Consider the following 72,089-nt stretch of genomic DNA (forward strand, 5'->3'; position numbering starts at 1 on the left):
GTTTTGAACCCCCTTCACCACTAAGATATGCTTTTCGGATATATCAAGGGGATTCAAAACTTTCCTTATATATATAGTATAATTTTTCGGCGAAGGGGGTTCGGTGAATCCCAGCCCTTTCGCTCCTCTAAATCCGCCCTTGCTCTTCACTTTTCTCTCTCATTCCGATGTGGGATTTGCTTAAGGTGACATGTGCACCCCTTCTTTAGAAGCATGCCAGCCTAGAACCCTGTCAGTCCTGCATTACCCGCCCTCGTCAAGCCCCATTCTGTCATGGTTATCACATTCAACTCCCTCTTTAGGACTCAACGTCCTCGTTGGGGTTTGTCCCACCATCGTACTGAGAGAGATTCGGCTATGATACCATATGTGTCACGACCCAAACTCATGACACGTATTGTCCGATTCGGGCCTAGGTCCGTACGAATCTTTCCTTCAGGCTACACCGCCTCGAAGCGTGCGTACCATGTGAACTTGTTATGTAGCTCTTCACTTTCCTCTCGCATTCTGAATATGCCGGCCTAGAAGTCTTTCGGTCCTGTTTGATCCGCCTTCATCAGCCCGCCCTCCGTCATTTGGTATCACATTTCCTTTCCTAAATTCAGTTAAAATCGAGAATACAAATAAGATATAAATCATAAAAAAGAGAGAACTCGGGATATGAAGTAAGAAAAATTATTCTTTCGATGTATGGTCTTGAAAAAGTGGGTATAGCGTATTTTTGGGAGGAGAGTATGTATGTTAGTCCTAAAAGATTAGGACCAACGGAAGCGATAAGAAATTCAAATTGTCAGAAATAATTTTCTTGATAAGTCTAGAGATTAACTTTATATCCCTCAGTAATAAACTGTCTCAATTAAATTTGCATTAGCACTTGTTAAAATTCATTTGCAGAATATTCTAGTGAAATTACCCCATTTTTATTTCATCTTTACTTTAACGCTACCTTTAATTTCCCTAACTTCTAAATATTGCTAGAAATAAATAAGAAGCTTAAAATATGACGGGAAAAGAATAAACTTGGGGTCCATAGCCACCCAACCCTTCCCAACAAACCCTGTTTGATTGTACTTTATACCAGAAAAAAATACATAAATTAAAGATTGAAAATTCTTATTAGATCTTACCTACATTTACCTTGTAATTTAACAATAATAAACTTATAGGTAGGAGTTGGCGTGTTGACCATTAAGCATAGAATATTAAACACATGGCCAATCGTATTAAGTTCTACCATACTGTGGTTATGCCACATGTGCAAAGCGATCAAATCCTTTTTCTTCTACTAGTTTATATATTTCATATACACATTCTAAAAATTTCACCAAAAAAGAAAAACAAATTAGCTTCTACTTGTCTTTCTAATCCTAACACGTTGACTGACCTTTAATTAGCAAAATAAACATTCTTTTCCTTTTAGACAAGAGGGGTTGCTCTGATGGTAAGCATCCTCCACTTCCAATCAAGAGGTTGTGAGTTCGAGTCTCCCCAAGAGCAAGGTGGGAAGTTCTTGAAGGGAAGGATGCCGGGTTTCTATTTGGAAACAGCCTCTCTACCGCAGGGTAAGGGTAAGGTCTGCGTACACACTACCCTCCCCAGACCCCACTAAGTGGGATTATACTGGGTTGTTGTTGTTGGCGCCGTGGCGCGTGTTTTGTAAACTTAATTTTGACGCAGCATGTTTCCTCCATAGTTTCAATCAATTCTATTACTTCAAATTAGTTTGGGAAATTTCTTGCTTATTTCATCTTTATCGTTTGAATCGATGAATTATATTTTGGTTTGTGGGTTAGTTTTTCTAACTAAAGTATGATTTAAGAGGGGGAAATGACAAAGTTTGATAATGACAAATCAACAACATTAATAACTTAACAGGGAGAGAAATGAAATTTTGAGAAATATTCAAAACCATATGTAGCAAGTTTTGTGCACGTATAAAAGTATGTTATTAATGATAAATTCAAAAAACTAAAATTAAATTATTTTTTAAATATAAAAGTACGTTATTTTAAAGAAAAAAAAGAAAATAGTACTTTCTCTGGTCCACAATAAGTGACTAATTTGCTTTGGGCACACCCATTAAGGAAATATTCCCTCCGTTTATTTTTACTTGGCATGTATACTAAACATAATTTTCATTTTTACTTGTCACTTTATGCATATCAAGATAAGACAATTTTTTTTTCTGTTATACCCACAATATTTATTACTCATTTCAAATTATTTTCTCAAATCCAATAAAATATGCATCAATTAATATGTGTATTATGGTAAATTATGCACTTCATTTATTATTTCTTAAGGGGCTTGAAAAGTCAAAACGTGTCAAGTAAAAATGAACAGATGGAGTACTAAATTATAGACAAAAATAGTTAGTGTGACTAAACTACTCTTAATTAAATGATGCATCATAGTTATAGTAACACTTACTTCTTTTCTCAAATGTAATGAGTAAATGACTTTTTAGGGATACGTACATAAAATTAATTTTAAAAAAATAAATTGAATTTTTTTTTGATTATATAAATAGACACTTATTTTGAACTAAAATAAAAAAGCAAATCGGTCAGACAGGAGAGAGTATATATCACAAGTATGTACTTAGCATCGCTAAGTAGTTGTGAGTTCGAGTCTCCCCAAGAGCAAGGTGGGAAGTTCTTGGAGGGAAGGATGCCGGAGGTCTATTTGGAAACAGTCTCTCTGCCCTAGGGTAAGGGTAAGGTCTGCGTACACACTACCCTCCCCAGACTCCACTAAGTAGGATTATACTGGGTTGTTGTTGTTGTACTGCATCATGATGAAATAATTAATGTTAATGTGAATATCTAGGCAAATAAAAAAAAGGTGATGCTGATATGTAGATCTAGACAAGGGACAGAGAGGTTAGAGCAAAGGGAAATGGATGATTGGCACATGCATAAAGTGAAGAAACCACACTCACATGTGGGGGTGCCTCAACTCTATTAGGCAATAACAACTAACCCATCTCAATCATCTTAGCCCATGTTCTAAGCTACATTTCTTTCAATCCTACTATGCTTTGATTGCAACATTATGCCCTACTTTTTCTCCCTAACCTACTTTTACATTACATACAGAAAAATCTTAGTATAAAGTGACATATCATGAGTTGCGTAAGATAATTTTTTTCACCAAAAGTTGGGGCTCAACCATCCATAGTCTATCCAATCCAATCATTAATGTGCAATCCTGAACTTGTGAGGAGCTTGAGAGGCCCCATTGTTCAATATCTCAAGTATATCGGTTGTGTATATAAGTGATATCCTTACAAAGCTTTTTGTCATTTTTCTTCCCACAAAGGAAGAAAAGATAAAGGTTGCTCATTAATTCTTTTCCCAAGTAGTGACATATTCTTGAAAGTAAAAGTTACTTTATTATGCTACAGTAGAAACGATAAGTAGTTCTCCATCTTTAATTAGAGGTTTTAAGTTAAGTTTCAGGTATGAAATCGCCTCTAATAGTGAGGGCTTTATTCCCAAAATGGAACTTCCCGATGCAAATCTAACTTAAGGCTCGTTTGGCCATAAAAACGATTTCATTTTTTTTCGAAACTAGTGTTTGGCCATAAGATTTTAAATTTTCACTTGAAGATGAAATTTGAAATTTTTTAAAAATTTGAAAGAAAAAAAATTCACTTCAGATCACTCATAAAATTCAAAAACAACCCAAAATTATATTCATATTCAAACAAAACTCTAATTTTCAAATACTATTTTTACTTTAAAAAAAATTACTTTTTTTGGAATTTTACAATTCTTATGTCCAAATGCCCACTTTAGTCTAGGAAGCAAAAGTTACTCTACTAATCTTTTGTCTAGTAAAAGTAAATCCTACCTTTTGCTTTTTGCTTTGGAATACCAAACTTCTAAACCTATGTATAATTGTTGGAGGATATTTTAAGTGTATCATCAACATCCACTTTTTATAAAAACCTGGATTTTGTTGACCTTTTAGGTCATCAAAAAGGGGTCATATATAGATCTAATAAATGTAATTCGGTAAGCAAGTAGAGAGTTTTATCTTTTTGTGGAACTTCCATTAAATTGTACTCCCTCCTGTCCAAAATAAGTGATTTTTTGGTTATTTTCACACATATTAAGAAATTCACCTTTTAACATTAAATAGCAATGAAATTAATTATATTAACCTTTATTGTCTCTTCACATAAACACTCCTAACACATACTCCAACATTAATTACTCCAAGGGCAATGTAGGAAAAAAATAATTAATTCATTCTTGAAATCTGGAAAAATCACTTATTTTGGACCATAAGAAAAAAACTAAAAAATCACTTATTTTGGATCGGAGAGAGTAATACACATGCATCACCTTTGGTTGTCATTGTGATAGCAACTATATAACTAGTTTGCTTAAAATTGACAAGCTAAAGTTATTGTAGCCCGTGACATTAGGGACCATGAAGTCGAGGAAATAAAGATTTTGTGGTTACAGATTACTGCTAATTAAAAAACAGATTTGACAGTTGAAAAGAAATAGATGAGGGAAGATTTTGGATGGAAGATACAAATGAATGCAATTAAGCTTTGCCAGATCATAAAATAAATTCTCAAATCTAAAGCACATGGACAAGTTGATTATAATTAGTCACCTAATAACTTCATTAGTGATTAGTTGGTTGGATGAAGGACAAGGCATCTAAAAGTATTATCCCATCTTAACACAAAAACTCATTTACACTATCCAGAACTTAGAATAGATTGGGATTGTCATAGCTGTCAAAAGGACCCAACCATGGACCACGTCGACCAATATTTTGTTGATTGCATTATAATTTTGTGCTCAATTTGTTGTCAGGATTAAAAAAATAAATTTAAAGTTTATTTCTTTTTTTTTTTTGTTTACTTTTTGGTGCAGGTGGGAAGAAAATAATGATAACAATAAAGCAATTCTAAAGTTGGTTAAAGCACATGCAAGCATATGGAGTTGGTAAATGTATAATGTTAGGCTAGTTTCTTAATAATGAAATTAAATATAATAAGAGCATGAGTTGGAGCTTCTTGAAATATATACACTCTAATATATACTCCTATATATTATAGTTGAGTTGAATAGTCATATTATGTAAGGGATTAAGCTATTAGGTTGGGATAGGACAAATAAATTCTAACTACCCTAGCTCGTTAGAAAATAAAGAGAGATATTGTGATGTTGACCGTGACGAGGAAGGTGAGGAACTAATAGCCTGTTTGGCAAAGTATTTTTTTTTTGGCCAAAAGTACTTTTGGCAAAAAATTAAGGTGTTTGACTAAACTTCTGGAAGGAAAAAAAATGTTTTTGAGAAGAAGCAGTTTTGGAGTAGCAGAAAAAAGTAGTTTCTCTCCAAAAACAATTTTTTGAGAAGCACTTTTGAGAAAAATACACTTAGAAGCAGTTTTTTAAAGTTTGGTCAAATACTAATTGCTTGCTCAGAAGTGCTTTCCAAACTAATTAGACAAACACAAACTGTTCCTCACCAAAAGTACTTTTGAGAAAAATATTTTTAAAAAAAAAACACTTCTCAAAATAAACTGTTTTTGCGGTTTGGCCAAACGGGCTAATCTTGAATTCAAAGGGGCAAAACATTAGCTACTAAAACTTTGTCAGCCATTATTGCAGCTTTGCTTTGCTGGTCACAGGGCACCAGTCTGGAATTTATGGTGCAAGTATCACCAATGCTGGAAAATTTATTTTGTGCCTCCACAACTTAAATTAGTTGTGTGAGACCTTTTTTTTTTGTTTCATAACTGTGTGGTCCTAGAATTTTGTGGATCCAGATGTGTAAGATAAAGGTCTACAAATATGTGAGATAAAAAAAAGTCTTACATAACCAATGTCAGTTGGTGTGAGACATACCAAATAACCTTCATTGTTGGATGCACCAAAATGTATCGTGGCCTAATGAATAACAAAATAAAGGAGACCATGAAATCTCATGTTTAAAACTCACTGGGCTTACTATGTTTGGCTGAAAATAAGTTTATGAGTTCAGAATTCTAGTTTTTTAAAGTTATTGGGTTCCAAATTAATGATTTATGCATATTTAATAAATATTAGTATAATACAAATAATAAATTTGAACCAAAGCTACTGGGTTCGATCGAATCCAAGGCTAGCTCCGCCCCAGAACATGGAGCAAGGTTCCCAGCAACAAGGAAAGAATTAAAACTCACTGAATTACACAAGGTTTTGTGAGGACAATCGTCCAACATAAGGGTATTTGGTTCATCATATTCACCCCTCTCACAGGGAATGAAGTCATAGTTCAAACTTCTCCCATAACCTATTGAGCTTCTTCAAAATAATATGTAGGCTTGCTTCTCCTCTACGAACAACAGAGAAACCAGTATCAGCAATGCAGTCGGACTCAATGCCGTAGCCAAATATTATGTTTAAGAGTGTTCAAATTTTGAAGAAACAAGTAGTTTTTTTCCCATAAATAAGTGCACTGAATAAAAAAATATCTGATGAATGGGCAGGGGCGGATTTAGGGGGCCGCAAGGGTGTTCACCCGAACACCCTTTGCCGAAAAATTACACTATATATATAAGGCAAAATTTGTTTTTTATCTCTATATATTATGTTTTGAATACACTTAACACAATTCAAAAGTGTAGTTTAGTGATCAAGGGGTTCAAAATCTACATAAGGTCATGGGTTCAATTCCTACTTGCTACAAAAAAAAAAAATTTGAATCCCTTCGGGGAGATCCTGCCTCACCCGCTGTGAATGGGTGCATTGAGAATCCATTTTTCTTATTTAAATCAAGATTCATTAATTTTTTTTTCAAATTATATACTTATCCAAAGTACTTTTTTGGTCGTATTTAATAACCTTGACAAAGTAGAAATAAAAAACCGACGTCCCGCTTTGACTTTCTATGACCATGGAGGGTTAAATATGTGGCTAAAAACATTCTAGAACTCAATTTGAAATCTTCCCAATTGATTTTTTGACTGTAAAAGAAAACAAGAATGGTAGGAGGATTTTGAAGAGCTGAAAAACTCAACATGGTTGCTCTGATGGTAAGCAACTCTCACTTTCAATCGAGAGGTTGTGAGTTCGAGTCTCCCCAAGAGCAAGGTAGGAGTTCTTGGAGGGAAGGATGTCGGGGGTCTATTTGGAAACAGTCTCTCTACCCTAGGGTAGGGGTAAGGTCTGCATACACACTACCCTCCCCAGACCCCACTAAGTAGGATTATATTGGGTTGTTGTTGTTGAGAAACTCAACATGGGAGAGAGAGAGAAAGTTGGGCTCAGATGTGTTGGGGGTTCTGTTGGGCTTAAATGATGCTATTGGGTCTGCTTTTGTTCGAGAAAGAGATTTTTTCTTTCCTATACATTATTTAAAACTTTATTACGAAAAATGTTCATGTATTAGTATTTATCATACCTAAACACATTTTAATTATAAAATATATATAATTCCCTTATTTTGTTGAGAGATCATTTGATTTTCTTGATATAAAGGCTGGGTATTTGGTGGTATCGAGGTTTTCCAAGAGGTTCATCCCGATTTTGCAGCTACACGTTCTTGGTGAACTCGAGCCTCCTATTCGTGCGGAAAATTTTATTTTGTGTCTCATACAACTGACACTAATTGTATGAGGCAACTTTTTTGCCTCACAGTTTTGTGGACCCAGATTTCTGTGGACCAAGAAGTGTAAGATTGGGGTCCACAAATTTGTGAAACAAAAAGAAGTCTCATACAACTAATGTCAATTGTACGAGGCACAAAATAAAACTTCCCGATTCATGCTTACCCTAAATGAAATCTACAGTTACATTTATGAACTTTCTGGTATGTGAAAAGATCATCTAAATGTAGCAAAGCCATTATGTTTCTTTTTGGTGGTCTATTGATACACTAAAACGGCGGCCTAACTTATGAACTAAAAGATAAGTTATATAATTCTACTGTTTGAATGAAGATTAAATAACGAGAACGAATGATTAAGTATAGGAGGGTGAAGTGTCCAAATTACTTTTTAGGGAGGAGGGTTTCACTCCTCAGAAGTTGCAAATGGCGATTGATACAATTTATCTACGACTCATCTATAACTTATCTACAACTTTCACACATTATTTTTATTCAATTAAATACGACTACAATAACATAAAACTTAAATACAAATTCTATACAAAATTTATTCAATATGTTTTTTGTATATTTTGTATCTGATTTATACATAATAAAAACAAATTTCATACAACTAATTATATATTATACAACTTATCTACAATTTTCATACATTATTTCTACTCAGTTATATATAACTACAATATCATACAACTTAAATATAATTTTAATACAATATTGTTCAACTTTCATACAATAGTTAAATAAATAAAAGAAAAATATATAAAAAACAGAATATAATTTTTCTACAATTTTACTACAATTTTGTAAATATAATGTATATCATGTCTTCTTCTTCTTCTTCTTTTTCGAGTTTCAATCTGAAATTCAGCCAAAACCAAGTCTAATCTTCACCAAAACCCCTCAAAATTCAGATATAAACTCCAAACCATATTTCCAATTGTTTGCAACAACATCCAATCCAAATAAATAATGATTTGTGAAAACCCAAATTCGAATTCAAAGTTTTTAATGGCTGTCAATAGTGAAATTGCTGCTCTCTTTTCCTTTGCTTTACATTACTGAAATTAGGGATTGAGAGATAGAGAGAGACGTAGAGAGAATTCTCAATTCTTTGCAACATCATCCAATTCAAATAAATAATGTTTTTTGAAAATCCGTTAATGATGGAATCGTGGGTGGGTGCAAGATACGTGAGGGAGAGGGATGGAATGTGGAGAGAGAAACGTGGGAGTTGAAGATATGCTAGAGTAATTTTAGGACACTAATTATTATCATTAATTCCCTTAAAATGTACATAAATGGTAATTGGGTATATAAAATATAATTATAGTAAAACTTGAGTAGGGAAGGTAATATAGTTTCATATAGTGTAGGAATGTAAAAAATCTCTTTGAGAAAAATGTCTTTTGTGAACATACTTTTTAGGTAGTTTATGATGTTTTACCGTGGTGAGCTGTTGTGGCGTTTTATTTTTTTACTATTTCTTAGGGTTTTTTCTTTTTCTTAATTACAAAATGGATTCGTTAGATTTATTGTTGTTTTGACAAATTGATGATTGAGGTTTGTTCTTGATGATATTTGGTGGTAATGTTTCAACTTTGAGCTCATTTGGAGTAGATTTAGGCATTAAATCGTATATTAGATTGTTAAAATTCGAAAAACAATATGTTTTTGGGCAATTTGCACTTCATGCCTATTTGACCTTAAGTACATGAAAACTTTGGTTGCACTTTGGACATTTTGGCCTTAAGTGCATCTGAAGTGTAATTTTTCACTTTATACTAATTTTTTTTAAACTTCACACCCGATAAGTCTGAAGTTGATCGTAAAGTGGGTAAGTTTGCATTTTTTTCTTTCAAAGTGGGTATAAGTTCAATTGTTACCCCAAAAACGGGTATAGATGCAAAAATTATTAATTTAGAACCCAATAACTTAAACGAGCTAGAACCTCAGACCCATAATATTCAAATCTCGGCTCCGCCTCTGGCCAAAAGTGATTTTTTTTCAAATTTAGGTATTTGGTCAAACTTTTAGAAGAAAAAAAAATGCTTTTGAGTACAAGCATAAGCAATTTTTGAGAAACAGAGAAAAATGGATTCTTCCTAAAATATTTTTTTTAAAAGCACTTTTGAGGAAAATACACTTAGAAACACTTTTTAAAAACTTGGTGAAACACTAACTAATGTTTAAAAGTCTTTTTCAAATTAATTAGTCAAATATAAATTATTTTTTAGCAAAATTACTTTTATAAAAATATTTTTCAAAATAAGGTGATTTTAGAAAGTTGGTCAAACAAGCTAAGGAATAACATTTGTCTCATTTCAAATTGTTCACGGGTTCGACAATTCACCAATCACTTTATCTAGTGCTTTTACAACTAGTAATTTAATCCTAAAAGAGAAACCACGTGAACTAGACAAAGCTAAAAAGACAGGGGTCAAAAAGAAAATTAAAAAATTTACAAAACCAACCTCCCATTATCCCGTTATTATTTGCACAACAGTCCTGTCCAGCCATGCAAGCTAGCAGGCACCCACTCACTATAGACTTTAGTCGTAACTATAAAAGCCCTACTGCCTTTTCAAGACAATTTCTCTCCGTTTCTTCTCTCTACAGATCTGATCCCTACTGTCCAGGTACCTGCACTCTCTTTTCGCTACTCCGTTTGAATCTCATTTTTAATTTTTTTTTTAAAGTTGAATCTCATTTTTGTTGTCGATCGTTTTCATCTGGATCGGTGTTTTGGTTAGCATTTATGTATGCATCATTCGTTTTATTTTATAATAATTTTCGTGGTTTCGGATCTGAGTTTAGAATGCTGCTGCGATGGCGAGGTTGAATTTTTAGCGATTTATGAATTATGATTGCTTGTCGGTAGATTTACATCCATGGAGCTCGTTATAAACTCTGTCATAATCTCGCGTTATTGTTAGTTTTAAATGTATTAACTACTTTAATTATCATGCATTTATATAATATATGTGTGTGCAATGTGCATTGCTGGCTGACTTTTAATGTCACTCTCAGGGTTTCGTTCAGATGAAATTCCAAAAATTAATTTAAACGAATTAATAGAAGAAACTGATAAACTTGACAGAATAAATCAAATATTTGACATTCCTGACAGTTGTTACTACTATTTCCATCATTAGTAGCGTCACTGTGCGATGTTTTTTGGTTCTGGATGATTTAACAATCACCAAACTTGCATTTCCTGTAATCAGATGTTTTTGCAATCTGCAATGCTGTAATGTGCTGGAGATTTGTGTTTATGTCTAAATTTTCAGCGTACAACTTGATTTCCATGGTTGGAGGTTTGCTTCCTATTTGAGGGATGTTATCTGGTTTCGATAGATAGACGAGTCAATGGTAATGATAAACCCGGAGATAATTGCGTAACAGGCATGTAATTGGTCTAAATGGATACAAGAGCTACAATCCTAAGTTCATAGATTCAGATAGATATGAGTTCTACGTCTGCAGCTATTTCATTATCATGAATCTACTGATCTACATGGGTCTTAATAGGACAGAATTCTGTGTATACATGTATATTCACAATATTTATGCCGTACTAGTCTTGATGATATCCTTAATTGTAGTCGCATGTTACCAAGTTGTGAATTGTCTTTGTGATTTCGTAATAGAATTGCTTAGTTTCTTATAGGGTGGTTCATTGGGATTTATGGTTCATCTTTAGGAGGTACACGGGGTGGGTAATAGAGCTTATTTGTACTTCAGAAGTTTTGGTTACAATGTCTTAAAATCTTTTCTGAGAATGTGTGTTGCTGCTTTGAGCAGAATCTAGCATTTAAAAGTAGAGAGATCATGGGTCGTCGTGGAGTCAGTAGTGGTGGAGGACAGAGTTCCTTGGGTTACCTCTTTGGAGACGGTGAGGCTCCAAAACCTACTGTCACCAAGGTAGAAGCTCCACAGAATCAGGGAGCAACTACAAGTGATCCACAGAAAACTACTGCAGCTGCACCAGCTGCAAATGTTAATAAGCAGATTCCAGCTGGCATCCAGGGGAGCAACACCAATAACTATTTCCGCGCAGATGGACAAAACACTGGGAATTTCCTCACAGTATGATCCGAATCATTTTTCTTTCAAAGTCGGTTTTAGCATTTCCTTGCAGATTACTTATCCTCTCCTACTTATTGGTTTCTTTATTTATGATTCACCTCATGGCTTTGATCAAATAAAATAGTTTTTGAAATGACTGCTTTCAGAAGGTGAGTTTGAAAGCAGTTCTATTATGAAGAAAATTCTTTTCCATTCTCTGTTTTGTTCAGTACTATATGCTTATTACATTCTTAATTCTGTCACCCCTTCAGTTCTTGCTGCTTTTGTAGAAGCACTTCTGCTTTCCAAGTAGGTCAATTGAAGCAATTAACATGATAGGTTCCTTTATTACCTTTTGCCATTTTCAGGAGGCAATTGTGGATAAAGCATCTTTTTTTTTTCTTCTTAAGGAAGTTCTTTTCCGTCTGCTATTTAGTTCAGTATTACATGCTTCTTGCGTTCTTGATTCTGTCACATCACCCTTGTGTCAATTGCTGCTGCCCAAGTTTAGCACTTCAGGAGGGGAATTTGAGGACGGAACCATCCTCTTCTGCAGATATTTTTTTCCCATTTTCATCTAGCTCAGTAGCATAAGCTTCTCGCATTGCTAATTCTGTTGCATCATATTCCCTTTATTCTTTTCTAGTTCACAGGGTGATATTATCTTGTCAATTAAATGTTTGAATCTTGTCTCTTTCCAGGATCGCCCATCTACCAAAGTGCATGCGGCCCCAGGCGGTGGATCTTCCCTGGGTTACTTGTTTGGCGATGGAAAAAACTAGTTCCTTCTGTCCAAAGATGAAACTATGTTTTCATGAAAAATGATGAGACTGCTGTTACTGTATGTTGGTTTGTTTTGTGTCTGGGAAAACAGTGTCGGCATTTGGATGATCCAATTGTAATATGATAATCCTTTCCTACCCACTGTTGGGATTCACCCGGATAAGCTTCAACTGTGAACAATCCTCAACGCATGCTTACAGAAATCAAGTTTTAATTCGTGCTACTGTTGTGTTAGGGTGCAATGATTTTAAAAAACTCAATCGTTTTGCATCCATCTCCTAAAATGATTATGAACATGCATGATACTGCAACAATTGCTCTTTTCATTGTAAAGATGTTTAGCGACATTATGATATTTACAACTACAAATATTCAGAGTGGTAATTCAGTGAATGGCATTATAATTACTACTGAAACCATTTTAAATTAATGAAAATTACTCAGCGCAAAACTTCGTACGCTGAAATGCTATCTATAATCAGTGAATTTATTATGCTCTTGTCATTGGATGACTCGAATCATAACGTTGTGATATCCTTGAGGAAGTACTCTTATGAGCAGAACATGGTAAACTGCAGTAATTGATTGTAACGGAGGAGGATTAATAAGCATTGGTGTTTCACAGTTACAAAGACAGTTTGGCGATAAGACTGGGAAATTTGTAAATTGTTTTCTTTCAGCTTCTAGTATTAGCTTAGATGGTGACCACTGTCACCACAGTGAGTATGGGTGAAAGGGCAGTGTCTTCGTAAACCCGAGGAAAATGAAAATGTGAAATTCCCATGAAAATTTTGCAGAGATAAAATATTTCAATTCCCTCGGCCACCTTCACATTAAGTTGGCTCTTCGTCCTCTCGTCCCTCATAATCCCCCCCCCCCCCCACCCCAAAAAAAAATAATAAAAAAGGGGAAAAGGAAATGCAACAGGAAAAAAACAAAAGAGGGGATGAAAATGGAGCATAAAAATATGAGGACTCTCAATTTTCAAACATCAGTATTTGTCATATTGGGAAGATAAAAAGTTCTAGTCGATATCCTAATATATACAACAGTGGTGGCGATGGAGCTATTGACAAAAAAAGCAGTCCTTGGATCTAAAGCATTTCCACCCCAGTTCCTCAGAGAAATCATATCACTCTGAAATTCATCCTGTCAACCCTCGCTTCCACCACCTTGAAAAGAGACACCAACGAGGGGAAAAGGAGAAAAACAGGAGTGTTTGATAATTAAAAAAAGAAAAAGAAATGGTTAAATGATGACAGTTCTTTGGGTGTATGTCAAAGAGTCTGGGGGTCGTAGACAAAGGGGAATTCAAGGAAATAACCACCCTCTGATGACAAAATTGTGAGAGGCTAATCAGTTTTCCATTTGATTCTATCTGCAAAAAAGGAACAAGAAAAAGTTAGCTAATATCACCAATTAGTTGAGAAGCAGGTCTGCTGCTATCTTATGGTTATAGGAGCACAACTGATATGCTAAGGTAAGTGTCTATCTTCACTTCTTCAGAAGTAATATATTTCTAAATTAAACATTCAGTAGTAAAATTACCTAGAGGACTACATTAAGATGCCCTAAGGTGAGATGTGAGGATCATATCTGGTTTCCGTATACGTTTTGATTTCCATGAATTGACTTTGATCAAGAGAATCTTTCTCCAAGCTGTTTGATTCTGCAACTCCACAAATGCAATAGTCAATTCAATGTCGCAATTCATGCATATATGTAAAGCATAAAGTTCTGGCAACAGTTAAAATAGACAAAGTGATAAATCGGTGAAAGGATGTCAAAGCTGATTAGTCCTAGGAGTTGGGCTAAAGAGGGAGCGCTACCAGGGGTATAGGTTTCATCATCCAAATTGTTGCCAGTGCAGAAAGCAGAAAGATAAGAACTGAAGCAGACAACCAAGCTCTGATCAAGGAAAAACCGACAGATATAGAAATGTTGTGAAATGTGTTTGGTAAAAACCAAGTTATCTTACTCCCATGAACATCAAGCTCCTTTCTTATGTATAAAATATCCATTGGCAAATGGTTTTAGTTATATTAGCGGAAAATAACAGCCTTTTTCTGCTCGATAAGATCTATATGCCATAGCAAACAAGGTAAGACAATGCACGAGACAGCAAGTAAATTGGAATTTAGGAAAATTTTCTGGCACAAAAAAGGTAACGATACAAATAGACATTTTTTCAGACATTAAAGATAGCACAATCAATCAGAAAAAGCTAATTTAACAATTCTTAATACGAGATGACAGGAGTTTCATACATATCTATAGTTGAAAAGCAAAGATTTTATACTAGCAGAAAAGGGAAAAACCACCTATCAAAGGACTCCAAGTACCTATTTACTCGTGTGATGAATTGGCTTCAAGTATTTAATTAAACGAAAAAAGAAGTAAGAAGACATTTTAACATGTTTCTATTGCCAGCCCAAAATCAGGATGTCAGAAACTCATTTTTTTTCTGTTTCATTACATGGTTTTGGAACAAAAACAAAATGGTATAAATGCTTGCAGATCAAACAGGCAAACAAAGCACAGATATGACACAGAATTAAATTTAACTTACACGTTTGTCCAAAATCATTGTAACTTAAAAGCCAAGACAGATATTTACCGATATTTCATTTAATCTCGTTTGCATTTGGCCATTGACTTTTGAAAGAAATTTACAATTTAAGAAGACACAAGGCAAGAGCAGCACAGCCTAAATCTAGAAATCTTGTTTTGCGTCATTGCCTGACTGCAATATTGCTTGAGTTTGGGTGGGGGTAAACGATGCGGGTGTGGATCTAGAGGTATGATTCTTCATCACATAAATTTTAGGATTTGGGGTATGGAACTAAGTGCGGATACGGGTTTGGGATACGGTTAATAAATGTACACTACGACACATATATAAGTACATATTTTTATCAATTAAAGTTATTGAACTAAGATTAATAATCTTTAATATGGGCCTCTACCCACATGGAGGAAATCTCATTCTCCTTAAAGATAGATTCAAAACCAAAGGCCACGATCACTTGAAGAAAATGAGTGAAGCCATCTTAACGAAAAGGCAAGTTCAAATAAAAAAGAACACTGCTGGGGATTCTGTAAAAAGTTAAATATTTCAAACTAACCATCAACAGTTTCTTCAGTAAACTGAGGTTCGAAAGAATAATTTCATATACGTATCACAAATGGTCAAGGCAAGATAGTTGTAAAATCAGCAACATTTTGTCTTGGCGTATGATGTCTGAAATTAACAGTCGCAGGACTTGGATGGTACTTTTATGACTTCAAATTTTTACAGCACTTTGATACAAGATCACCCAAAACTTGCAAGATGTGTGGGGCACATACCTCAGTAAAGGATTTACGAGTCATTTTTTGCAGTAGCATTCTCCTTAGAAATCCTAGTACCACAATCTACTGGATCACTCGCTCTACTACTTTCCAAATTTACATCAGGCACCGCTGAAGACTTTGAGACGTCATGAACCTGTTACAAAGGCACTTCATCATAAATGATCTCAAAGTAAAAGTTTCAACATAAATAACTCGACTTCGCTAACGAGGGAGGTATGAATACAGAATCATGGAAGATCAGAAACCAGCAGGAATGGAAGATATGTAAGCATCAGTGTAAATCTTTTTTTGATTAAGTATGTAGCTCCAATAGTGATTATAATTTAAATCGGGCAGAGAGAGAGAGGGGACTGCTATTTGTGGACTGATATCTCAAATTAACAAGAAAAGAATATATCAGAGCTTGGTCATAAAAGCCTATATCGTTCACTAAACTTGAAACAATTCAAATCTGTTGCTTAATCATAAGCTCTGTATATAAATTTTCACAATACAGACTAATGGTCACCACTGATTCCTCATGTTAGTTCGACAAGAGGATGAAGATTGAATGTTGGCATGTAAGTAGGCATGCCCTCATGACTGTGATTATAAACCAAAGAGGGGAAGAAGATTATAAACCATGGGTGCTAGCAGATTATAAGCACGGTTTGAGGCCGTGGTTTCAAGTCAAATGCTGAAGATGAAGATTGAATGTTGGCATGTAAGTAGGCTGCCCTCACGACTGTGATTATAAACCAAAGAGGGGAAGAAGATTATAACCCACGGGTGATAGCAGATTATAAGCACGGTTTGAGGCCATGGTTTCAAGTCAAATGCTAAAACCAATTCTGCAGCTTCATAAATGAAATGCTGCAAGTGCAATAAGAAAAATGATCTATGCAAGCTAACGAGGAAGGAAATTTCATGTTCTTGTGCAGCCACGCAGGCATTAGTACAAAATTTTCTCTTTAAGATTGTATGGCATGATTAAACTATTTATTCCACACGAAAAGGTATAACCTCTTGGGCTGCTGAAGCATCAGAGGGGGATGGACTCTTCATTTCAGCTGTAACATCTCCAACCGGGGCCTCATTTCTGATAGATTTCCCACCAGAGACATCTGCTTGCTGGAAGTTGTTTACATTTTTTTCTGTAGGTCTTGTAACTTCTTTAACAGAATTATGGTCGTTGTTCGGCTTCTCATTACCAGTTTCACCACTTCCAGTATTCGTAATTCTGGAAATATGATAACATCATCCAAAAGGCAACAAGTGAACAGAAGAATTGATAAATACTGAAATTTTGCTGCTCTTATCCATCAAGTGTAGAATTCAGAAGATCATGCACCTGATAGAATCATTGCAGGGAGTCTGTTCAGGTCTTGGTTTGTTGGAAAATAGCACTCCACGGAGGGGTTTTCCATCTATAACAGTTTCAATGGTATACCCATCTGGAAAACTCTTTGTGACCTTGGCTTGAAAAGTCTTCTTCCCCAGAGGAGTCTGGTATTCGTTCAAATAAATGTTCTGCCGACCTGCCACAATATCAGTGCACCTTCAGAAGTCAGTCAAAACCAATTTCACTGCCTCAAGCATTAAATGCACTACACAATGTATCACTACAGGGTCTATACCAAAACGTACTATATATCAGATAACATATGACATGCTAGCACACTTTAATTTTCCTGGAAAAAAAGAGATTCATAGAGAAGTGTACATGTTTAGTATCCACTCGCATAATTACATAAAATTACGCATAGCTTATAGCAAAGAAACAACAACAAATCTTTTTGTTATATATAGCTGTTGGATCATCAGGGAAGCTTGCTTAGATGGATTATCATCCAATCGTTCCTCTCTTCAGTTATTCTTGTCTTTAAGGTCTCCTCTTACCTAACATATTGTCACGATAACAGTTAAAGCAATCGCATTGAGAAAACGAAAGCAACTCATAAATGCATTAACAAGGAGCAGCTTCAGTAAGAAAATTCTGAGGAAGTACAAGGTGGGAAACTACAAAATAAAATAAAGAAGATACAAAAAAAGTTTCTCACTTGGCTGTGTATAATTCAAAGGCAGTTGGTGATGGACATTAGCGTTATTCTCAAATCCAACAAGAGTATTATCATAGGGAGAAGCTAAAGCTTGTTGCTCCTGGCATTTTAACTTCAACTGCTTCCTCAAAGACAACTTCTCTATCCTTCTTTCGTCTCGTTCAGCCTCTCTAACAAGGCCTAGTGATATGAATATACAACATAGATTTCATAAATTTCTCAAAGGGAAAGTTCTAAATCAATATTGTACCATAAATAAGTACAAGCCAATGGAAAGCAGTGTGTGGTTGTTGGTGGATTCAAAGATAGACCTGTATATAGATAATACATGTCCTCCAAGGGTTGAAGGTTATTATCACAACCACCTATGAACACAAGAGCACCTCCCAAGTGTGGATCTAAGCAATCCCCAGCTACTGAGAATCTGGCAGATGGGCCCTCACCAGTGGGCATGACCTCAGTCCATGTACCTGCAGCTGCAGGGACATTTCGAACAAAGAACAGTACACAGACATCCAGCTTCAGATAGCGATCAATTGAATATCATATATCTCTTTAATACAAACCAATCATGACAAACAGCACAATAAGTCGGAGAAATTATCATTTAGAAGTTGACAGCAGCACAGATTTCCTGTATAGTTCTAAAATATCTTTTCTGATTCTCAATGATGAATGCTAACTAAGATCCACCAAGCATCATTTGCTGAATATTTTTTAAAACAATGGCGAAATAATATGATCTCAGAATAATTAATTTCTTATTAACTGTTCTGAGGTACCCCGTTGATGTTGGGGACCACACAAGGACAGACACAAAGACAATTTAGACCAAAATTTTCCTAGATGTTTGGTTTAGAAGAAAGTAACTGCACTTCCTCCTACTCAAATGCTCTATCCCATATCAAGTATTATCACAAACAAAAGAGGAGTGCTGGAGTGGTGAACAATAATGCACTTGATAATTAAGGAAAGAAAACATGGGACACATAAGCCCCTTCATTCAAACAGAAAGATAATGCACTTGAAGAACCACAAAGACAAACTCATTTTGTAAGACTGGGGATTGGGAAAATATTAAATGCTGATCGAAGAAGAGCAAAGAATAGAAAAAAGAGACAGCATTCCGACTACAAAAAGTGATAAAGCATGACCAATATTCCAATCATTTTCAACCACTCTATTCTCATTAGCCAACATGAAAGTCGGGTTCCTCCCCCCACATCCCACCCTCCCCCAACGCCACAAAGAGAAGCAGACACATATATACAAACAAATTTAACCCCCTGGCTCCATCTCTTCCATTATCGTCAGCTCAGATCCATGTCAAATATGGTCACTGCAGTCCATTCCTACTTTCAGGAAGAGTCATGGGCTTGGCGTGATCTTCCATACTTTACATGATTTCTTCTTCCTCCTGCCCTCTTCACTATGTCCTTACGCTTTTTTTTTTTTTTTTAAAGCTTCTCTCATATAAGAGGATCAGGGACAAGAGGCTTGATGGAACAGCTGATGTCATCATATTATTTAGTTTCATTTGTTTGGTTTTCGTTTTACAGGAAAAGAGCTTAAAAGTTTATATGATTCAATAGATAACATACCAACATCAAGCACGTAAACATCATTAAATAGGCTCTGGTCATTAGCGAAACCCCCGAAGACAAACAAGTTCTTCCCAAATGCAATGGTTGTATGCCCAGCTCGCGGTGGCAAATTCTGGCCCGTAGTATTCAACTTGCACCAAACCAGAGTATCTGTGAAAACAAATGCAGACTTAGTACTAGAAACAGAACTGTGATACAAGTGTAACCTTTTCTATATTTCACTTCAAGAGTGAGTTTTGTGAATACCTGTGTCAAGTATATGAACATCTGACAAATAAAAGCTAGATATGTCTTCACCACCTATGATAATGATCTTATTATTCCAAGACGAACAGGAATGGCTCTCACGCTTACATGGCGGAGTGCCTGATGGCGCAATGCGTTTCCAAACAAATGTCTCTGCCAAATGAGAAGAAGCATTAAAAAAAAAGAGTTTATGAAATAACCACCACCAGGATCACTAGCTCCCCACCCCCTCCCCGGCGTCCGCTCTTCTCTCTCTCTTGTGTGTGTATATATGAGATTAAAAACCATAAACTTCATAGAAAAGAAAACCAAGAGCTGTATGAGATCTAAAAACTGGATTCCTAACAACTGTGCAAGACTTTAGTGATTTAAGTAGCAGTAGAATACAAAATGCATATGAACAATAGGATAAGAACAATGTGAGTGCACCTTTGAAGAGATCGTCTAACTTTCTCTCAGATTATAAACTACTAGACAGGGGAGGTTTCTTTTCCGAGGAGTTGCAATGCTTAGGGTTCAATTCCTAAGAGAACTAAAATTTTGAGACAGAAACGACTGGCTGATGCCTCCTGTTTTTCTTCACTTTCCTCTTCCATTATTACCAATTTAAAGTTTGTATCACTACCCTCCCCATTGCCCTCATCTTTCTATCAGTAGTTCGATGGTTTTTGAAGTTGTTCGGAATTTCACATTGTTACGCTCAAGTCATAATGCAAAATTCACCGTACTGGCTAAGTGCAGTCTACCATTAGCCACCTTAATAACAGAGAGAGAGAGAGAGAGAGAGAGAGAGGAGAGACCTGTATTCAATACATAAACATCATCATAGTATATTTCAGTGTCATCGTATTTGCCGCATCCACCAAATATGAAAAGCCGTTTTCCAATAAGTGCTGCACTGTGGCCTTCCCTTGGATTAGGGCGATCGCCTCTTAGACTTGGTGATATCCATGTATTTGAAGCTAAAAGCAAGTAGATTCAGCAAATTATTAGGTAGTGAGTGAAAATCATTTGGAACAACAGATAGAATTCCTTATATGTGCCAACTTTCAACGTCCAAACAAATGGAAGAACAGAACATGTTTTATCTCATGTTATCGTCTCTCTGGAAAACATCGCACTTTTGGGAATAACAAGTCGGAGTATCTTTTTTCTTTCTGATAAGGTAAGATAAAGAAACTACTAACAGATTATCTTGAAGCTCTTTCCTGGTTTCTGATAGGAGAGACCAGCCTAAATCTTGTAAATAGCCCCAAATCAATGAAAGAAAGAATTATCTTCCATCTCGACCGAGGTATTAATGGTGATTTTCTAATCTCGTAGAATGGAATGTAACACAACTTTCTAAGTAGAACAACACAAAATGTAATAACTTAAGGGTTTATCCTCATAACATTAGACTAGAGATATTCTAATCAGAAAATCTAGAAAGCAAATTTAAATTAGCATTACACAGACAACAGAGGCAACTATTAAAAGATTAAGCAATAAGAAAATGGTCTTAAGATCAAAATGCACTAACAAGTGTCCAAAATATGCAAATCGTTAAGAGGCTCTCTCCCATTTGTGCCCCCAAACACAAAGAGATTATCTCCAATGTTTGTACAACTGTGGCTGTCCCTAGGTGTGGGCAATGCTCCCTTCATCACTGGCTCACTCCACATTCGATTAACTGCAAAATAGCAGAACAATGTAAGGATAGATTTATCAAAACCTCTCCCCAATTACTTATGCAACAAAACGTTAAAGCCCTATGTCTTCAGAAAAAATTTAATACTATTAAGAAAACCCTAAACAAGCATACTGAAAAAAGCCACAAGAAAATATGAACTGACACAACAATTTCAGGAAACGAAAAGCCAGAAACAAGAAAAGGTGCAATTTTTACTTGGAAAAAACGAAAGAAAAAGAACGCATACCAGTGTCAAAGACGTGAACTTTATTGGAATGTCTGTTGTCTTTGCCATAGCCACCGAAGACGTAGAGAAGCTTACCTCCGAAGACAGAGTTACAGGTGTGGCCCCACCTTTTCCCAGGCCCACCACCTCCATGTACACCCACTCTTTCCCATCTCATGCTTAATAACAACTCCAGTGAACCAAACGCACCGCAATAATAATCTAATCAAAAGCCAAAAGCGTAGTTTTTTTTAGAAAATAAATAAAATGTGCAACAAAGAAGGAGAGTGTTATTATGCTAAGTTTCGATTAAGGTTAAATGGGTTTCTGGCGTTTTCATGACTGAGATTAATAACATGCAGCGACAGGCGAGTGAGAAACGGCCATTAACAAGTGTCACAGTCTCCAGAGTCTGTACAACAGGGAGTGGAAATTGTACTCATTTCACAAACATTGGGGACTATTGATGCAAATAAAGATAAGTTATCCATGGGACCCAAAAAGCGCCCGAATCAAATTACAAATACTACGATGAGAAGTCAGTATTCTTTAATTTAGGGGTGTTAAAAAGCAGTTTAGATTGGATTTAATAGATTATTTGGCCAAGCTGGAAACTTATTTTGATAAGTATTTTTTTTAAAGTATTTTTTTTTAAATTATTTTTTTTCAAAAGTACTTTTAGAGTAAAAAGTAGTTTGTATTTGGCAAATTAATTTGAAAAATATTTCGAAGCATCAATTAGTATTTGACCAAGTTTTTTAAAACTGTTTCTCAAAAAAGTACTTCGGGAAGAAACTACTTTTTCTACTTCTCCAAAGTTGCTCCTGCTTCTACTCAAAAATATTTTTTTTCCTTCTAAAAGTTTGGCCAAACACTTCAATTTTGAAAAAAAATACATTTTTTGTGCTTTTCAACTTGAAAAAGTTTGACCAAACAGGTTAAAAGTTCAATTGAGTTAAAACATATAAAGCAATAATGAAAATTTGCTTAATTCAAGTTATGATAAGTAATGATCATAATGACAACTTAACTCAAGTTTAGAACAATTGCACTACTTATATGGCATGTCATATGAGGTATTTGGTCAAATCAAAGAAGTAAAACTATTAAAATATTACTACTCCACTATTAAGTGGGCGTTTGGACATACGAATTGTAAATTTCAAAAAGTGAAGAAAAAAAATCAAGTGAAAATGGTATTTGAAATTTAGAGTTGTGTTTGGACATGAATATAATTTTGGTTAGTTTTTTAAAGTTTTGAGAGTGATTTGAAAGAAAATTTTGAAAAAACAGTTTTTTGGAATTTTTCAAATTTTGGAAAATTTTCAAAATGCATTGATTTCGAAAACAAGTGAAATTTTTTTGGGCTCTAAGTATTGAAGGTTGGAAGAGATTCTCATAAAATGGAATGGAAAGTGGAAGCGTCAAGAGTGAAGAAGAAAAAACATTCTGCCAAAAAGTAGGGGTTTACAAAGGAAACTGACAAACCGCATCAATCGATAATTCGAGTCAAACCGAGAAACAAAACCCGACTATGGGCTGGTTTGATTTGGTTTGGTGTTGGAAAAAAAATCTGACCATAATTGGGTTGGGTTGGTTTTAACTAAATATCAGAAACACTAATTAAAGTTAGTTGTTAGTTAGTTAGAAAGCTAATAGATGGACCTAAATGTAAAGAAAGGAAGTTTAGGGTCATGGTGTTAGAAAGTGGAAAAGGGCACGTGTTTTATGTTAAATAAACAGTGTCCCTCCAAAAACAGTTATACTGCTTCTTCTTCTTCAACATAAGCAAAAATGCATTTGTCTTCTCCTCATGTCCTTCTTCTAGATCCTTCATAACTCTTCCCAAATTCGATTGCATGTTATCAATCTAAGATCATTGAGTGTAGATTCAACAAATTAACATGGTATCGGAGCCTAGATCGTTATAATTGCGTAGATCGAAGTGATTGAAGTTGCAGAATTTTGAGAAATTGCAGAATTTTTTGAAGTTCAGCTATGGCGACAGATGAAATTGCACAACTACCTCACAATCACCCACTGTTTCTTCGAGATTCAGATGCACCTGACACAACATTGATCTCGTTGAAGCTCACAGGGCCGAAAAACTATGCCCTATGGGCAGGGCAATGACGGTTGCACTATTAGTGAAGAATAAGCTAGGGTTTGTGGACGGTACATGTGTAAAGAAATCGTACAAAGGAGAATTGGAAACGCAATGGGAGAGATGTAATGCTGTTGTGGTTTACTGGTTGAGTAGCACTGTAGCAAGTGAGTTGGTACCTAGCATCATGTATGCTTCAAGTGCGAAGAAAGTATGGGATGAGTTCAAAGAGAGGTTTGACACGGATAATTTGACTCGAATCTATCAACTTTGGACTGACATTGCAAGCCTAAAGCAAGGAACTGAGTCGGTTACTTCATATTTCTCAAAAATGAAAGATCTGTGGGATGAGTTAGACATTTTGGCCCAATTACCTTCTTGTGACGGTGAAGAATCGAGGCCTTATGTGGAACATCTAGTGAGGCAAAGATTGTTGCAGTTTCTTATGGGACTCAATGAGAGTTACAGTCAAGTAAGGAGCAATATATTGCAGAAAAGGCCAGTTTTGTCAGTTATTCAAGCATATGCAGTAGCTATACAGGAAGAAAGTCAGAGAACACTAGGTGTTGTGGAAACAAATAAGGAACCACTAACAATTTTAGCAGGAAGGGGTCAGATGTTCAAAGGCAAGAAGCCAGGGCTGATATGCGAGCATTGTGGTTATAAAGGTCATTTGAAGGAAAATTGTTACAAAATAATAGGCTATCCTCCGGATTTCAAGAGCAAAAAGAAGGAACAACTAGGTACATATAAACCTTTTGCTAACAATGCTAACACAGATGCAGGTGCTGAAGCCAGAAATCAACCACAGGGGAACTATCTCACAGCAGAATAGTACAAACAGTTGATAAGCCTGCTGGAGAAAACTTCATCAAAAGAGAGGAGTGCAGGGCCATCAAAGTTGACTGGATCTTCAAACATGGCAGGTATTATGTCATTGATGTCTAATGTATCCAATGTTTATGCATATGATTGGATAATAGACTCAGGTGCATCACACCACATAACATTTTGCAATAGTGTATTGGATTTTATTAGACCTGTAGAAGGACATAATAGTTTTAGAGTACAAACACCTACAGGATATAGATCTGAAATCATGCATGCTGGAGATGCTACAATATTAGGGAGTCAGAAAATCAAGAATGTGTTATATGTACCAAATTTTAAGTTCAACTTACTCTCAGTATCCAAGTTGACTAAGGACCTATGTTGCTCTGCATGTTTTTTCCCTGATTTTTGTGTATTTCAGGGACTATGCAGTGGCATGGTATTGGGGATTAGTAGAGAAGATAGTGGACTTTACATACTCAGTAGAGGAGATGTAGTTGCTGCTGGTTCATTTCACAGAGAGGGAGTAACAACCACATTGTGGTATCAAAGGCTAGGACATGCCTCCACATATGCTATGCAGCATTTGCCAGATTTAAAGAATAAAGTGAGGCTGAAGATGCAAAAGGAATGTCAAATTTGCCCTTTAGCTAAACAAAGCAGACTGAGTTTTCCCATAAGTAACAGTAGTTCAAACTGTGTGGTTCAATTAGTGCATGCTAATGTATGGGGTCCTTACAAGGTAGGAACTTATAATGGAAAATAATATTTTGTTACTCTGGTTGATGACTATAGTAGATATACTTGGACTTGTTTGTTAAAGTCCAAATGTGAAGTTTTTGTTGTGCTGAAAGACTTTCTTTCTTTAGTAAAAAATCAGTTTGGTGTGATGGTTAAGACATTGAGAACAAACAATGGTACAGAATTTTTCAATAGCCAGTGTAGTGACTTGTTTAAAGCACTTGGGATTGTTCATCAAAGCATTTGTCCATACACTCCACAGCAGAATGGAGTGGTGGAAAGAAAACATAGACATATCATTGATGTGGATAGAGCACTCAAGCTACAGAGTAATGTGCCAATCAGATTCTGGGGAGAATGTATTAAAACAGCAGTGTATCTCAACAACAAGATACCCATACAGGTTTTGAACAAAAGATCTCCCTATGAACTGTTGTATGGCAAACAACCAAGCATAGATCATTTGAGAGTGTTTGGTTGTTTATGCTATGCAAGTACCCTTCCTAGAGGTGACAAATTTGTTGTTAGAGCCAGAAGAGTAGTAATCATGGGGTACTCAGAGACACAAAAAGGATACAACCTTTTTAACTTAGAATCTAACACTTTCTTTGTCAGCAGGGATGTGACTTTTAGAGAAGATATTTTTCCTTTCCAAGGTGATGAAGTTTGCCAGGAGGACTTGTTTATTCTTGCACCAACAGATATGAACACTAATACACTAGGAGCATATGGTGATGGTGTCCCTCTTGACTCACAAGAAGACTTAGGCAATGAAAACATGGAGGAAGAAGGAATCCCTGCTATTGAACTATCAGATGCAGTTTTGGTTGAGCCAACAGGAGTTGATGCACCTACTCCAAATGCATCTGAAGATATTGTAGCTAAACCTCTAGCCACTATGCAGGAAGTTGAAGCAGATTTGCAGGAACAACAAGGTACCACTCAACAATCATAGTCAGTTGAACCTGCTATCAATGCAGAAGCTCCTATTCTTAGGAAATCCACCAGGGGTACAAAACCAGCAATTTGGCTCAAAGATTATGTCACTGGTCTAAAACCATCAGGATATTGCCTATCCAATTTCAAGCTATATCAATTACACACATTTGCCAGAACACTATCAAGCCTACCTCTCCAATTTCTCTACTCTCACAGAACCTAAGACATTCTATGAAGCCTCTACAGATGGGAGATGGATTCAAGCTATGCAAGAAGAAATTCAAGCACTTGAGGCTAACAACACTTGGGAGATTGTAGACTTGCAACCAAGAAAGAAAGCAATTGGTTCAAAGTGGGTGTACAAAATCAAATACAAGGCCAATGGGGAAGTTGATAGGTTCAAGACACGCTTAGTTGCTAAAGGTTACACCCAACAGGAAGGTCTTGACTACCATAAGACCTTTTCTCCTGTTGAAAATATGGTCACTGTAAGGATTGTGATTAGCCTTGCAGCCTCTAAAGGTTGGAAGTTATTCCAAACGGATGTAAACAATGTATTTCTGCAGGGTGATCTTTATGAAGAAGTCTACATGACTTTGCCACAAGGATTCCATAGGCAGGGGGAGTCTCAGGTTTGCAAGCTACTTAAGTCTCTTTATGGACTCAAGCAGGCATCAAGGCAATGGAATATCAAGCTAACCAATGCTCTGACTGACGCAGGATATATGCAAAATGCCTATGATTATTCCTTGTTCACAAAGAAGCCAGGAACAGACTTGGTGATCATTTTGATATATGTTGATGACTTGATGATCACTGACAGCAGCAGTGAGATGATAGATGAAGTTAAAAGGACCCTACATAAGTCCTTCAAACTCAAAGACTTAGGAGAACTTGGGTATTTTTGGGGGATTGAAATCATGAGGTCACACAAAGGCATACTATTGAATCAGAGAAAGTATGCACTAGAGCTCATATCAGATTTAGGACTTAGTGGGGCAAAGCCTACAAGTTCACCTCTTGAACAAAATCAAAAGCTTACAACCATTGACTATGATAAGCATGCAGGACTCAAATGAGATGAAGAGCTGACAGGTATAGAAAGCTATCAAAAGTTGATTGGAAAGCTGATTTATTTGACCATAACAAGGCCGAATATATGCTTTGTAGTGCAGTTCCTAAGTCAATTCATGCAACATCCCAAATAGTCGCACTTGGAGGTAGCTATGAGAGTGGTGAAATATATAAAAGGATCACCAGGAAAAGGAATACTATTGAAGATGGGGACATTGGAAGAGATCACAACCTATTGTGATTCAGACTGGGCATCTTGCCCAAACACCAGAAGATCAGTGACATGCTATGTTATTAAGCTTGGCGAATCATTGATTTCCTGGAAGTCCAAGAAATAACAGACAGTCAGTAGAAGTTCAGCAGAAGCAGAGTACAAAAGCATGGCAGCAGTTAGTGAAGAATTGGTATGGCTAGTTGGATTGCTGAAGGAATTTGATGTATCTTTGCAAATGCCAGTAAAGGTTTTTTTGTGATAGTAAAACAGCTTTACAAATAGCTGCAAATCTAATTTACCATGAACGGACAAAACCCATTGAGATTGATTGCAATTTCGTGAGAGAAAAGATCAAAAGTGGATTAATATCTACTCATTACATTTGTACAAGAGAACAGGTAGCATACATGATGACAAAGGGTCTTGGAGTAGCTCAGCATCAAATGTTGATGTCCAAATTGGGAATGTTCGATGCTTTCCATCCTCCAGTTTGAGGGGGAGTATCAGGAACACTAATTAAAGTTAGTTGTTAGTTAGTTAGAAAGCTAATAGATGGACCTAAATGTAAAGAAAGGAAGTTGAGGGTCATAGTGTTAGAAAGTGGAAACGGGCACGTGTTTTCTGTTAAATAAACAGTGCCCCTCCAAAAATCAGCTGTACTGCTTCTTCTTCTTCAACAGAAGCAAAAATGCATTTGTCTTCTCCTCATTTCCTTCTTCTAGATCCTTCATAACTCTTCCCAAATTCGATTGCATGCTATCAATCTAAGATCATTGAGTGTAGATTCAACAAATTAACACTAAAGAAAGTCAAACCGAAACCAAACCAACCCGACATTACATATATAGAAATTTTAGATATATTTAATATATAAATATACTTATTGTGATGTAATTTATAAATATTTCTTAAAAGATTTAATAATTTTATTTTTTGATGTATTATTTCAAGGTTGGACTTAGAACTTTTGAATGTTCTAATAAATTTTATAGCCATTAACATTAGTAAATTAAATAGTGCTAACAAAAGCCCAAACCAAAATCAAATCAATACTATTGCTAATTTAATTCAATACTACGAATGGGAAAATGCATAACCTATTTTTATTTTTTCTTTAGCGTTTAGTCATATATTTAATACTCCCTTATTAGTCTACTTATTTTAGCATGATTTAGTACTCTTAGATTATGTTTATTTTTAATATGACTTTTTAATTAGCAATATTTATATTACATAATTTTATTATTGAATATTTTAGAATAATATCATGATATATCTCATATTTTGTATTATTTTCTTGGAAAATACATTATATATTTGTATCTTACTAGGACTAAAGAAATATTTTGAGCATAATTTATATGTTTTGTTTTACGAATATTTTACCGGAAAAACCCGAAAACCCGAGAAAAATTGAAAGTGAAAAACCCGAATTTTATTGGTTTGGTTTGGTCTTTAAATTTAATAATCTGACACAATTAGTTTAGTTTGATAATTATAAAATACGAACCAACCCGACCTATGCATACCTCCACCAAGAAGTAAAGATGACGGGGTCTGATTAAGAAGTAACAAAAGTGAAGGAGGTAATTAATGGAAACGCCTGCCAATAGGGTTCTTTTTCAGAAAGTTAATTAAGGATGCCTAGTCTAAGCTCGCAGAATTGGCTCTACTGTACTGTACAACAATTGACCAACTGACAAAAAGTGTAGTGTTTCAGGGTGAGTTGTCCATTAGGACGACCTCATTATTAAAGTATTGTGTACATATCTATCAGGGGATTATTATCTCGCATTCAATGTGATATTAATTTAGGCCGATATTAACTAATAACCATAATCGATAAAAGTAGTTCCAAATTTTATACCGGAATTATAGCCCGTTTGGCCAAGTTGCAAAAATCAGTTTATTTTGAGAAGTATTTTTTTTCAAAAGTTCTTTTCTCAAAAGTATTTTTGCTGAGAAGCAGTTTGTGTTTGACTAATTAGTTTGAAAAACACTTCTGAACAACAATTAGTGTTTGCTCAAACTTTAAAAAATTGCTTCTAAGTGTATTTTTCTCAAAAATGCTTCTCAAAAAAATATTTTTGGGGAGAAGCTACTTTTTTTTGTTTCTCTAAAACTGTTTCTGCTACTCCTCAAAAACATTTTTTTTCCTTCCAAAAGCTTCTTTTGGCCCAAAAAAGCACTTTGGCCAAACCAGCCAATTCCAAGGTTTGATTGACATGGGGGATGCTCATAACTCACTCAAACACCATTTTACATGAAGGTAGTTTAGATGGCTTACTCTAAGTTTTGAAATGGTTAAAATGCATGATTTGCACATATGATATCGAACTATTGTTTACAAATCGTCATTTATGGAATGATTGCTGTTCCTTACACTTTCTATATGTGAATGCAAATTCATTGAACATTTCTTCTTGCTAACTCAGTCTATCACTTGGCTTTGAATAAAGCTGAGAACTAGCTATCAGATTTGTGTCCCTGCAATTGCCTCCTCACTAGTGCTGTATAGATCCCATTCTTGTTTAGAAGATCATCATGTGTGCCACTTTCCACTATTTGACCATCGGAAACAACAGCCACAGTGTTTGCACTCTTGACAGTCGAAAGCCTATGAGCTATGACAAGAACGGTTCTGCCTTTCATTAGGGAATCCATGGCATCCTATTACAAGAGATCTCAAGTCATTTAGTTAAACAATCAAGGGAGATATAAGATAGGCAGTATCAGATAAAAAGCAGACCTGAACAAGATATTCACTTTCAGCATCCAGAGCGCTCGTGGCCTCATCCAACAATAGAACTTTTGGGTTCATCAGCAGCGCTCTAGCAATTGCAATTCTCTGCTTCTGACCACCAGAAAGTCTCAATCCTCGTTCTCCGACATGGGTTTGATATTTTTCAGGAAAATTGGATATAAATTCATGAGCATTCGCCATTTTCTGTTCAAACAGCAACGTGATAACAGTTAGAATAATTGCAGAAGAATGCAATTAGACATTAAAGACTCTGAAACTTACAGCTGCTTTTTCTATATCATCACTGCTTGCTTTGCCACCCAATCCATAGGCAATATTTTCTTCAATGGAACAGTTGAAAAGAACAGGTTCCTGGCTCACAATACTAACCTGACATTTTTTGGAAGAGATGAATTACTTTAGGAATCTACAAGTTGTAAAAGCTGAAAAACGTCATTTTTATCTTAAAAAAGACTGGGGAAGGGGCGAAGCCTTTAAGGTGCCTCCATGTTGAGGAATTGTACGGTGAAATATCTGAGCTACTTTTCATGCAAAGAGAATATTAGCTTCACAAACACTCTATTTATTTCCAGCATTACCTTATGGTGTAGGTGCTTATGAGATATTTCAACCAGAGGAACCCCATTGAGCAAGACCTTCCCTTTAATGGGATCATAAAATCTTTCTATCAAATTTGCTATTGTGGTCTGCAGCAAAGAATTCATGAGCGGTCATAACTCTTTCTTTTTAATGAACAGAAACTGGAGGTGTGGAACAGCATAGGCATGATATGGAACTTTAATAACAGAGGGTCTTACCTTTCCACCACCACTTGGACCAACCAGTGCAACCTTTGAACCAGATGGCAGCTTCAATGTTATACCCTGAACCAACAGTGTTTTTTTGGTCAACAGCCATTTTTGTTCATATAGGTATTTTATAAAAAGATATGCTCCTAACCTTGAGGATCGTGTGGCTAGGACGGGACGGATAGGCGAACCAGACATCATCCAATTCTACCTCTGCAGCTTGATCACTGTAACAAAAGCAAGCAACCGACATTTAATTTAGTCATGTGGAGTGTGACTGGCTAGAGAAACATAATTTGAGTATAATAGTCAGATAATTGTCTCTGATCCTGAGAATCAGAGAGGTTTAATTGCTTCACAATGCAAAATCTGATATGACGGATTAAAAGATATTGGTACGTGAGCATGGATGCATATCAGAATTGAAGGCACAAGAACAGCTTGAAGTTGCAACAGCATAGGCCAGCTTTAATCGAAATTTTGGCAGACATAAAAGAAATGGAATTTGCGTACACAATGTGAGAACCAATGAATGAGAACACCCATCAAAAGGCATGCTTCTATTTTTAAAAAACCTGAATATTCCATTAAACATAGCTTCTTAACATGCAGAAAAATGAAAGGCATTTTCACCATGGGTCACTGATTACATATTACCAGATGAGAAGCATCTGTTCATAGAATGTCTTCCAGTGACACTAATTAGTGTTTATGCCACAAACCCTGACATTGCTGAAATCTTTTAGCGGTAAAGAGGTATTGAACAACTAACTATTGACTTGTTAAAAGAACAAAAAGAAAACTGTTGGATTAGGAGAATAAAGGAACAAACCCCAAAGGACATTGGTTTCCTGATTCTGGCATGGACGACGTACGATCCAAGAGCTGAAATACCCGTCTGCTGGCTCCAGCAGCTTTCATTGCTACAGTATATAATCCAGATAGTCCAGATACTGATGATCCAACTGTAAGCATATTCAATTGTTTACGTAAACAAAGGATCTAAGATAGAATGCTAAAATATTAGGCAACAAAGGTTCTAGGATAGAAATTGATAAACGCTAAAATATTAGTAGTGAACAAATGATCTAAGATAGAAATTGATAAATGCTAAAATATTACTATAAGTTATGGGGCATCCAGAGGTACAATTCACTCAAGACAACCAATGAGGGAGTCACCTGTCAAGCTATAGAGTATGAAGGATGTAAGAGCTCCAGGTGTCATAGCGCCTTGGATAGTTAGAGTGGCTCCATATATTACTACTACAATAACTGATAGAGTAGATGCTGCATTTAAGCTTCCAGAGAAAAGACCAACCACTTTCTGCAGAAGAAAAAACGAGATATCAGGTTTTCCTTCTCATCCTTTCACCATAAATCTCTCTCTTTCTCTCTTCTTTTCTTGTGCAGAGGTGGAAGAATTAAGCAACTCACAGCCTGTCCAAGCCCAAGCTTTAAGGTCTCATCAACTTTCTCTGAATAGCGTGAAATCTCATAATCTTCCTGTGCAAATGATCTCACTGTGCGTATAGCGCCAAAAGTTTCCTAAACACAAAGTTCACCTTGATTACATGAGAATAAACCATTGATAAATTTCTAGGATACTATGTTTCTTACAATATTCGGAAACATAACAAAAAAAGTGAGGTGATAAAGGAAACATATTAATTTGAAATAAAATAAAATAAAGGATACATATTAATTGCCAGCAAACATGTACTCCCCGGCAACGTGAAAGTTCATATAACACTGCAAGATCCCAGCAGAAACTTGAACTCAGCAGAATTAAGTAACAAGACTTTCTAGTATCATTTCTCTGTTGATAGTTACCACACTGCTTCAAGGGAGTACACATAACAAGCCTACATGATGGCAGCCAACAGTGATGGCGCATTTATGAACTACTTTAGCACTACTTCAATGAAAAACTCCACGCAAACGTTCATATTCAAAGGATGTAAGATTTAGTTTCTATAACTGGTAGGGACGGAAAGCGATGCGTGTGCGGATTTTGTCTTAACCCGCAAAATTTCAACCCGCTCCGTCCTGCATAGAATTTTCATCCGCGTCCACCCATCCCACACCCAGCATCCACCCGCCCCGCCCTGCTTAACTTTTTCTTCTTCATTTTGTCAGTTTTATTTCTTTTTTATCTTTTGATTGGAATTCTCTATGTCAGTTAAGGATTTAACGTGGGTGCAACTGTAAACTGTTTTACTAAGTTTCTTTTTTCTTTTATGGACAATAAGAGAGAAAAAGAAAATAGTTAATAGATTTTAAAGAACCATCAGACGCTACTCATCATGTCTCAATTCCTCTGATTTTTTTGTCTTTCCATTTGAGATGTTTAAAAAATATATGACACCACTCTTATCATTAACTTCTCAACAAGTAATTCACTATTTCAGTTTAGTGATAAAATGCATAAATCAAAACCACCGATAACAAAAATGATGAATTTAAGACACTCACAATTAATCAACATCAATGGTGAGAATTGAGAGGTAACAACTACTAAAATGGTCAACAAAAGAATGTGCTGAAATTTGCAAGTGAAGAAGCAGTAGGAGGAGTGAAGAATCTGATATTAATACTTACCCAGAAAACAATAGCTGATATTAATCATAAGCATGCAAATATGATATTAGGATTTTATACTACAACACCAGACTATTGTAAGCATCAAAGCTCTTCTGTCAAGCCAGAGTCATTATTGGTGATTGCATAAATCAGTATATGTTTCTAGCTTTGCCAAACCTGCACCAACACCCGCGTCAACCCGCAACCCGCCAAGATCTTTTTTTAAAAACAAAATCAACCCACCCCGGCCCCGCGTCATCCCTACAAACTCCCTTTGAAAGACAATGGTTTATTGGTAGGGTCCAAGCAACAATCACTGTATCCATGCAAATTTGGGAAGTCTACTTTGCAAGAACTTCAACTAGAATACAACTGATGTATTTAGAATGCAGGAAGAAATAGACAACCTATACGAGCAGAGTAACAAACCTCAGCAATGGACGAGGCTACTGCTGCAGCAGCTTGAGTTTTGTGGGAAAGTTCACGCATGTAGCGACCAAATCTGCGTACTGCAACTGATATGACTGGTACAACAGCTAGCGACAACACTAGATTTGTATTTTTTGTTTAAATTAGTAAAAATACAAAATAATAAAAAGAAAAAGATTGGAACAAATAGTATCCTCTTAAGAAGATTTTATCTCTTTACATGTTAATTTCCATGATGTTTGAAACATAAACCCTAGTCCAATAAATGCAGTAGCAAGATTCCTCAAAGCCTCTGAAAGGTTAGTAGTTGCAGCATTCTTTATGATCTGGGTATCTTCAGATAGCCTACTGAGAAGCTCCCCTGTTCGAGTAACATCGAAGAACGCTATCTCCTGAAGAATGCATTTTGTCTTTCAGAAAGATCTCAAGGATGGAAAGAAAAAACAAGACCTACCCTATCAAAGTGAGAATGATATAAAAAAACTAATTAGGGGAAATTAGCCAAGAGTATATCTTTACCTGGTGAACAAGGTGACTGAGCAGGTTCTTTCTTAACCGGGCTACAACCCTTTCACTGGCAGAAGAGAACAACCATGCTCGGAGTGCTGTGCAAACAGAACTGAAAGAGGCAATTGTTGCAAAATTAGAAATAACAAAATGCAATTGAAGGCAAAAAACATAATGTAGAACTAAGTGTCTCATTATGTCACCCTCCTGTGAAAGCCTAAAATAATAGAAATACAATCTCCAATCTCAAGTTACTGATAATGAAAATAAAGATACTGAAGCTTTTCTTTAGCAGCATGAAAAGAGAGAATAAGAAAGTTGGCCAAAAGTTGCAGGGGATACCCGACTATGACAATCAGAAAGATTTCAAGTATTGTGTTCTTGACTGCATTCAAAGCTTCTGATTTCTGTTCAGGTGTTTGGATATCACCTGAAACAATATCAATTATTTGGCCCCCAAATTTTGGCTGCAAATTTGAGCATTATAAAGTCAGTGATAAGAGAATCCAGGAAATCCAGCTTTCGCTTCAGTATAAAAGCAGTGAATTGGAAGAGGTACCTACAATCAAAATGCTTGATGTTGACGCAATCAGCAAGGCAATTGTCGCGATTACCAAACTTCCTGCTTCAGGCTTCGCCTGCAAAACAGGAGCATGTTTGCTTTAATTCAAGTGTACACACTGTTTGCCAGTACATACACAAACAACATCCACTTACAAGTGAAAGGACTCTGCCAAATCCAATATTTGGTGCCTGAAGATGAAGATGAAGTTAGCTCTTTGTACACTAACAATGGACCGTAAGACATGACTTGAAAACTGAAAGCAAAAGGTAAATTACCGGAACAGAATCACCATGCTCAAGGTCTTGTAGCTGACCATTTTCAGCACCATTTCTCTTTCTCCCTAACTATAAAGATAGATATGAACAGTAAAAACCAAAAAATTAATCTGCTAAAAGACCAATGATCTTGTTTCCCAAGTCAAACTCTGGAACTACTAATGTGATGCTACTAATAGACAAATGATCTTCTTGCCCAAGCCAAATTCTGAAACTACTAATGTGATGCTCCTGACCATTAACAAAGTATTATTTACAATAGCAACTCATGTGCATCACAAAGAAAACTACATGCTCAATGATAGGAATCTCAAATAAGTTATAAACTAGAGACAGCCTTTATATGCAATAAACTTCAATGGACAAGTTTCCCTTAGGTCGAACCAAAGAGAGATGGATTAAGTCAAGTTTCTTGCTCATGTCGATGTTCTAACTTCTAACAAGGGCGGCGTAGAAGGTAACTAATGGGTTCATCCGAACCCAATGGCTTTGGCTCTGCCTCTGTATTAAAATTTACTAAATAAATAAATAAATATGTAGTAATAGATTTAGAACCCAGTAAATCAAATGGGCTGTGATAGAATCTCGAATTGAAACCCTTAATGTTCAAATTGGCGTTCTGCCTTTCTAACCAAGCTAAATACCAGGAAGTTTATGACTGTAAGTTCCATTTAGACAGTTCCATTTACTCTGAGATTGCCTTGAACCATAAAACCCCATGCAAATACAATTGAAACTTGGCTAATTACAACAATATAGAACCTCATGACCTAACAACCTAAATTCGCAGCTCATGCTATGTGACACAATAAAATAAATGTTACGTACGATGAAAGAGGATTGACGACATAAAAATGATGGACGTGTAGAGGCCTATGAATGTAAATTTGCAAAAAAAAACCAACAAGAAAGGGGAATTTAATTTAAAGATGAAAAATAGCAGAGTTGAGAAAAATATAAAGAAACTTACATCAGTTCTATCTAAGAGAGGAGTTCGCGCACCACCAAGGCCATGGCCATGGCCATGCATTCCTGAATGGTAGTTCATGGATTGAGCTCGCTCGCTCGCTACAGTTTTTAAGTTCAAACTGAAAACCAGAAACTGAGATGGGTAGCTGATGAGGGGAAGGTCTTATATGCAGTATTTTTTATTTATATATAATTGGAAAAAAGGAAATTGTCGTCTAGCATTGATAGGTTATAAAGGAAGTGCTTGGGAATTTCTTGGAGACCAAGACGCGAGACCCCATGTTCTATCCCTGCTGTGAATAAAGATACATTTTCTTGAGCTAAGTGCTTATGTCATTTGTAAAGCTACGACAACAGAGTTTACGACGCTAAACAACCTCCACTTCCAACTAAAACGTTCTGAGTTCGAGTCTCCCTAAGAGTAAAGTGAGAAGTTATTGGAGGGAAGGATGCCGGAGGTCTATTTGGAGCCAGCCCCTCTACCCCAGGGTAAGGGTAATGTCTGCGTACACACTACCCTCCCCAGACCCTATTAAATGAGATTATACTGGGTTGTTGTTGTTGTATTTGTAAAGCTACGGACAATTTTATCACCAATGCAAATGCAAATTTGTCACATGAATACAAAGATACACAAATTTGCGTCACATTGTAGTATTCACATTTCTTAAAATCAAGGGGGCGGAGGTAGGGTATGACTTATTGATTCGACCGAATTTAGTAATTTTTGTTTCTATTATATTTGTACAATTAATTTTTTTTATAATAATTTTGTTTGTCCGACATTTTTGGATAATATGGTAAAATACTATTATAAAAAATAAATATTATAATATAACATGAAAAATAGTATAAAAGAAAACGTGATCGTTATAGTGAAGTACCACTATATAAAGGAGGATTATTATAGAAAAGTCTATTTGTTTTAGGAATTCATTAAATATATATGTAAATATTTAATTATAAATTTAATAATTAAGATGAGTTATGGAATTCAATAGCAAGTTAACCATAAACTATAAATACTAACTTTAACGCTACTTCAAGTAAGGTAATGGTTGTTTATATATGTAGCTTTACCTTTATTTTATCCTACTAGTTTCTGAATACGTACATTGCACGTGTATTCCATAACAATCGATATAAACTTTTAAATTAATATAAAAGAATATTAAATAAACTTTTTATAAGAGGCACAAATTTTAAAAATAAAAAATACAGGCTCAAATTTAATTATTGAATAAAAATAATTAGCTAAATTTAGTTAGATAGATGTGATGTATACATATAAGCACAAACCAAACTTATGTAGCATTTTGACTCGTCCGTTGTACATCACGCTTCAAAAATATTTACTAAAAAAGCTTTATAGGAGATACCAATATAAAATTTTGAATATAATTTTGCTTCATATATTTAAAATGTCAATATACATGGAACACCTAATCTATCTTTTAAGTATACCATAGAAAACAAATTTATTTCTCGTGGAGTCTATTTTCAAGTGAAAATTGTTGTTTTGAAGAGGATTCAGAATCTAAAAAATATAGCTACATGAAAAGCCAAAAGTTTGTCTCTAACTATTTGGAGGCTTAAAATAAAGAAGGGATAATAAGGAGCAGAAAATAATTCTAATAAGAAGAAAAGGAAGACCAATTTCAATAGCAAAAATCAACAACAACAACAACAACAACAACAACAACCCAGTGTAATCCCACTTAGTGGGGTCTGGGGAGGGTAGTGTGTATGCAGACCTTACCCCTACCCTGGGGTAGAGAGGCTGTTTCCAAATAGACCCTCGGCATCCTTCCCTCCAAGAACTTCCCACCTTGCTCTTGGGGAGACTCGAACTCACAACCTCTCGGTTGGAAGTGGAGGTTGCTTACCGTCCAAAAGTAAAATAAATGATGAAAAGAAGGTAGGTGCTAATGTCTGGCAACCTTTTGAGGAAATGAGATACTAATTCCCCATTATTAGAATGTTTGTTAGGTTAACTTATCCTGAACCTTTTAAATTTAAATGAATAAATTTAATAAAATAGAAACACAAAAAAAATGAGCACAGATATTTGAGTAATTACACAATATATTAACAAAATAGTTTGATACTTCTATAAACAATGCTGAGCAAAAGAGTCGGCAATTTTTAAGAATATTTATTACCAATAAAGGAAAACTAATTTAGGTTCGATCTAATTTTGTAATGCAATTCAAATAATTTCTTATAAGTTAGAGCAAAACTATTAAATGTGCCCTTTAAAAAATTGGCATTTATATATATGATTACTGGAAAAAATAGCAAAGAGAGCCTTATAATTTTAGTAACAAAGATTAAGAATCATATGATCAAATGATAAATCGTATCGTCGCAAAAGTTCTTCATAAACAAAGATATTCTTTAAACAGAAACAAACCATGAAACATAATAAAAATTATTAATTACACCAGTTAGGAGCCATGATGAAGTTGGCAATTAATTAAATTGTCTTACTACTTCGGTCCCAAAAACCCGGTCCAACTTTTAGCTTTTTAGTGTCATAAAATATTTTCCAGATTAATCAGTTATATTAAAATTTCAAAACATAGTCCAACTACCTTATATAAGAATATAGTTTGAAGGAATAAATAAAATAAATGTATGGTATTAACAAAACACTTGTAAAAAATAACATGAAAGAAAAAGATATATCTTATTTGACATGGTGACCAGTGAAAGAGAGAAGATGAACTAATTCTATTTAGGAATTTAAAGGTTGCAGAGTAAACAATTTCATCTATGAGTTGTAAGGGTGCAACATACACATTTATTATTTACCGTAGCTATCTTTCAAACTATTGTTAGTTTAATGTTTGTTAGATTCAAATTGAAGTTTAAATTAATTGTTTCTTCAATTTGTTTCATATGTACAACAACAACAACAACCCAGTATAATCCCACTTAGTGGGGTCTGGGGAGGGTAGTGTGTACGCAGACCTTACCCCTACCCTGAGGTAGAGAGGCTGTTTCCAAATAGACCCCCGACATCCTTCCCTCCAAGAACTTCCCACCTTGCTCTTGGGGAGACTCGAACTCACAACCTTTTGGTCTTGGGGAGACCTTACCACTTTTTAGTACAAAATTAATTTATAAAAATAGCATTCAAAAAAAGGATAAAATGGTCTTTTAGCTTTTGTGGGATATTTTAGTAATTCATTTTTTACTTTGGGGCTTCACACTTATAATATAGCATGATTTAAATTTCCAGTGTAATGTAATTTTGGGGAGTGTTAATGCATTCTTGCTTACTAGCTACAGGAAAAATAGGCACCACGTATGCAGGGGCGGAGCTAGCCCATCGAGTACGGGTTCGGTCGAACCTAGTTACTTTGGTTCAATTCATGTATTTATCGTAAAAGATCCATTGAATATGTACAAATTATTAATTTAGAACTTAGTAACTTAAAAAAATTAGAACCCGAACCCACTGAAAACAACATGATATGATTTGCTTCCTTCGTGGAACTTATTTAATTGAAAGATAAAAAATACTTAAAAAGTGTAAAGTCGTTGAAAATGCCGTGATCTTGCGTGGGTCGGGTCGCATTTGTTGGTTAGGATCTTTTGACTTTATGATATTTTCAGTCTATAAAATAAACGGCTGAACTTTCTTACCTCATTTTAAAATGATATAAGGGAAAAAAAGGGTTCAAATTACAACCTATTGACCACTGAACTGTTCCATTGTGGCTATGAGATATAATATTAATTAATAATGGATTTAAAAGTTTTTTAGAAAACGGGAAAACATGGAATTTAAGGGTGGTTGTTAGGAATATTCCCAATATGCACTATGTCCGTTCGTTGACTCTCAAGTCTTCGTTCATAATATTTGATTTTTTAAATATTAAAAAAGAATTAATTTCTTTTTTCTAAAATTACTCTTGGAGTGAAGAGCCTATGAGTATTTGTTGTATTTTCAATAAATAAATTAAGGCTAATATGGTTAAGTACATTGTTAATTAATGCTAAAAGGTGGATTTCTTAACCAGATAGTCCCCGGACCTCCCTCGTGACCAAACCATGCTTGGTTTGGTCCGAATCTAACCAAGGAAAACCAAGTCCCAAATCTACCATCTACAAACCCTAGAAACCCAAAGCCTGGTCCGTGTCTGTTCAAGCCAAGAGATTAGGGTCTAATGGACCTTAATCGAAGTGTTTCTCAACCTTGAGAAGGGTCTGTTCAAACACAAGTTGATTTTTCTGATTCTTCTTTCAAAGATTTTAAGGTAAGTTTGTTTTCTCTTCTTTATTCAGTACGTGTGTGGTTTAAAGGTCTGTTCGTATGGCCGAATGTTTTGTGTAATTTGTGTCTTTAAATTTTTATCAACTGTTGATTGACTACCTTGCCTGTACCCCTCTGTTTGATCGAGTTTTTCTTCCATTTACTGACAATGTGTGTATGTGTAAGCTGTACAATCAAACGAATTTGAACTGGTTCGTTTAATTAGTTCCCAGGGCCATTTTTGTTTTGTCAGTGCATTCTGAACCCCGTGTTGATACTGTTGGATTTCTGATTATTGGCTTCGATTGTATGTGTTATAACTAGTATAGTCGAATCGATATACGTCGTCAATTAATTTCATGCTAGAATGGTAGCAACTTGACTCAGGCTTTTGTGATTTACTGAAGCATTGATTGAATCAGATTAGTTTTGTTGCCACTAGGTATTAATTTGTTTAGCCAAATCAGAAAAACGTTTAAGGATTGATTTATTAGCTGCAGGTTTCAGATTTTAATTTAGTTGATGGCATTGTTTACTCATTTCTCAGCCTTGGGCAGCATATGCATTGCAATGTAATGGACAGCATGTGCTGTCAGAACACACCCCTGCTGCCCATACCCTGCTTTAGTTTAGAAATATTAAACCTCACTTAAAAGGTAAGTCTGCCAGGGAATATCATGGGGGGGGGGGGGGGTTATATTTAAATAGCTAAGAGGAAACTGAAAAGGGACAGCACATGAGAGGGGTCCTGATTGATTAACAGGCTGTTCAAATGGCCTGATTTGGAGTTTATAAAAGGGGGGAGGGGGGGTTTCCATTAGAGGGAGGACAAGACATTGATAATAAAAAGGGAGAAATAGATAGATACACACAGAGAGAGACAGAGGGGAGGAACTCAGACTGAGCATTTGAGAACTGAAGTTCTAAAAGAAAAAGGGAGAGAATACTGAGAAAGAATTCTCTTGGAGTTAAAATAGATTTCAAGACTGGAAAATTGACATTGGATTTTGAAAAGAAAGGAGATAGTGAGAAGGATATCACAAAAATCAGAAACTGTTTTCTTCCTGCTTGTTTGTTCGATTCTTAGTTTGTTCAAACTGTTCAAATCAGTGTTGTCTTCTTTCAAGCATCGGCTAAGTCTATTTGTTTGGTTTGTATTGGTTGTTTCTCCCGGAATTGGATTGTCTGGATCTCTGTTTCTATGCTATTGGTTATTGCTGTCTTTCTGCCATTTTTCCATCGGCTTTAACTGTATCTTGCACTGGGAGTTGTTCTGCTTGCTACCTGCTGTTACTGCTGCTGTTTCTGTTGCCATTGTCATTCTACTGACTTCCTTTCTTCTTCGATTGTAAACACTTCCAGGTACACAACTTCTGAAACCATATGTTGTTGAAAGTTTGAAGTTGGGAGCAGAAATAAAGAAACGAATGTCTGTTTACTTTATAATACTTGTGTTCAAATAGGTCGAATGTTAGTTTAGCTTGTATTTGTTTAACTTCAAACTGCAAATACTCTGTATGAATTAACATACATTCTGATTTGAGATGAACTATTAGATAGCATTTGCTTGTTAGATCAGATGTGTTTTAATGCATACAACCATTAGGTTTTGTTTTTAGTTATGACATTATAACATAGAATCATAGCAAGCATCTGTATGTATTCTTGTCTAGATCTCTGAACTGTCAAATCTGTTATATTTGGTTCCATTTAATTTCAAGATAAGTGTACCCCAAACTAATTCTCATGCAGCGTTACGTTAACAGGGTGATAATGTATGCCAACCCTCTTGTTAGATTACTTGTTCCTATATAGGTTCGATATGGGCTTCAATATAGATTCATTGTTTCGAAATAATGCGATGACTTTTTTAGGAAAACTAATAAGCATTTTCGAATCCAATTAATAGTAGTTTTTCTTAATAAATAGCCGATTTCATTTATCAAGCCTAAATAAGTTAATTTTAAAATTCAAACTTAAGGTTTGTTTAATGTAAATTTAGTATGTGTTATTTGTTTGCTTGCAATCTCCCTTATCAAATTAACAAAGCTTATTCACTCTTTGAAGAAAAGGCATGAAATAATTCTCACCTCATAAAACAACCAATTAGGTAATCAAGCAAAATTCGGACTCGTCACACATAGTAGAGATTTAGTATGTTAGTTGCTTAAACAAGTAAGTTTGGTATTTTTCTCTTTTATTTTTTAGAGACAAATGTAATAGAAATGTAGTCGCTTCTGGATATCCTTTTCTAGAATAATGAGACGAGCCTCGCCAAATAAAAATGCCAATTGCGGGGCCCTCAATAACTAAACATAATAAATATTTAGAATTCAGGACATCCCGTTTAGTGAATTTCATGGCCTTCCCCAAAGATAATAACGCGTTAGGCCCTTTAGGCGCGGCTTAATTAAATTACATTCTTAAACTCAGGTGCACATTGATGTGACCCGAATCCAAATCTCAACGGAGTCGAAATGTATTAATAACTACGGGTGCATTGATTGCGACGTGGTTCAAGATGCATTTTTACGACGTTGCAATTCTATAAAAATAAATGATAATAATAAAAGCGGTTTTAAACTTAATAAAAGCACATAAGTCACAACATGTATTTAAATCAGATATTTAGCCATTATAACAATTTAAGCGACCGTGCTAGAACCACGGGATTCGAGGGTGCCTAACACCTTCCCTCGGGTCAACAGAATTCCTTACTTAGAATTTCTGGTTCGCAGACTTCATTTGGAAAAGTCGAAAATTTCCTCGATTTGGGATTCAAGATAAACCGGTGACTTGGGACACCAAAAAGCCAAACCTTTCCCAAGTGGCGACTCTGAATTAAATAAATAATCCCGTTTCGAATATTGTCACTTAAATTGAAAAAACTCCCCCTCGCACATTTTACCCTTCGGGGCGGGGCGCGCAAAAAGGAGGTGTGACAGCTCTGGCGACTCTGCTGGGGATGTATTAACCCAGAACCACTGGTTCAGGGTTCAAGAATTAGAGCTTAGAATAATTGTTATATTTGGCTTTATTATCTGATCTTTATTACATGTTTTTGCATAACGTGCTAAATGTTGTCTTTTACCGCTTTGATATTATCTGAACTATATATAAACTGTGCCGAAACCCTTCTCTTCTTACCTCCGAGGAGAAGCTCGCTGGTCGAGACTCCCTATTCTGTTAGTGTCAATACCTGAAATAAGAAAGAGGTCGGACAAGTTACAAAGCCGGACGATCTCGCGGGTCCCCGGTACGTAGCCCCCTCCTCGACTCGAGTTGTCCGCTCGAGCGCACAGTCTAGGACAAATACCCAGGTTATAAACCTAGTATAACGAAACTTCATGCCGGATCCCTAGTAGGAACGCTTATTTGCATCATGTTGCATTTGACTTAGGGGACTCAACACAGGGGTTGGGTCTGTCTAGGACAGACAACCTGAAATGAAAAGACCATCCTGCTGCATCCTATTTGTTTTGCGCATTTATTTGCTTCGGTTCCGCATGCTGACCGGTTTCTAAAAAAGGAAAATAGCAGCGTAGGGAGATAATTACTTATTTTGAAAAAATAAAACCAATGTCCAAGTAGTGTCAAAACCTCGCCGGAATTTTTCTAAAAAAAAATAAATAAGAACAAAATTAGTCTTCTTGTTTGATTATTAAAAAAAAATATGTAAAAATTTTCTTTTTATCACTTTCAAAATAAAAAAAGAAGGTATTTATTTAAAAGTAAAAAAAAAAAAACGGAAAATTCATAATTCAAAAAAAAATGTTGTTTCTTTCCTAATACCTCTGTTATAAATTCAGACTAATAGTCCAAATATTTCCTAAAATAAATAAATATTTTCTTTAGTCCTTATCTCTTTTTAAAAAAAAAATAATAAAGAATTTTTTTTTTTTTGCTTTCTGGGTTTAATTAATTTTCTCTATTCACGATGTTACCGAACTACGCCGGTTTGATTCTCACCGGATGTGAGATACGTAGGCAACCCCCATCGGGTTCAACCCCACCTTTACTAAAAACAAAAAAGGGAACAAATAGTAATAATAATAAAAAAAAATGTGTCAAAATTTTAATTTTGTCACGAATAAATCAGGTAATGTTGTTTTGTCATAAATAGCCGAATGTTCCCGAAAGGGACGCCGGAAGGCTGACTTTGCATAAATAACCGCCTTCGGGTCATTTTTTTAGGATTTTCATCCAATTGACCCACACAGCCTCAAAATCTTCGTCCCCGAAGTGCTGAAAGGCCGTGTTCGAAAACTTGATCCTCCTTGTAAAATATTTTGAGTCAAGTTATTTTTGTTAAAGAACACCTTAATAAATGTGCAGGATGAGCACAATGCAAAATGAACATTTTTCAATAATGACCAAAATCCCTGTCAAGTTACGGCTATGGTGGAATGATCTAGGTGCTGAAGGACAAAATGAGGTTAAGAAATATCTGAAAGGTCTCGTGGGTTTGTTGGAAATCCAGCCTCGGGGAGATATCATAAGAGCTTTGGTTACCTACTGGGACCCGGCGCACAATGTTTTCCATTTCTCTGATTTTGAACTCACCCCGACTTTGGAAGAAATGACTGGGTACATCGGAAATGCTGAACTTCTGTTAAAACAAAAATACTTGGTCGCCCCAAGAGCTGTCACGGTACATCGGTTCCTAGATTCACTGAAGATACCCAGAACGGTCCACAACCCGGATCTGGCTGCTGGTTTTTGCACTCCATGCTTCATATATGATAGGTACGGTCATGAAGAGGGATTCAATAATCCAATCAACAAACTGTGCAGCAAAGGTATTCATCAAAAGTGGGACAAATACAGACGGGTAGCCTTCATGATGATGTTCCTGGGCCTTCTAGTATTTCCAAGGAAAGACGGAAACATTGATTTGAAGATATCCGGGGTCGTCAGCACTTTACTCACGCAAAGTGACAGTACTCCCGCGCCTATGGTGGTATCTGACATTTTTCGAGCTCTCATAGCTTGTAAAGCCGGGGGAAATTTCTTCGAAGGTTGTAACTTGCTCCTACAAATGTGGATGACCGAGCACCTCTGCCATCGTTCCGAGATTTTGAGCCATGGTTCCCCGGAAAAGACTTGCATAGAAGAATTTTACACGAGAACCAAAGAGGTCAGTTTGCCCAAAGGAGTCATGGCATGGACCTCGTTCTTTCAAGCTCTTACTGCCAACCAAATACAATGGACGCTGGGATGGTTGCCTGTTGATGAGGTCATATATATGCCGGCAGCTAAAACTCATTTCTTACTGATGGGGCTTAAGAGCATTCAACCTTACGCGCCCTGCCGAGTTTTGAGACAGCTCGGAAGATGCCAGACAGTACCTCATGAGGAAGATCTTAGCACTCAAGCAGTTGAGATAAGTCCTAACGGACAGTTTCCAGAGGCGAAAATTCGCCAAATCTGGAGTGAGTATCAATATTTGAAATCAGATACTTGCGTGCGGGATCGAGCCAAAGGTGAGACGGCGCCAGGTTACCATGCATGGTATAGAATGGAACTTGAGCATGAAAGGCCGGCTAAGAGACCCCACATCCTGAATTTCGCCAAATCGTCGCGAAAACAGTGGGATTGGCTAGCAAAAGAAAGAGGTTATTGCGCCGAAATCGGCAGGTTGAAGCAATAAGTGGGAAAGCCTGAAATATGATCACAACGTGCAAGTTGCTACCAATCTGGGAGAACGGAACCGGTTGATTCAGGAAAACGAAAGGCTCAAAGCCCAGATCAAACAGATAAGGATGGATGCGGATAAACATCCAAGGCGTCGATCAGATGAGCAGTTGATAAAAAGGCTAAAAAGCAAAGTCAGGGAATGGAAAGAGGATTTAGAGAAATCTAAAAACGTCATAGCAGAGCTCAGGGCACAGTGGGATACAAGAGCAGATAAGCATCGCCGATACTTGAATCAATTGGAAGGCGACCACGAGAAAACTGTTGCTAAAATGAAGAGAGAGATGGCTACACTTGAGATCAAAGCAGCTAATCAGGCCAAGGATTTCCAAATTGAGAGCAGATACTGGTACGATTTGTTGGCCCAGATGAAGTTAGAAGTACGGCAACTGAAGCATCAGCATATACAGGATGCTCAGGTATTCAAGATATGTAGCGATCAGATAAAACGCCTACTCATAGAGAAGAAGCAAACAAGAGATAGGATCAAGGCCATTGCCCATGCCATCACCAGACGATGTCTACGATGTGAGAACATGACCAACGTTACCGTCCTCTCGGCAGTGATGAGTTATGTCAAGCAGACCATGCATGAGCTGGAGCAACTTGAGAGGGATCTCACACCTAGGACCGCGGCGAGGCCGAACGATGCCCCGCGGGCACCAATTTTCAAAACCATAATGTACTCATAAGTCAAGTCTGTATCTTAGCATCTTCTGCCTGTTTTTCCCATCAGGGTGATTTTTAGTCTATTTTTGAGTCTAGGTTTATTTTCAAAGTTTGCTCTTTCTTTTGCAAAATGTAGTTTGTAATAGACCGTTTCAACAATAAAAGGTTGTTTCTTTTACGCTCATTTGTGTTTTTGAACTACGTAATGATCTGATTCACGTGGCGTCGTGATACGTAGGCAATCCTCATCGGATCCGGTCGCATTTTTACCGCAAAAAATAAAAACATAAAAGAAAAACAAAAAGAGAAGAAAATTGATAAGAAAAGGGAAGCCTAAAAAGAATGCCGGAATGACGCATGCTTTCGTCGCAAACATGTAGAATTCACTTAACTGTATAGGTGCATCATGCTCAACGTGAGGTTGCCTATCTGTTATTTATTTCGAATTAACCACTCGTGTGTCGTTGAGTTCTCCCAAGTCTTTGGAAAAGACGGTTGGTTTGGTGAAAGTCTGGCCTCGCACTCATACTTTACGAGTTCGAAGAGAAGTGTTCAACTACCTGTTGTTAAGACCGGAAGCAGTACTCACACTTACTTCACCAGGTCAAAAGGAAGTGTGGAAATGTCTTGAGAGATTCCGTTGCAAACAATCCCTGTTTTCGAGGAGAGCTCGATCTCAGCCGTCCTCACACCTGAATCCGCAACTGCGGAGGAAAATAGAATCCTACGGCTCCGCATGTTGGAAATGCTGGACGACTGGAATAATGGGAAAGAGCCGCCAAGCGTCGTCCCTGGATTCCCTGAGTTATTCTCCAGGTCAAGCGGGACTTCTAATGTCCCCATAAATAATCCTGCCACCCCATTCGGGTACCCAGCCACTTCAGCCTTCTCTGCTGGATCGTCTTCTGAGCCTCATCCCCGAATGTCAGCCACCGATGCAAGCATGAACATCTTTACTGCACCGCCCTGCCCGATTACGGCACATCCTGCTACGTACAAGCCAAGCTTTGACTCATCCTCTTTTACATTCCAAGCACCCTCGTTCTCAATAGAACCAACTAGGTTCGCTACCAGCACTAATCCTCCACCGCCTCAGTGCGACCTTGCACCCAGGCAGGATCAGAACCCCAGAATTGCAGAACAAAATGAGATGGCCAAAAGAATGAGAAGCCTTGAACAAAGTTTGAAGAATATGCAAGGTTTAAGCGGACAGAAGAGCGTCTCTTACGCCGACCTATGCATGTTCCCTCACGTGCACCTGCCAGTAGGTTTTAAGACCCCAAAGTTTGAGAAATACGATGGGCACGGTGACCCCGTTGCACATCTTAAGAAATATTGCAACCAATTGCGGGGAGCCGGCGGAAAAGAAGAACTGCTAATGGCATATTTTGGGGAAAGTCTAGTAGGGATAGCCTCGGAATGGTATATGGACCAGGAAATGTCCCGATGGCATATATGGGATGATCTCGCCAGAGATTTTGTGAAACAATTCCAGTATAACATCGACATTGCACCAGACCGAAATTCTCTGTCGAATTTGAAGAAGAAACCTTCAGAAAGCTTCAGAGAATATGCTATTAAGTGGCGTGAGCAGGCGTCAAGGGTGAAGCCTCCCATGGATGAGGTAGAAATGGTCACTACCTTTCTTCAGGCTCAAGAGTCTGACTATTTCCAAAACATGATGTCAGCCATGGGAAAGCCGTTTGCAGAAGCAATCAAGATTGGAGAGATGGTGGAGAATGGTCTGAAAACAGGTAGGATTCTGAGTCAAGCAGCCATAAGGGCGACCTCCCAAGCCGTCCAAAGCGGGTCCGAAGGAATGGTAAGAGGGAAGAAAAAGGAAGAAACGACCATGGCAGCCTCAGAAGCGAGAGAATATCATCATCCCAGGCCCCGTTTTCCGGAAAGAACCCCACAACACTACTACCACCACTCAAATCTGGCATATGCTCATCAACCCTATATGGTCATGAATGCCCATCCTTATGCCCATCCGCCGCAACAAGCCAACCGAGGCCCAGCTCCACCTCCCAGAAATCAGCCTCCTTACCGCAACCACTATAACCCACAACCCCCGCAGAATAACTTCTGCCCTCAGGAGCCACCTCGAAGGCAGACTTTCACGCCCATCGGTGAACCATACTCTACTTTGTTCCCGAAGCTAGTCCAGTTGGGTTTCTTGCAACCAATCCCTCAAACAAGGCAAAACCCGACGTCACCTTCTTACAAAGCTGGAGTCAGATGCGCCTATCATTCAGGGGTCGAGGGACATGATACAAATGACTGCTGGTCGTTGAAAAGAGTGGTCGAGAATTTGATAGAGCAAGGGAAAATAGTGTTAAGGGACGAGGAGATCCCAAATGTGACTAACAATCCGTTGCCTGCTCACAATAATGGGCCGCTGATCGGAATGATTTGCGAAGACAAAGAATTCGACCCTGCTCTGAAAGCTATAATTGCCATTGTCGACACGGGGAAAAGGCCTGAAGCAGACCAGAAACCAGAAAAGGGGGAGGAGGCCAATGCTATAAAGAGCGAGCCTGAAAAGAAGGTGGAGAAGAAAGTGGTAATGGTAAAGGATGGAGTTCTTTACATACCACGAGGTCGAGCTGAGAAGACACAGAACTTCGGGATCAAAAAGGCAAAACCTATGTACGTGCCAAAAGGGGCCTATGTGGTCCGGGGGACGATTCAACCACTTCGGCTGAATGAGCCAGTAGTTATCGGACGCGTGCCACAAAAGCCAATAATCAACCCATCCACGGTGCCATGGAATTATCAAAAGACTTTGGTGATGTACAAAGGTAAAGAGGTCACGGGAGAACTTCCAGAAAATACTTTTATTGGAAGGTATTCAAATACCCAAGAGCTGAACAACGCCACACAAAGGCGCTTCCCACCAAAGAAGCCTGTGAGAGTTGAAGAAGCGGAAGTGTTCTTCCAACAAATGAAAATGCCGGATTACGAAGTGATAGATCAACTGCGCAACTGCCCCGAGAAAGTGTCCATGCTATCATTGTTGATGAGGTCGGCCGAGCATCAAAAGATCTTACTGAAGACCTTGAATGAAGCATACGTGCCAGTTGAAACCTCGGTTGAACAATTGGAGCGGATGATAGAAAGATTCTTCGCCGTCAACCAAATCTCTTTCAGCAAGAACGATTTACCCCCAGAAGGAGCGACACACAACAAGGCTTTACATCTAACAGTTAAATGCGAGGACTACTATGTCAAGCGGGTAATGTTGGATGGGGGCTCAGGTGTTGACATTTGCCCGCTCTCCACGCTACAAAGAATGGAAATTGGGACCGGAAGAATCCGACCCAATAATGTCTGCGTAAGGGCTTTCGACGGCATCAAGAGAGATACCATGGGGGAAATAGACCTGTTGTTGGTCATAGGGCCAGTCGAATTCGAAGTAACCTTCCAGGTGCTCGACATGGATACATCCTACAATTTTCTCCTCGGCAGACCTTGGATCCATGCGGCAGGAGCTGTGCCTTCCACTCTTCACCAGATGGTGAAGTTTGAGTACGAAAACCGAGAGATCGTGGTCCATGGAGAGGACGAGCATGCTATTTATCGGGACCCATCCATCCCATATCTTGAACCAAGAGAAGGGAGCGAACATACGGTCTATCAAGCTTTCGAGATTGTACTGGCAGAGCAGTATGAAGAGGGAATACCCTGCCCCCAGCCTTTCTTGTCTAACGCCTCAGTTATGGTGGCCAAAGAGATGATCCGGCACGGATTTAGGCCAGGGAAAGGGCTTGGACGAACCCTGCAGGGAATAACAGAACCCATCACCTTGCCAGTCACCAAGAAACCTTTTGGACTAGGTTTCAAACCCACTCCAGGAGACGAAGAGTTGGCGAAGAAAAGGAGAAATGAGGGTTGGAAGTTACCTCAACCATTGCTGGATTTATATGAAACTTTCATCAGGACAAGATACACCGAAGAGGAAGACGATGAGGTCTTCACGACTGAGGAAATCGAGGAGATATGTGGGGCAATGAGAGAAATGCTCTACGAGACTCACATGGTTCAACCAGGTGAAGGCACAAGCACTGCTGAGATGTTGTATGTGGGGCCAAACGCCAAACTTCGAAACTGGGAGGCCACGCCATTCCCGACTAGACGGAAGTCCGGGTAGACTTGTCTTGCCACCTTTCCTGTGCAAGTTATCTCCAGGACATAACTTGAACGTTTTCTTCCTTTCAATTGTTGTTTTGAATTCCTAAGTTGTAAACGTTGTTGTCTTCCAATTTCCCAAAGAAAATAAAAAAAAATCATCATTGCTTTCCCATTTTTTCTTTTGTTCTGATTTTTGTTAGTTTTCCTTTTATCTTTCCTTTCAGTTATAATAATGCGGCGTTAAATATGACATGCTTGCGGACTTCACGCCCAGATCACAACGAGCTATTTAACTGTGAATTAATGAACCCAGAACCAGAATATGATGAAGAAGAAGCTTTTAGGGAAATAAACCGAGAGTTGGAACATTTTGAGAATAAACCTAAGCCAAATCTGAATGACACTGAACCGGTTAATCTAGGAACTCCTGAAGAAATCCGGGAGACCAAAATAAGCATTCACACGGACAAGAAAATGCGAGATGCGATAATTCAACTTCTTTTTGAATTTAAAGATGTGTTTGCTTGGTCATATGATGACATGCCGGGACTAGGTGTTGATCTAGTGGTTCATAAATTGCCGATTCATCCTGATTGTCCCCCAGTTCAACAAAAGCAACGAAAGTTCAAAACTGAGGTCAGTGACAAGATTAAAGAGGAGATCACCAAACAACTGAAAACGGGAGTGATTCGGGTAGTCCAGTATACGACGTGGTTGGCAAATGTGGTTCCAGTACCGAAAAAGGACGGGAAAACTCGGGTATGTGTAGATTACCGAGATCTGAATAGAGCAAGTCCCAAAGATAATTTCCCACTGCCAAACATCCACATCCTCATTGATAATTGCGCCAAACACGAGATACAGTCTTTCATAGATTGTTACGCTGGATATCATCAGGTATTGATGGATGAAGAGGACGCCGAGAAAATTGCCTTCACCATGCCTTGGGGCACCCACTGTTATCGGGTCATGCCATTTGGTCTGAAGAATGTCGGGGCTACTTACATGAGGGCCATGACTGCCATTTTTCATGACATGATGCATCAGGAAATAGAGGTGTACGTGGATGACGTGATAGTCAAGTCCAGACGCAGGACAATCACATCCAAGATTTGAGGAAGTTCTTCGAGAGACTAAGGAAGTATGACTTGAAGCTGAACCCAGCCAAATGTGCTTTTGGAGTTCCGTCGGGCAAGATTTTGGGCTTCATTGTAAGCAGGAGAGGTATCGAACTAGATCCAACTAAGATAAAATCTATCAGAGATCTACCTCCCCCGAGAACGAAGAAAGACGTGATGAGTTTGTTGGGCAGGTTGAACTACATCAGTCGATTTATTGCCCAGCTGACAAGCATGTGTGAGCCCATAATCAAGCTCTTAAGGAAAGATGCGGCGATCAAATGGACAATTGAGTGTCAAGAAGCCTTTGATAAAGTCAAAGAATACCTTTCGAATCCCCCAGTGTTGGTCCCTCCAGAGCCAGGGAGACCACTTTTCTTGTATCTGACAGTCTTGGAGAACTCTTTCGGTTGCGTCCTCGGGCAACATGACATAACCGGAAAGAAGGAGCAAGCAATCTACTACTTGAGCAAGAAATTCACCGGCTACGAGGCCAAATACACTCTGCTGGAAAGGACATGTTGCGCTCTGACGTGGGTTGCTCAAAAGCTGAGACATTATCTCCAAGCCCACACTACTTTCCTCATAAGCAGGCTGGATCCTTTGAAGTATATATTTCAGAAACCGATGCCTACTGGGAGACTGGCCAAGTGGCAAATCTTGCTTACTGAATTCGACATAGTCTATGTCACTCGCACGGCAATGAAAGCCCAGGCGCTAGCGGATCATTTGGCCGAAAATCCAGTCGATGAGGAATATCAGCCATTGAGTACCTACTTTCCAGATGAGGAAGTAAACACTGTAGAAGTGGTCTTGGAGGACGCTCCTGTTTGGAAGATGTTCTTCGATGGAGCTGTAAACGCCAAAGGTGTAGGGATTGGGGCAATTTTGATTTCGCCTTCTGGTTAGCATTATCCCGCCACAACTAGACTGCATTTCTTTTGCACAAATAATACAGCTGAGTATGAAGCCTGCATTATGGGCATGCATATGGCGATCGATCAAGATGTCGAAGACTTACTGATTATGGGAGATTCTGACCTGATTATCCGGCAAGCCCAAGGTGAATGGGAAACTCGGGATGTCAAACTTATCCCTTACCGACAGCACGTGGAGGACCTCGGCCAGCGTTTTAAATCAATAGAATTCAGGTATATCCCGAGGTGTCACAATGAACTGGCAGATGCACTTACTACTCTGGCTTCAATGCTACCCTACCCGGGCAATGCCCACGTCGATCCTTTGGAAATCCAAATCAGGGAAAGACACGGTTACTACAATGTAATCGAGGCGGGATCAAATACGCAGCCTTGGTACCATGACATCAAGAGATTTTTGAAGACGCAAGAATACCCCAAGCATGCTACTGGAGATCAAAAGAGAACCATTAGGCGACATGCAAGCGGTTTCTTTCTGAGCGGTGAATTGTTGTACAAGAGAACCCCGGACCTCAACCTACTAAGATGTGTCGACGCCGAGGAGGCAAGAAAGATCATTCACGAAGTACACGCAGGTGTGTGCGGACCTCATATGAACGGGTATGTCTTAGCGAAGAAAATCCTTCGAGCAGGTTATTACTGGATGACCATGGAAAAGGACTGCTTTAGCTTCGTTCGGAAGTGTCATCAGTGTCAGGTGCACGGTGATTTGATTCATGCACCTCCCACGGAACTGCATCCCATGTCTGCACCTTGGCCATTTGTCGCCTGGGGCATGGACGTCATTGGACCAATCGAGCCAAAGGCTTCAAATGGACACAGATTTATACTGGTTGCCATCGATTACTTCACAAAATGGGTAGAGGCTGTCACTCTCAAGTCGGTCACTAAAAACGCTGTAGTGGATTTTGTACACTCAAATCTTATCTGTCGTTTCGGTATTCCTGCGACTATCATTACAGATAACGCAGCAAACTTGAACAGTCACTTGATGGGAGATGTATGCGAGCAATTCAAGATAACGCATAGGAATTCTACTCCTTATCGGCCGAAGGCCAATGGTGCTGTGGAAGCGGCGAACAAAAACATCAAGAAGATTTTGAGGAAAATGATCCAAAGTTCCCGACAATGGCATGGGCAGTTACCATTTGCATTGTTAGGGTATCGCACTACGGTACGCACGTCAGTAGGAGCAACTCCTTATCTTTTGGTTTATGGGACCGAGGCTGTAATACCGGCAGAGGTAGAAATTCCTTCGCTTCGAACCATTGTCGAAGCAGAAATCGAAGACAGCGAGTGGGTCAAGACTCGGTTAGAGCAATTGACTTTGATCGATGAAAAGCGAATGGCCGCGGTTTGTCACGGACAATTGTACCAACGAAGAATGGCCCGTGCTTACAACAAGAAAGTTCGACCCAGGAATTTCGAAGTAGGTCAGCTGGTACTGAGGCGTATTCTGCCACATCACCAGGAAGCAAAAGGGAAATTTGCTCCAAATTGGAAAGGCCCATACATCATCAGGAAAATATTGCCGAGAGGAGCATTGTATCTAGGTGATATCGAAGGAAATGACCCCGAAACAGCAGTAAATGCAGATGCAGTCAAAAGATACTACGTCTGAGCGACGCCTCGGCAATCCTGACACATTTGAAATGCTGAAGGTTTTTATTTCCACTACCAACTCTCTCTACAAGCTTTTGAGCCGCTTACAAAAAAAAAACATTGATTGAGGCCTGAACTACGTTTGACTTGATTCCGAAAGGATACGTAGGCAGCCTCTCCCTGAGGTTCAGTCACACCAACAATAAAATCCTATTCGCCCTGAAATTGAAACCATGGCACGTCGAGCGGTTTAGAAGTTAGTATCATCTACCCTTCTTTACCAAGCCCAAGCCTTCAGATCAATTACCAAAGGTAACGGGGAACCAAAAATGTCACAAATGAAGACCGCTACACTGTAAATTGAGAGAGATAAAATGAGAGAGTCTCACCGGTGAAAACCTTCGGGCACCGCGAGGCGACGGGAGTAGAGAGACCAAAATGAGAGAGCTTGTTTAGTAAAAACTCACAAAGAGTGCTATCAAGCGATGACAGGAAGAGAAATGACAGAGGTCAGCCAGCGAAAACCCGCAAAGGGCGCTGTTGGCCGAAAGAATGACTCCACCCAAGGAGATCTCGGCAAAGTTCCACCGGTTTGGAATCATAGATCCGTTTTGGTTCGGGGAAACGTAAGCTCATGGAAGGTCAGGCATCCAGTCCAAAGAGCATGTCATGTCATTTAAAGCCAACATTATCTTCCTCAGATAAGTCTTTCTCGTCCCGAAGGGGGCACTCCCTTTCTGAAATTTGTTTTATCTTTTCTTTGTTTTTCTCTTTTTTAACCCCAAGTTCTAGACATACCGGAGGAGACAGGTGGCAGGTTTGGTTGCACGGAATTCCGTTTAATGAAGGATAACACCTCGTTTCGTTGGTATGTCTGTCTAAACCTGAAGAATCATGACGTTTGACGGCGTCGAAGCAAAGAGGAAAAAGAGAAATTTCCACAACAAGTCCGCTTCGGACAAATCCCCACAGGGTTTCCCTTTGTACGAATCCGCACAAAGAATCCACTTTGTAAGTATTCCCCAAAAGGTCTGCTCCAGCGAAATCCACACAGATTTTCTCTTGTACAGATCCCCACAGGGTCTTCCCTTTGTCAAAAAAAAAAAAATGGGACACAAATCCCCATCACATCCCCAGTGAGTCCCTTTGTAAAAATTCCCCAACAAGTTTACCCCAACAAATCCTAGAAAGCCCGTTTTGAAACAAATCCCCAGCATGCCCCGTTGTACAAAATCCACACAAAGAATCCACTTTGTAAATATTCCCCCCACAGAGTTTCCTTTTGTACGAATCCCCGCAGAATAGCTCCAATAAAATCCCCATTGAGAATCTCCAAGCAAAACGGGACAACAAAAAAAGGAGCTTTACGAGGCAAATCATCACAGAATCCGGAAGTACAAGCCTGAGCAGTCTAAAGGGTTTCGCCATTTAAATCCAATCTATGGCAGGACTTTGCAACAGGAATAAGGACGCAACAAAGTAACTGGGAACGATCAAGGTCACCGAACCGACCGTCATTTCCAAACTAACAATTGTTCTTTGTCTGAAAAGTTGAAACAGGTATAATCCAAGACAACCGTGCAAGCGGCAGGTGTCACCCAAAGAAGAAGGTACATGGGTACAAGAAATATCTTGGCAATAAGGAACTCACTCGAAAGGTAAGTTTCCACGAGACTCCCTTTTATCTTCTACTAAAACAAGAAAATCCAAAAAAAAGAGGTTAGCTAGCATTCTCGAACTTTACCCCCAACCAGTCAGCATTAGGGTTTTAAACCCTGAACTGAACTTTTTTCTTTCAGTCAGCATTAGGGTTTTAAACCCTAAACTGAACTTTTTCCTTTAGTCAGCATTAGGGGTTTAAACCCTAAACTGAACTTTTTCCTTTAGTCAGCATTAGGGTTTTAAACCCTAAACTGAACTCTCTCCATTCAGTCAACATTAGGGTTTTAAACCCTAAACTGAACTTTTCCTTTCAGTCAGCATTAGGGTTTTAAACCCTGAACTGAACTTTTTCCTTCAGTCAGCATTAGGGTTTTAAACCCTAAACTGAACTTTTTCCATTTAGTCAGCATTAGGGTTTTAAACCCTAAACTGAACTTATTCCTTTAGTCATCATTAGGGTTTTAAACCCTAAACTGAACTCTCTCCATTCAGTCAGCATTAGGGTTTTAAACCCTAAACTGAACTTTTCCTTTCAGTCAGCATTAGGGTTTTAAACCCTAAACTGAACTTTTTCCTTTAGTCAGCATTAGGGTTTTAAACCCTAAACTGAACTTTTTCCTTTAGTCAGCATTAGGATTTTAAACCCTAAACTGAACTCTCTCCATTCAGTCAGCATTAGGGTTTTAAACCCTGAACTGAACTTTTCCTTTCAGTCAACATTAGAGTTTTAAACCCTGAACTGAACTTTTTCCTTCAGTCAGCATTAGGGTTTTAAACCATAAACTGAACTTTTCCATTTAGTCAGCATTAGGGTTTTAAACCCTAAACTGAACTTTTTGCTTTAGTCAACATTAGGGTTTTAAACCCTAAACTGAACTCTCTCCATTCAGTCAGAATTAGGGTTTTAAACCCTAAACTGAACTTTTCCTTTCAGTCAGCCTTAGGGTTTTAAACCCTAAACTGAACTTTTCCTTTCAGTCAGCATTAGATTTTTAAACCCTAAACTGAACTTTTTCCTTTAGTGAACATTAGGGTTTTAAACCCTAAACGGAACTTTTTCCTTTAGTCAGCATTAGGGTTTTAAACCCTAAACTGAACTCTCTCCATTCAGTCAGCATTAGGGTTTTAAACCCTAAACTGAACTTTTCCTTTCAGTCAGCATTAGGGTTTTAAACCCTGAACTGAACTTTTTTCCTTCAGTCAGCATTAGGGTTTTAAACCCTAAACTGAACTTTTTCCATTTAGTCAGCATTAGGGTTTTAAACCCTAAACTGAACTTTTTCCTTTAGTCAGCATTAGGGTTTTAAACCCTAAACTGAACTCTCTACATTCAGTCAGCATTAGGGTTTTAAACCCTAAACTGAACTTTTCCTTTCAGTCAGCATTAGGGTTTTAAACCCTAAACTGAACTTTTTTCTTTCAGTCAGCATTAGGGTTTTAAACCCTAAACTGAACTTTTCCTTTAGTCAGCATTAGGGTTTTAAACCTTAAACTGAACTTTTTCCTGCAGTCAGCATTAGGGTTTTAAACCCTAAACTGAATTTTTCCTTAGTCAGCATTAGTGTTTTAAACCCTAAACTGAACTCTTTCCTTTAGTCAACATTAGGGTTTTAAACCCTAAACTGAACTTTTCCTTTAGTCAGCATTAGGGTTTTAAACCCTAAACTGAACTTTTTCTTTCAGTCAGCATTAGGGTTTTAAACCCTAAACTGAACTTTTCCTTTAGTCAGTATTAGGGTTTTAAACCTTGAACTGAACTTTTTCCTTCAGTCAGCATTAGGGTTTTAAACCCTAAACTAAACTTTTTCCATTTAGTCAGCATTAGGATTTTAAACCCTAAACTGAACTTTTTCCTTTAGTCAGCATTAGGGGTTTAAACCCTAAACTGAACTCTCTCCATTCAGTCAGCATTAGGGTTTTAAACCTTAAACTGAACTTTTTCCTTTAATCAGCATTAGGGTTTTAAACCCTAAACTGAACTTTTTCTTTTAATCAGCATTAGTGTTTTAAACCCTAAACTGAACTTTTTCCTTTAGTCAGCATTAGGGTTTTAAACCCTAAACTGAACTTTTCCTTTCAGTCAGCATTAGGGTTTTAAACCCTAAACTGAACTTTTCCTTTCAGTCAGCATTAGGGTTTTAAACCCTAAACTGAACTTTTCCATTCAGTCAGCATTAGGGTTTTAAACCCTAAACTGAACTTTTTCCTTTAGTCAGCATTAGGGTTTTAAACCCTAAACTGAACTTTTTCCATTCAGTCAGCATTAGGGTTTTAAACCCTAAACTGAACTTTTCCTTTCAGTCAGCATTAGGGTTTTAAACCCTAAACTGAACTTTTCCTTTCAGTCAGCATTAGGGTTTTAAACCCTAAACTGAACTTTTTCCTTTAGTCAGCATTAGGGTTTTAAACCCTAAACTGAACTTTTTCCTTTAGTCAGCATTAGGGTTTTAAACCCTAAACTGAACTCTTTTCCATTCAGTCAGCATTAGGGTTTTAAACCCTAAACTGAACTTTTTCCTTTAATCAGCATTAGGGTTTTAAACCCTAAACTGAACTTTTTCCTTTAGTCAGCATTAGGGTTTTAAACCCTAAACTGAACTTTTTCCATTTAGTCAGCATTAGGGTTTTAAACCCTAAACTGAACTTTTCCTTTCTGTTAGCATTAGGGTTTTAAACCCTAAACTGAACTTTTTTCTTTCAGTCAGCATTAGGGTTTTAAACCCTAAACTGAACTTTTACTTTAGTCAGCATTAGGGTTTTAAACCTTAAACTGAACTTTTTCCTGCAGTCAGCATTAGGGTTTTAAACCCTAAACTGAACTTTTCCTTAGTCAGCATTAGGGTTTTAAACCCTAAACGGAACTCTTTCCTTTAGTCAGCATTAGGGTTTTAAACCCTAAACTGAACTTTTCCTTTAGTCAGCATTAGGGTTTTAAACCCTAAACTGAACTCTTTCCTTTAGTCAGCATTAGGGTTTTAAACCCTAAACTGAACTCTCTCCATTCAGTCAGCATTAGGGTTTTAAACCCTAAATTGAACTTTTCCTTTCAGTCAGCATTAGGGTTTTAAACCCTGAACTTAACTTTTTCCTTCAATCAGCATTATGGTTTTAAACCCTAAACTGAACTTTTTCCATTTAGTCAGCATTAGGGTTTTAAACCATAAACTGAACTTTTCCTTTCAGTCGGCATTAGGGTTTTAAACCCTGAACTGAACTTTTTCCATCAGTCAGCATTAGGGTTTTAAACCCTAAACTGAACTTTTTCCATTTAGTCAGCATTAAGGTTTTAAACCCTAAACTGAACTTTTCCTTTCAGTCAGCATTAGGGTTTTAAACCCTAAACTGAACTTTTCCTTTCAGTCAGCATTAGGGTTTTAAATCCTAAACTGAACTTTTTCCTTTAGTCAGCAATAGGGTTTTAAACCCTAAACTGAACTTTTTCCTTTAGTCAGCATTAGGGTTTTAAACCCTAAACTGAACTCTCTCCATTCAGTCAGCATTAGGGTTTTAAACCCTAAACTGAACTTTTCCTTTCAGTCAGCATTAGGGTTTTAAACCTTGAACTGAACTTTTTCCTTCAGTCAGCATTAGGGTTTTAAACCCTAAACTAAACTTTTTCCATTTAGTCAGCATTAGGGTTTTAAACCCTAAACTGAACTTTTTCCTTTAGTTAGCATTAGGGTTTTAAACCCTAAACTGAACTCTCTCCATTCAGTCAGCATTAGGGTTTTAAACCCTAAACTGAACTTTTCCTTTCAGTCAGCATTAGGGTTTTAAACCCTAAAGTGAACTTTTCCCTCAGTCAGCATTAGGGTTTTAAACCCTAAACTGAACTTTTTCCTTTAGTCAGCATTAGGGTTTTAAACCCTAAACTGAACTTTTTTCTTTAGTCAGCATTAGGGTTTTAAACCCTAAACTGAACTCTCTCCATTTAGTCAGCATTAGGGTTTTAAACCCTAAACTGAACTTTTCCTTTCAGTCAGCATTAGGGTTTTAAACCCTGAACTGAACTTTTTCCTTCAGTCAGCATTAGGGTTTTAAACCCTAAACTGAACTTTTCCATTTAGTCAGCATTAGGGTTTTAAACACTAAACTGAACTTTTTCCTTTAGTCAGCATTAGGGTTTTAAACCCTAAACTGAACTCTCTCCATTCAGTCAGTATTAGGGTTTTAAACCCTAAACTGAACTTTTCCTTTCAGTCAGCATTAGGGTTTTAAACCCTGAACTTAACTTTTTCCTTCAATCAGCATTAGGGTTTTAAACCCTAAACTGAACTTTTTCCATTTAGTCAGCATTAGGGTTTTAAACCCTAAACTGAACTTTTCCTTTCAGTTAGCATTAGGGTTTTAAACCCTAAACTGAACTTTTTTCTTTCAGTCAGCATTAGGGTTTAAAACCCAAAACTGAATTTTTCCTTTAGTCAGCATTAGGGTTTTAAACCTTAAACTGAACTTTTTCCTGCAGTCAGCATTAGGGTTTTAAACCCTAAACTGAACTTTTCCTTAGTCAGCATTAGGGTTTTAAACCCTAAACGGAACTCTTTCCTTTAGTCAGCATTAGGGTTTTAAACCCTAAACTGAACTTTTCCTTTAGTCAGCATTAGGGTTTTAAACCATAAACTGAACTCTTTCCTTTAGTCAGCATTAGGGTTTTAAACCCTAAACTGAACTTTTCCTTTAGTCAGCATTAGGGTTTTAAACCCTAAATTGAACTTTTCCTTTCAGTCAGCATTAGGGTTTTAAACCCATAAACTGAACTTTTTCCTTTAGTCAGCATTAGGGTTTTAAACCCTAAACTGAACTTTTCCTTTCAGTCAGCATTAGGGTTTTAAACCCTAAACTGAACTTTTTCTTTCAGTCAGCATTAGGGTTTTAAACCCTAAACTGAACTTTTTCCATTTAGTCAGCATTAGGGTTTTAAACCCTAAACTGAACTTTTCCTTTCAGTCAGCATTAGGGTTTTAAACCCTAAACTGAACTTTTCCTTTCAGTCAGCATTAGGGTTTTAAACCTTAAACTGAACTTTTTCCATTTAGTCAGCATTAGGGTTTTAAACACTAAACTGAACTTTTCCTTTCAGTCAGCATTAGGGTTTCAAACCCTAAACTGAACTTTTCCAGCCAGTCAGCATTAGGGTTTTATACCCTAAACTGAACTCTTTTCCATTCAGTCAGCATTAAGGTTTTAAACCCTAAACTGAACTTTTTCCTTTAATCAGCATTAGGGCTTTAAACCCTAAACTGAACTTTTTCTTTCAGTCAGCATTAGGGTTTTAAACCCTAAACTGAACTTTTCCTTTCAGTCAGCATTAGGGTTTTAAACCCTAAACTGAACTTTTTCCTTTAGTCAGCAATAGGGTTTTAAACCCTAAACTGAACTTTTTCCTTTAGTCAGCATTAGGGTTTTAAACCTTAAACTGAACTCTCTCCATTCAGTCAACATTAGGATTTTAAACTCTAAACTGAACTTTTCCTTTCAGTCAGCATTAGGAGTTTAAACCTTGAACTAAACTTTTTCCTTCAGTCAGCATTAGGGTTTTAAACCCTAAACTGAACTTTTTCTATTTAGACAACATTAGGGTTTTAAACTCTAAACTGAACTTTTTCCTTTAGTCAGCATTAGGGTTTTAAACCCTAAACTGAACTCTCTCCATTCAGTCAGCATTAGGGTTTTAAACCCTAAACTGAACTTTTCCTTTCAGTCAGCATTAGGGTTTTAAACCCTGAACTGAACTTTTTTCTTTCAGTCAGCATTAGGGTTTTAAACCCTAAACTGAACTTTTCCTTTAGTCAGCATTAGGGTTTTAAACCTTAAACTGAACTTTTTCCTGCAGTCAGCATTAGGGTTTCAAACCCTAAACTGAACTTTTCCTTAGTCAGCATTAGGGTTTTAAACCCTAAACTGAACTCTTTCCTTTAGTCAGCATTAGGGTTTTAAACCCTAAACTGAACTTTTCCTTTAGTCAGCATTAGGGTTTTAAACCCTAAACTGAACTCTTTCCTTTAGTCAGCATTAGGGTTTTAAACCCTAAACTGAACTTTTCCTTTAGTCAGTATTAGGGTTTTAAACCCTAAACTGAACTTTTCCTTTAGTCAGCATTAGGGTTTTAAACCCTAAACTGAACTCTTTCCTTTAGTCAGCATTAGGGTTTTAAAACCCTAAACTGAACTTTTTCCTTTAGTCAGCATTAGGGTTTTAAACCCTAAACTGAACTTTTTCCTTTAGCCAGCATTAGGGTTTTAAACCCTAAACTGAACTCTTTCCTTCAGTCAGCATTAGGGTTTTAAACCCTAAGCTGAACTTTTCCCTTTAACCAGCGTTAAGGTTTTAAACCTTAAAACTGAACTCTTTTCTTCAGTCAGCATTAGGGTTTTAAACCCTAAACTGAACTTTTTCCATTCAGTCAGCATTAGGGTTTTAAACCCTAAACTGAACCTTTCCTTCAGTCAGCATTAGGGCCCTGACCCTAAACTGAACTTTTCCCCAGTTGGTCGGTATTAGAGTTTCAACTCTAAAACTGAACTTCTCCCCAGCTAGTCGGTATTAGGGCTCCAACCCTGAACTGAGCATTCATATCTTCTTTCATCAATTTTATGAACTTCCTGGCGAATAATTCACGAAATTTTTCCTAGTGAAACTGGGGCAAAAAATTTCGTTCGTTTGTTTTTCCCGCAGGTCTAACCTCGAGCCACACGGATCGAAATGACCCACGAGATGAGTTTCAACTCAGAGTCAAAGAAGAAAATGACAAAGAGAAGATGTCCCGAGATACCGGAGAAAATGGAAGGCGGATCGTTCCAAGTTTTGGTTAAGGTCCCGAACTCCGCCAGTCGCGTCTCACTCAGTATCCCAGTGATTAAACAAGTCACCGCAACTCGCAAGCATCAAGATTCGGATCGAGGTCTCCAAGCACAATCAGCTAAGACCCAAGATCAAGTCGCAAAAGAATCATAGATAGGGATCTTGTAACTAGCAGTTGACATGCATATAAGTATTTAATTCAGTTTCAATTTTTTCTTTAGTTGTAATAAGGCGGTCAGTAAAGCAACGGTGACAACAACAACAGCAGTAACAGCAAGCATTGCAATCCCATGGTAGTCCCAGCTGCCAAAACTTCCCGAACTACATTGACCTGATTCCTGTTTAGCCCAGGATATGTAGGAAATCTTTGAAGCAAGATTCGGTCAAAAACTTTCAAAACATGCTTCACACGGAGTTAGTCCATAGGCAAAAATCGCTCATATCCGCTCACTTTATCTTTGCACGAAAATTCTTCGTGTTTCCGAACAAAGAGGGGTAGCTGTGAGCACGTGATTTTTGTGTTACGCGACAATCGCTCCAAAAGAAATAAAAAAATAACAAATGTTCCTGCTGTACAATTTTTGGATTTTACGTGGCACATTGTTAATTAGTTATGATTTTTGCCCATTTTTTATTTTATTAAAACAAAATACAAAAAAAATGTATGTGTCATGCGTAATTTGAACCGTAATCCGGTTGTTAAATAGAAAAATCATAAATATGCATTTTTTGTCCGTGATTGTTGTCTTGTTCAATTTTACCTACTTTTAACATTTTTTATATGCGTGTAATAAAAAATATTAAGTGTTAATTAATGGTGTTTAGTTTTATTTAATTAGGTTGTGTGTTTAAGAAAATTAGAAATAAAGAAAAAGAGGGTGAAACTTGTTTTAAATGAATTTGGGCCGATTCCCATTTCAAAATCTGAGGCCCAAACGAGCAGCCCAAGCCACCAGTCCAAACAGCCCACCCCCATGCCACAAAACGACGTAGTTTGACACCAAAACTACGTCGTTTTAATGCCAATCCATCTCGACCATTCAAACCAAGCTGATCCAACGGTCTGGATCTCTCACCCGTAACCCCATTACCCGACCCGTTACCCGAACCAACTCTGACCCCTACTAAGCCAAACGACACCGTTTCTTTTAAGCCTTCAAATCCAAGCCATCCATCTCGCCTCATCCAACGGCCGAAATCAATCCACCCATCCCATATATAAGTTTCCTACCATACCCTGCCCCCCTATCCAAGACCCCCGCCTTCGTCCTCATCCCCTTCCCCACGAAACCCTAGCCGCCCCCTTATTCCTCACCATTAATCCCGGCGGCATGAACGCCGGTGGCCTTCACCTTAACACCCTAGGACCACCTTGACACCCTGAACATGAATCCACCAACCGTTCAGCTCGAATCCCATCCCACCTTCTCGAATCTTCATTTGAAGATTCGAGTCAAAACTCGACTTACACCGATGCACCCCAGTTTCATACCAGATAGTCCCCGGACCTCCATCGTGACCAAACTATGCTTGGTTTGGTCCGAATCTAACCAAGGAAAACCAAGTCCCAAATCTACCATCTACAAACCCTAGAAACCCCAAGCCTGGTCCGTGTCTGTTCAAGCCAAGAGATTAGGGTCTAATGGACCTTAATCGAAGAAACACTTCGATTAAAGTCCTTTCAACCTTGAGAAGGGTCTGTTCAAACACAAGTTGATTTTTCTGATTCTTCTTTCAAAGATTTTAAGGTAAGTTTGTTTTCTCTTCTTTATTCAAAACGTGTGTGGTTTAAAGGTTTGTTCGTATGGCCGAATGTTTTGTGTAATTTGTGTCTTTGAATTTTTATCAACTGTTGATTGTCCACCTTGCCTGTACCCCTCTGTTTGATCGAGTTTTTCTTCCATTTACGGACAATGTGTGTATGTGTAAGCTGTACAATCAAACGAATTTGAACTGGTTCGTTTAATTAGTTCCCAGGGCCATTTTTGTTTTGACAGTGCAATCTGAACCCCGTGTTGATACTGTTGGATTTCTGATTATTGGTTTCGATTGTATGTGTTATAACTAGTATAGTCGAATCGATATACGTCGTCAATTAATTTCATACTAGAATGGTAGCGACTTGACTCAGGCTTTTGTGATTTACTGAAGCATTGTTGAATCAGATTAGTTTTGTTACCACTAGGTATTAATTTGTTTAGCCAAATCAGAAAAACGTTTAAGGATTGATTTATTAGCTAGGTTTCAGATTTTAATTTAGTTGATAGCATTGTTTACTCATCTCTCAGCCTTGGGCAGCATGTGCATTACAATGTAATGGACAGCATGTGCTATCATAACACACCCCTGCTGCCCATGCCCTGCTTTAGTTTAGAAATATGAAACCTCACTTAAAAGGTAAGTCTGCCATGGAATATCATGGGGGAGGGGGGGGTTTATACTTAAATAGCTAAGAGGAAACTGAAAAGGGACAGCACATGGGAGGGGTCCTGATTGATTAACAGGCTGTTCAAATGGCCTGATTTGGAGCTTATAAAGGGGGGGGGGTTTCCATTAGAGGGAGGACAAGACATTGATAATAAAAAGGGAGAAATAGATAGATACACACAGAGAGAGACAGAGGGGAGGAACTCAGACTGAGCATTTGAGAACTGAAGTTCTAAAAGAAAAAGGGAGAGAATACTGAGAAAGAATTCTCTTGGAGTTAAAATAGATTTCAAGACTGGAAAATTGACATTGGATTTTGAAAAGAAAGGAGATAGTGAGAGGGATATCACAAAAATCAGAAACTGTTTTCTTCCTGCTTGTTTGTTCGATTCTTAGTTTGTTCAAACTGTTCAAATCAGTGATGTCTTCTTTCAAGCATCAGCTAAGTCTATTTGTTTGGTTTGTATTGGTTGTTTCTCCCGGAATTGGATTGCCTGGATCTCTGTTTCTATGCTACTGGTTATTGCTGTCTTTCTGCCATTTTTTCATCGGCTCTAACTGTATCTTGCACTGGGAGTTGTTCTGCTTGCTACCTGCTGTTACTGCTGCTGTTTCTGTTGCCATTGTCATTCTACTGACTTCCTTTCTTCTTCGATTGTAAACACTTCCAGGTACACAACTTCTGAAACCATATGTTGTTGAAAGTTTGAAGTTGGGAGCAGAAATAAAGAAACGAATGTCTGTTTACTTTATAATACTTGTGTTCAAATAGGTCGAATGTTAGTTTAGCCTGTATTTGTTTAACTTCAAACTGCAAATACTCTGTATGAATTAACATACATTCTGATTTGAGATGAACTATTAGATAGCATTTGCTTGTTAGATCAGATGTGTTTTAATGCATACAACCATTAGGTTTTGTTTTTAGTTATGACATTATAACATAGAATCATAGCAAGCATCTGTATGTATTCTTGTCTAGATCTCTGAACTGTCAAATCTGTTATATTTGGTTCCATTTAATTTCAAGATAAGTGTACCCCAAACTAATTCTCATGCAGCGTTACGTTAACAGGGTGATAATGTATGCCAACCCTCTTGTTAGATTACTTGTTCCTATATAGGTTCGATATGGGCTTCAATATAGATTCATTGTTTCGAAATAATACGATGACTTTTTTAGGAAAACTAATAAGCATTTTCGAATCCAATTAATAGTAGTTTTTCTTAATAAATAGCGGATTTCATTTATCAAGCCTAAATAAGTTAATTTTAAAATTCAAACTTAAGGTTTGTTTAATGTAAATTTAGTATGTGTTATTTGTTTGCTTGCAATCTCCCTTATCAAATTAACAAACCTTATTCACTCTTTGAAGACAAGGCATGAAATAATTCTCACCTCATAAAACAACCAATTAGGTAATCAAGCAAAATCCGGACTCGTCACACATAGTAGAGATTTAGTATGTTAGTTGCTTAAACAAGTAAGTTTGGTATCTTTCTCTTTTATTTTTTAGAGACAAATGTAATAGAAATGTAGTCGTTTCAGGATATCCTTTTCTAGAATAATGAGACGAGCCTCGCCAAATAAAAATGTCAATTGCGGGGCCCTCAATAACTAAACATAATAAATATTTAGAATTCAGGACAGGCCGTTTAGTGAATTTCATGGCCTTCCCCAAAGATAATAACGCGTTAGGCCCTTTAGGTGCGGCTTAATTAAATTACATTCTTAAACTCGGGTGCACATTGATGTGACCCGAATCCAAATCTCAACGGAGTCGAAATGTATTAATAACTACGGGTGCATTGATTGCGACGTGGTTCAAGATGCATTTTTACGACGTTGCAATTCTATAAAAATAAATGATAATAATAAAAGCGGTTTTAAACTTAATAAAAGCACATAAGTCACAACATGTATTTAAATCAGATATTTAGCCATTATAACAATTTCAGCGACCGTGCTAGAACCACGGGATTCGAGGGTGCCTAACACCTTCCCTCGGGTCAACAGAATTTCTTACTTAGAATTTCTGGTTTGCAGACTTCATTTGGAAAAGTCGAAAATTTCCTCGATTTGGGATTCAAGATAAACCGGTGACTTGGGACACCAAAAAACCAAACCTTTCCCAAGTGGCGACTGTGAATTAAATAAATAATCCCGTTTCGAATATTGTCACTTAAATTGGAAAAACTCTCCCTCGCGCATTTAACCTTTCGGGGCGGGCGCGCAAAAAGGAGGTGTGACACCATTTCAACAAAATAAGTACTTTCTTTTCATAATGTAGAATTTTTTTTCCCCACAAAATGAGTACTTTTTTTTTCATATTGTAGAAAACGTATTTTTTAATTTAACAAAAAGATTACTTTCTTTTCATATGGTAAAAAAGTATTTTCGTCCATTTCAATAAAATGAGCACTTTTTATAATGTTTAAAAATAGTATTTTTATTTTGTTTCAACAAGAAAAATTGTATTTTCTTTTCTGCTATGAAACTAAAATTTCAACATTGTTCTTGTATAAAAAGTAAAGCAGCACATTAATTCCTTTGAATTTGTGTGAATTTTTTGAAGAATAATTGGATTCTTGAAGAAAATAGAATCATGAAAACATTAGGCATTTGGGGGAGAGGTGAGGCACAAGAAACATGGGGAATTGGGTGGCGGGGGAGGGGGGAGGGGGGAGGGTGAGGAGACTAACATAGAAAATTATTTTCCTAAAAAATATTTTCGACTATCTAACTAAACATAAGAAAATATTTTTCGAAAAAATATTTTCACTCACAAATCAAACATGAGAAAATAAGTGATAAAATCACTCATTTTGTAGGAAAATATTTTCCTTTTAGAAGCTTTAGCGGGCAAATGCTATTCATATTTCATAGGTCAGTTTAGATTGAAATCATGGGTTGATTTGAGATTATGAAAATAAATGGGTTTAGTTAGGTTGTGCCCAAACTTAATTCATCATTAAAGTAGCTCATTATCAACCCATTAAAATATGGGCGGGTCCAATGAGTTTCGCCACGTTTACCCCCCCCCCCCCCAATCCAGCCAGACTTTCCACAGTTTGCCTAAATATTGTTAGCATATAGGATAGCATTTCATGCCTAACCACTATTAACCAAAACATTATTAACCTATTAGAGTAGCATGGTATCTTCAAAGAGAAATAAAATGAGGAATTGCATTTAGTATTTGGAATTGGGCTTATTCTAAATAAATTTAGAGAAATTTTCATAAAACACTATCTTTTAGTGGTAATTAGCTATCTATAGATACTATTTGTTATATTACGGATTGTAGATACGTTTTCTATTATTATAAGATGTATTAGATGTATTTAAGCTATTGTATTCATGAATATAGTAGCAAAAATAGGCGTGAATCAGGAAAGTCCAGCTAATTAGTTGTTGTATTCGGGTATATTCGAATGTATTCATGGCGTGAAACATGGGATTACATCTGGACAGATTATTGTATTCGACTGTATTCACGACGTGAAATAGGGGGTTACACTGTTTTTAAACGGAAAGTGAATCAATTAACATAATAGACTCCTAATATAACTCAACAAACTCAATTATAACACACAAATTTTGTATTTCCAGTTATAAAAAAGATTGTCAACCGAAAAATACCCCGAAAATATAGCAATCTTCAGAGAAATTATATAATGCATCTGAATACATAAATTATATTAATTAAAAAAACATATGAATACATTCACGGCATATAGCGAGACAGTGAATACAATGAAATACATAGAATACAACGGGATACATTGAAATACAATGAAAAAAAAGACAGTGAATATAATGAAATACAAGGAATGCTGCGAGATACATTGAATTACAATGGAAAAAAAAAGACAATGAATACAAAGAAATACATAAAAATACAGCGTGATACGTTGAAAATACATTGAAATATAGTAACAAAAAATCAAGTTGCTCAGCCCCAAACTTCGTCGTCTTTGTTCAAGAACAAACCTTAATTTCCAGCTCTCATTACAATTAGTTTATGCTGCTCTTTGTTTGTTTTCAAGAACTCAAAGAACATCCACAACTTTGTTCGTTTATTTCTCCATCAAAGAAACTATGAGTACTCTGCAAACTCATCGTTCTTCCTAACTTCCCCATAATCACAAACGAAATTCCTCACCCAATTATTATGGCAATCACCAACAACAAAGGCGTCCCCATTATTAGAGAGTTCACAAACTAAGCACGAATTATCCGTTTTTCAGAGTTGGTTCGTTAGAGAAGTCTTCGTGGTATACCAGGCAAAATCACCGTTTGTGACTAATAGTAGGTGATGTGAGTTAGAGGAATTTTGAGATTGGACATCGTGTTTTCAGGGAATGGGGGGAAGAGAATGGCATGTATCAAAGTAGAGAGAGAAAGAAAATAGTGCAACTGAATAGCGTATTTAGTGGCTTAGAGGTAGAAGGTAACCAAATTAGATATTTTGCTATAAACATTAAAAGGTATCTATAGAACATAATTTTTTTAAATAGTATTTATTTAAAATAAATAAGGTATTAACCTTTGCTATAGGAGGTAAAAATTCCATAAATTTATTCCTAAAAATTGCGCTAGGTGAATCTTTTTTAAACTATTGTTTTATAATTTGACCATGTTAAGAATTTTTTTTTTAAGGAATACCTCTGTGTCAGAATTTTAAAACACACTTGCCAAAATTTTGAAGTACCAAAAAAATATGACTATCACTAAAATTTTCTACCACAATGCTAAAACTTGATTCTTTACTCATTCCATACTGGGAAGAATTGCAGGAAATCGTTCGATAACACTTCTTCCTATTTCTTTCTCAATGATATCCGATATTCTTGTGATCTATCAAAATATGTAGCAAAATCATGAGAATCACTATAATTGCTGAGTGCTTTAAATTTCTTGTGATGGATAAAAATCCTGCCTAGCAAACTTTAAGATACTGTCATGTGATTTCCCTCCCAAACTTGTGTTACTAGGGTTAAAAAATCAATAGTAGCAGCAAAGTATGCTATTTTTGTCATTCTCCCAATTTGCTCAACATATAGGCCCATTGGTGTGTTACATTGCAAGCAGTTTTATTGGATCGGACGTCCAAAAGCTTTGGGCTCAACATCTGCAGTCCCGGGGAAACCGTAAGTGGAAATATTCGAATATAATGAAAAATTAATTATTGAATTAGAGGTATCAATGGATATTTAAGAAGCGACTATTCTAATATTGAATTAATTATTAAGTTTATTTTAATAAAATTGTAGTTTTTTATATAAACGTATAACTGTACCGAATCATATGATACATTTTTAATTTTACAAAAATAAACCGAAAAAATACTGAACCATGCCGAATAAATTTATATATGAAAAATATATTTTATATGCTAAGTTTAAAACAAACAAAGGATTAAGTTTTCTTCTTGGGTCTTGGGATTATGGAAATGGTTGCAAGTGATCAAATAATTAATATCCAAAGTCCCAACTTTCAAACATATTCTACTACTGATATCGAAACTGAATTAGTTCTAACATCTTGAGTAGCAAGCCACCATGTATTCCAGTGATCTTCAGTAGCAAGCCACAAGGTATTGGATATCTTTCCTCTCGTATGATTTGGATTTCTCTTGTTGGATACTAATCTTTTAATAAGCTCTATTCTTGAGTCGCAACTTGATTAGTATTTTTTCACTCGCATGATTTATTATTCTCTTGTCTTTGCTTAATTAGTTTTACGCTATCGTAGAATAGTGACATGAATCTCTATTATGGACACCTTTCATGTTCCTATGATCATCACCTTTAAAATACTAAAAATGTTTAGAGAGTTTTGCCGAAGTCCTATGCAAGTACACGTTATCACATTCTAACTTCTATTTTTTTTTTAAAAAACCTAAAATTAACCGAACTATACCAAACCAAAGAGAATTCGGAATAACTAGGACGGTTTTTAAAAGTATAATTTTGGTTATTCAAAATAAATAACCAAAAATTTGGGATGGTATAAATTTTATAATATAACCACCTGTACCGAACCATTGACACCCCTAATAAGAATTTTCTCCATTTAATTGGTTTAGAGACTAGCTCTGTGACAACCGATCCAAACACACCCATTTTTGACTTGGCACAGACACACCTATATATGGTAATTTTTGGTAAAAGGTCTAAATTTGCCAGTAAACATATCGAAATACAAATTCATGTCGGTAAATATTTACCAACACCAACTATTTACACCACACCGATATGTCCTTAGTTAAAAATTTGCTCTAAAAATAATCTTGTCATTACCAAACTATTATAAATGTCCTTCATTTATAAAGGAGCTCTAGCAAATGTTTGAACACTTTGGGTACCAAACTTTCTAGATAAAG

General features: G+C 37.1%; 4 protein-coding genes across 4 annotated transcripts; 2 read left to right on the forward strand and 2 right to left on the reverse strand.

Moving 5' to 3' along the window:
- The first annotated feature begins 10,120 nt into the window (after positions 1-10,120).
- On the forward strand, positions 10,121-12,694 carry LOC107820715 (protein SPIRAL1-like 1). Its single transcript, XM_016647052.2, has 3 exons — positions 10,121-10,259; positions 11,425-11,709; positions 12,390-12,694. Exons 2-3 carry the CDS (start codon positions 11,452-11,454, stop codon positions 12,468-12,470), a joined length of 339 nt encoding a protein of 112 aa, XP_016502538.1. The 5' UTR covers positions 10,121-10,259; positions 11,425-11,451; the 3' UTR covers positions 12,471-12,694.
- Positions 12,695-13,424: 730 nt separating this feature from the next.
- Positions 13,425-22,133, reverse strand: LOC107820714 (uncharacterized). Its single transcript, XM_075256698.1, has 12 exons — positions 21,634-22,133; positions 21,237-21,386; positions 20,515-20,676; positions 19,715-19,867; positions 19,466-19,618; positions 18,176-18,340; positions 17,865-18,044; positions 17,156-17,342; positions 16,828-17,044; positions 15,820-15,958; positions 14,020-14,140; positions 13,425-13,849 (listed from the first exon to the last, which is right to left on the reverse strand). Exons 1-10 carry the CDS (start codon positions 21,788-21,790, stop codon positions 15,833-15,835), a joined length of 1,650 nt encoding a protein of 549 aa, XP_075112799.1. The 5' UTR covers positions 21,791-22,133; the 3' UTR covers positions 13,425-13,849; positions 14,020-14,140; positions 15,820-15,832.
- A 1,608-nt stretch (positions 22,134-23,741) lies between these two features.
- On the forward strand, positions 23,742-24,551 carry LOC142182337 (uncharacterized). The gene has a single exon (XM_075256597.1). The coding sequence runs from the start codon at positions 23,742-23,744 to the stop codon at positions 24,549-24,551; it is 810 nt and encodes a 269-aa protein (XP_075112698.1).
- A 5,298-nt stretch (positions 24,552-29,849) lies between these two features.
- On the reverse strand, positions 29,850-36,651 carry LOC107823069 (ABC transporter B family member 25). Its single transcript, XM_075256699.1, has 17 exons — positions 36,396-36,651; positions 35,426-35,494; positions 35,303-35,338; positions 35,149-35,223; positions 34,928-35,052; positions 34,598-34,697; positions 34,299-34,470; positions 34,079-34,197; positions 32,504-32,614; positions 32,249-32,393; positions 31,900-32,032; positions 31,219-31,294; positions 31,077-31,142; positions 30,858-30,965; positions 30,541-30,648; positions 30,265-30,462; positions 29,850-30,185 (listed from the first exon to the last, which is right to left on the reverse strand). The coding sequence occupies exons 1-17, from the start codon at positions 36,471-36,473 to the stop codon at positions 29,982-29,984; spliced, it is 1,923 nt and encodes a 640-aa protein (XP_075112800.1). The 5' UTR covers positions 36,474-36,651; the 3' UTR covers positions 29,850-29,981.
- Positions 36,652-72,089: the final 35,438 nt, after the last annotated feature.

Source organism: Nicotiana tabacum, chromosome 6, assembly GCF_000715075.1.
Source record: "Nicotiana tabacum cultivar K326 chromosome 6, ASM71507v2, whole genome shotgun sequence".
Taxonomy (NCBI): domain Eukaryota; kingdom Viridiplantae; phylum Streptophyta; class Magnoliopsida; order Solanales; family Solanaceae; genus Nicotiana; species Nicotiana tabacum.

Coding starts and splice junctions, on each gene's coding strand:
- LOC107820715 (XM_016647052.2), top strand. CDS start 11,452: ATGGGTCGTCGTGGAGTCAGTAGTGGTGGAGGACAGAGTTCCTTGGGT. Junction 11,710..12,389: donor ACACTGGGAATTTCCTCACA/GTATGATCCGAA, acceptor GTCTCTTTCCAG/GATCGCCCATCTACCAAAGT.
- LOC107820714 (XM_075256698.1), bottom strand. CDS start 21,790: ATGAGATGGGAAAGAGTGGGTGTACATGGAGGTGGTGGGCCTGGGAAA. Junction 21,387..21,633: donor AGTTCACGTCTTTGACACTG/GTATGCGTTCTT, acceptor GCTATTTTGCAG/TTAATCGAATGTGGAGTGAG. Junction 19,619..19,714: donor TGTTCATATACTTGACACAG/GTATTCACAAAA, acceptor TTGTTTTCACAG/ATACTCTGGTTTGGTGCAAG.
- LOC142182337 (XM_075256597.1), top strand. CDS start 23,742: ATGACGGTTGCACTATTAGTGAAGAATAAGCTAGGGTTTGTGGACGGT.
- LOC107823069 (XM_075256699.1), bottom strand. CDS start 36,473: ATGAACTACCATTCAGGAATGCATGGCCATGGCCATGGCCTTGGTGGT. Junction 32,033..32,248: donor CATACTCTATAGCTTGACAG/GTGACTCCCTCA, acceptor ATATGCTTACAG/TTGGATCATCAGTATCTGGA. Junction 30,649..30,857: donor ATAAGCACCTACACCATAAG/GTAATGCTGGAA, acceptor AAAAAATGTCAG/GTTAGTATTGTGAGCCAGGA.